This window comes from Bubalus bubalis, chromosome 20, assembly GCF_019923935.1.
Source record: "Bubalus bubalis isolate 160015118507 breed Murrah chromosome 20, NDDB_SH_1, whole genome shotgun sequence".
Taxonomy (NCBI): domain Eukaryota; kingdom Metazoa; phylum Chordata; class Mammalia; order Artiodactyla; family Bovidae; genus Bubalus; species Bubalus bubalis.
Genome location: NC_059176.1, coordinates 55,640,079 through 55,712,167, shown reverse-complemented (window position 1 = coordinate 55,712,167; position 72,089 = coordinate 55,640,079). Strand labels below are relative to the sequence as shown.

Here is a 72,089-nt window from a genome sequence, read left to right as displayed (position 1 = left end):
GTCCAACCATTTTTGGACTGTCTCTCCACTTGTTTTTTCATCACTGTTTCCCATCTCCGCCCCCTCCCCCCACCCCAGGTCTAGTGGCACATTCTGGTTGTCTCTCCTGGATGCCCTGCTTTACTCCCTTGATGAATTTTCTCTCCAAGGTGCTATTTCTGGCAGGAGATTTTAAGGGGCACCAAGTCAGGGGAATATTTTTATTCTAACTTGTGTTAGGACATTCCTACAGGGATTATAGACATGCCAAGCAGTTTGCTGACATACTATTCTCTTGACCCATGAGGGAAAACAGACTTCCCTGGCTGAGATAATTGCTCTGATGTATTTCCTATGGGAAGAATTCTCCAAAAGTGTACCTCGTAGGGCTAGGGCATGTCTGATATAGTCATAGTGCTGCTTACAATCCTCCAGGCTCCCTTTGGCCAAGGGATAAAATCTAAACCCTTCCTTTTGACATAAAAGCTCTCTAGGTTGGAGCCCAGCTAGTCTTCTCAGCCCCACCTCATGTTTCTGCCTAGAGAATCTAATGGACAAAGGAGCCTGGCAGGCTACAGACCATAGGATCGCAAAGAGCTGGACACGACTGAAGGGACTTAGCGTGCATGCGTGCATACTTCTGTTCACCTCTCGTATTCTACACCTGGACAGTCTCAGCACATGGACCACTCTCATCAAGCCTTCACTTTCTTATCCCTGTACTTCTGTGCTCCTACTTTTCCCTCTGCCTGGGCTACTCTCCCCAACCCATGGAAAATTTACTTCCTCCTGAGATAGCACATCTCATGTATACTTGGTTATTTAGGTCTTTTTCCTTTACTAGATCATAATATTCATGGGAGTAGAAGTCCTGCCTTCCATGATTTATAGGATTATCAGTAGCCTAAGGCTTGGCCCAGTATGAGTGATTAGCAAATGTTTGTTGAGTGAATACTAAAACTATAATAATAAAAAGAAAGGAGGAATGCTCTGTAGAAAATAACCATATAGTTTATACAGTAAACTCGAGAATAACCTTTTAAGTGTGGTTGTGGTAGTTGTTCAGTCGCTAAGTTGTGTCCAGCTCTTGTGAACCCATGGACTGTAGCCCGCCAGGCTCCTCTGTCCATGGGGTTTCCCAGGCAAGAATGCTGAAGTGGGTAGCCATTCCCTTCTCCAGGGAATCTTCCTGACTGAGCGATCAAACCTGTTGTCTCCTGCATTGGCAAGTGTGTTCTTTACCACTAATGCCACCTGGGAAGCCCCTGTAGAAAATAAACACATAATTTATAATGGGAATAATGAAATTGGGAATAATCTCATAGGAAGTACATACAAGTTTTCTGGGAGTTATCAAGCATTTCTGAGCACACTTTGCTTGTGCAGCTAGAATTCTTTTTTGTGTGTGATTTTTTAAAAAATTTTATTTTATTTTTAAACTTTACATAATTGTATTAGTTTTGCCAAATATCAAAATGAATCCACCCCAGGTATACATGTGTTCCCCATCCTGAACCCTCCTCCCTCCTCCCTCCCCATACCATCCCTCTGGGTCGTCCCAGTGCACTAGCCCCAAGCATCCAGTATCGTGCATCGAACCTGGACTGGCAACTCATTTCATACATGATATTTTACATGTTTCAATGCCATTCTCCCAAATCTTCCCACCCTCTCCCTCTCCCACAGAGTCCATAAGACTGTTCTATACATCAGTGTCTCTTTTGCTGTCTCGTACACAGGGTTATTGTTACCATCTTTCTAAATTCCATATATATGCGTTAGTATACTGTATTGGTGTTTTTCTTTCTGGCTTACTGCACTCTGTATAATAGGCTCCAGTTTCATCCACCTCATTAGAACTGATTCAAATGTATTCTTTTTAATGGCTGAATAATACTCCATTGTGTATATGTACCACAGCTTTCTTATCCATTCATCTGCTGATGGACATCTAGGTTGCTTCCATGTCCTGGCTATTATAAACAGTGCTGCGATGAACATTGGGGTACACGTGTCTATTTCCCTTCTGGTTTCCTCAGTGTGTATGCCCAGCAGGGGGATTGCTGGATCATAAGGCAGTTCTATTTCCAGTTTTTTAAGGAATCTCCACACTGTTCTCTATAGTGGCTGTACTAGTTTGCATTCCCACCAACAGTGTAAGAGGGTTCCCTTTTCTCCACACCCTCTCCAGCATTTATTACTTGTAGACTTTTGGATCGCAGCCATTCTGACTGGTGTGAAATGGTACCTCATAGCGGTTTTGATTTGCATTTCTCTGATAATGAGTGATGTTGAGCATCTTTTCATGTGTTTGCTAGCCATCTGTATGTCTTCTTTGGAGAAATGTCTAGTTCTTTGGCCCATTTTTTGATTGGATCATTTATTTTTCTGGAGTTGAACTGTAGGAGTTGCTTGTATATTCTCGAGATTAGTTGTTTGTCAGTTGCTTCATTTGCTATTATCTTCTCCCATTCTGAAGGCTGTCTTTTCACCTTGCTAATAGTTTCCTTTGATGTGCAGAAGCTTTTAAGGTTAATTAGGTCCCATTTGTTTATTTTTGCTTTTATTTCCAATATTCTGGGAGGTGGGTCACAGAGGATCCTGCTGTGATGTATGTCAGAGAGTGTTTTGCCTATGTTCTCCTCTAGGAGTTTTATAGTTTCTGGTCTTACATTGAGATCTTTAATCCATTTTGAGTTTATTTTTGTGTATGGTGTTAGAAAGTGTTCTAGTTTCATTCTTTTACAAGTGGTTGACCAGAGTTCCCAGCACCACTTGTTAAAGAGATTGTCTTTAATCCATTGTATATTCTTGCCTCCTTTGTCAAAGATAAGGTGTCCTTATGTGTGTGGATTTATCTCTGGGCTTTCTATTTTGTTCCATTGATCTATATTTCTGTCTTTGTGCCAGTACCATACTGTCTTGATAACTGTGGCTTTGTAGTAGAGCCTGAAGTCAGGTAGGTTGATTCCTCCAGTTCCATTCTTCTTTCTCAAGATCGCTTTGGCTATTCGAGGTTTTTTGTATTTCCATACAAATTGTGAAATTATTTGTTCTAGCTCTGTGAAAAATACTGTTGGTAGCTTGATAGGGATTGCATTGAATCTATAGATTGCTTTGGGTAGTATACTCATTTTCACTATATTGATTCTTCCAATCCATGAACATGGTATATTTCTCCATCTGTTAGTGTCCTCTTTGATTTCTTTCACCAGTGTTTTATAGTTTTCTATATATAGGTCTTTAGTTTCTTTAGGTAGATATATTCCTAAGTATTTTATTCTTTTTGTTGCAATGGTGAATGGAATTGTTTCCTTAATTTCTCTTTCTGTTTTCTCATTATTAGTGTATAGGAATGCAAGGGATTTCTGTGTGTTGATTTTATATCCTGCAACTTTACTATAGTCATTGATTAGTTCTAGTAATTTTCTGGTGGAGTCTTTAGGGTTTTCTATGTAGAGGATCATGCCATCTGCAAATAGTGAGAGCTTTACTTCTTCTTTTCCAATTTGGATTCCTTTTATTTCTTTTTCTGCTCTGATTGCTGTGGCCCAAACTTCCAAAACTAATAGTAATGGTGAAAGTGGGCACCCTTGTCTTGTTCCTGACTTTAGAGGAAATGCTTTCAATTTTTCACCATTGAGGATAATGTTTGCTGTGGGTTTGTCATATATAGCTTTGATTATGTTGAGGTATGTTCCTTTTATTCCTGCTTTCTGGAGAGTTTTTATCATAAATGGATGTTGAATTTTGTCAAAAGCTTTCTCTGCATCTATTGAGATAATCATATGGTTTTTATTTTTCAATTTGTTAATGTGGTATATTACATTGATTGATTTGTGGATATTGAAGAATCCTTGCATCCCTGGGATAAAGCCTACTTGGTCATGGTGTATGATCTTTTTAATGTGTTGTTGGATTCTGATTGCTAGAATTTTGTTAAGGATTTTTGCATCTATGTTCATCAGTGATATTGGCCTGTAGTTTTCTTTTTTTGTGGGATCTTTGTCAGGTTTTGGTATTAGGGTGATGGTGGCCTCATAGAATGAGTTTGGAAGTTTACCATCCTCTGCAATTTTCTGGAAGAGTTTGAGTAGGATAGGTGTTAGCTCTTCTCTAAATTTTTGGTAGAATTCAGCTGTGAAGCCGTCTGGACCTGGGCTTTTGTTTGCTGGAAGATTTTTGATTACAGTTTCAATTTCCGTGCTTGTGATGGGTCTGTTAAGATTTTCTATTTCTTCCTGATTGAGTTTTGGAAAGTTGTACTTTTCTAAGAATTTGTCCATTTCTTCCACGTTGTCCATTTTATTGGCATATAATTGTTGATAGTACTCCCTTATGATCCTTTGTATTTCTGTGTTGTCTGTTGTGATCTCTCCATTTTCATTTCTAATTTTATTGATTTGATTTTTCTCCCTTTGTTTCTTGATGAGTCTGGCTAATGGTTTGTCAATTTTATTTATCCTTTCAAAAAACCAGCTTTTGGTTTTGTTGATTTTTGCTATGATCTCTTTTGTTTCTTTTGCATTTATTTCTGCTCTAATTTTTAAGATTTCTTTCCTTCTACTAACCCTGGGGTTCTTCATTTCTTCCTTTTCTAGTTGCTTTAGGTGTAGAGTTAGGTTATTTATTTGACTTTTTTCTTGTTTCTTGAGGTTTGCCTGTATTGCTATGAACTTTCCCCTTAGGACTGCTTTTACCATGTCCCACAGGTTTTGGGTTGTTGTGTTTTCATTTTCATTTGTTTCTATGCAAATTTTGATTTCTTTTTTGATTTCTTCTGTGATTTGTTGGTTATTCAGCAGCGTGTTGTTCAGCCTCCATATGTTGGATTTTTTTAATAGTTTTTCTCCTGTAATTGAGATCTAATCTTACTGCATTGTGGTCAGAAAAGATGCTTGGAATGATTTCTATTTTTTTGAATTTACCAAGGCTAGCTTTATGGCCCAGGATGTGATCTATCCTGGAGAAGGTTCCATGTGCGCTTGAGAAAAAGGTGAAATTCATTGTTTTGGGATGAAATGTCCTATAGATATCAATTAGGTCTAACTGGTCTATTGTATCATTTGAAGTTTGTGTTTCCTTGTTAATTTTCTATTTAGTTGATCTATCCATAGGTGTGAGTGGGGTATTAAAGTCTCCCACTATTATTGTGTTATTGTTAATTTCTCCTTTCATACTTGTTAGCATTTGTCTTACATACTGCGGTGCTCCCGTGTTGGGTGCATATATATTTATAATTGTTATATCTTCTTCTTGGATTGATCCTTTGATCATTATGTAGTGACCTTCTTTGTCTCTTTTCACAGGCTTTGTTTTAAAGTCTATTTTATCTGATATGAGTATTGCTACTCCTGCTTTCTTTTGGTCCCTATTTGCATGGAAAATCTTTTTCCAGCCCTTCACTTTCAGTCGTATGTGTCTCTTGTAGACAACATATGTAGGGGTCTTGTTTTTGTATCCATTCAGCCAGTCTTTGTCTTTTGGTTGGGGCATTCAACCCATTTACGTTTAAGGTAATTACTGATAAGTATGACCCTGTTGCCATTTACTTTATTGTTTTGGGTTCGAATTTATACACCATTTTTGTGTTTCCTGTCTAGAGAATATCCTTTAGTATTTGTTGGAGAGCTGGTTTGGTGGTGCAGAATTCTCTCAGCTTTTGCTTGTCTGAAAAGCTTTTGATTTCTCCTTCATACTTGAATGAGATCCTTGCTGGGTACAATAACCTGGGCTGTAGGTTATTTTCTTTCATCATTTTAAGTACGTCTTGCCATTCCCTCCTGGCTTGAAGAGTTTCTATTGAAAGATCAGCTGTTATCCTTATGGGTATTCCCTTGTGTGTTATTTGTTGTTTTTCCCTTGCTGCTTTTAATATTTGTTCTTTGTGTTTGATCTTTGTTAATTTGATTAATATGTCTTGGGGTGTTTTGACTTGGGTTTATCCTGTTTGGGACTCTCTGGGTTTCTTGGACTTGGGTGATTTTTTCCTTCCCCATTTTAGGGAAGTTTTCAACTATTACCTCCTCAAGTATTTTCTCATGGTCTTTCTTTTTGTCTTCTTCTTCTGGGACCCCTATAATTCGAATGTTGTAGCATTTAATATTGTCCTGGAGGTCTCTGAGATTGTCCTCATTTCTTTTAATTCATTTTTCTTTTATCCTCTCTGATTCATTTATTTCTACCATTCTATCTTCTAATTCACTAATCCTATCTTCTGCCTCTGTTATTCTACTATTTGTTGCCTCTAGAGTGTTTTTAATTTCACTTATTGCATTATTCATTATATATTGACTCTTTTTTATTTCTTCTAAGTCCTTGTTAAACCTTTCTTGCATCTTCTCAATCCTTGCCTCCAGGCTATTTATCTGTGATTCCATTTTAATTTCAAGATTTTGGATCAATTTCACTATCATTATTCGGAATTCTTTATCAGGTAGATTCCCTATCTCTTCCTCTTTTGTTTGGTTTGGTGGGCATTTATCCTGTTCCTTTATCTGCTGGCTATTCCTCTGTCTCTTCATCTTGTTTAAATTGCTGAGTTTGGGGGGTCCTTTCTGTATTCTGGCAGTTTGTGGAGTTCTCTTTATTGTGGTGTTTCCTCGCTGTGTGTGGGTTTGTACAGGTGGCTTGTCAAGGTTTCCTGGTTAGGGAAGCTTGTGTCGATGTTCTGGTGGATGGAGCTGTATTTCTTCTCTCTGGAGTGTAATGAAATGTCCAGTAATGAGTTATGAGATGTCTATGGTTTTGGGGTGACTTTGGGCAGCCTGTATCTTGAAGCTCAGGGCTGTGTTCCTTTGTTGCTGGAGAATTTGCTTGGTATGTCTTGCCCTGGAACTTGTTGGCCCTTGTGTGGTGCTTGGTTTCAGTGTCGGTATGGAGGCGTTTGATGAGCTCCTGTCAATTAATATTTCTTGGAGTCAGGAGTTCCCTGGAGTCAGGCTTTGGACTTAAGCCTCCTACTTCCAGTTATCGGTCTTATTTTTACAGTAGTTTCAAAACTTCTCCTTCTATACAGCACCATTGATAAAACATCTACGTTAAAGATGAAAAGTTTCTCTACTGTGAGGGTCACTCAGCGAGGTTCACAGCGTTACATGGAGAAGAGAAGAGGGAGGAGGGAGTTAGAGGTGACCCAAATGAGATGAGGTGGAATCAATAGTGGAGAGAGTGGGCTAGCCAGTAATCACTTCCTTATGTGCACTCCACAACTGGACCGCTCAGAGATGTTCACGGAGTTATACAGGGAAGAGAAGAAGGAGGCAGGAGACAGAGGTGGCCAGAAGGATAAAAGGGGGAAATGAAAAGGAGGGAGACAGATCCAGCCAGTAATCAGTTCCCTAAGTGTTCTCCACCATCTGGAACACACAGAAATTCACGGAGTTGGGTAGAGTAGAGAGGGGTTAGGGAGGAGATACAGGCGACCTGGTGGAGAAAATGGAGAGTCCAAAGGGAGAGAGAGCAGTCAAGCCAGTAATCTCGTTCTCTAGTGAAAAATGGGTCCTGAAGATTGGGTTCTTAAAGGTACAAAATTGGTAACAAATACATAAAAGCAAAAATTAAAAATCTAGAGTAGAGTTTGGAATTTCAAAACTGCGATGTTAATGAAAAGAAGAAGGAAAAGAAAGAGAGAAAAAACCATCAAAGTAAAACAAACAAGGTTGCAAAAATTATAAAGAAACTACAGGTACAAAATTGATAACTAATACCAAAAAGCAAAAATTAAAAATCTAGAGTAGAGTTTGGAATTTCAAAAATATGATGTTAATGAAAAGAAGAAGGAAAAGAAAGAGAGAAAAAACCATCAAAGTAAAACAAACAAGGTTGTGAAAATTATAAAGAAACTACAGGTACAAAATTGATAACTAATACCAAAAAGCAAAAATTAAAAATCTAGAGTAGAGTTTGGAATTTCAAAAATACAACGTTAAAAAAAAAAAAGAAGAAGAAAAATAAAGAGAGAAAACAAACAAACCAACAAAAACAATGTCGCAAAAATTATAAAGAAAATACAGGTACAAAATTGATATCAAATACCAAAAAGCATAAATTAAAAATCTTGAGTAGAGTTTGGAATTGCCGATATATGATGCTATATAAAAGAAGAAGAGAAAGAAACAGAGGGAAAAAAAAAAGAAAAAAAAAGTCACAGAAATTATAAAAAAAAAACTATAGGTACAAAATTGATAACATATACCAAAAGGCTAAAATTAAAAATCTAGAGTAGAGTTTGGAATTTCAAAAATTTGATGTTAAAGAAAAGAAGAAGGATAAGAAAGAGAGAAAAAACGAACAAAGAAAAACAAACAAGGTCGTGAAAATTATAAAGAAACTACAGGTACAAAATTGATAACTAATACCAAAAAGCAAAAATTAAAAATCTAGAGTAGAGTTTGGAATTTCAAAAATACAATGTTAAAAAAAGAAGAAGAAAAATAAAGAGAGAAAACAAACAAACCAACAAAAACAATGTCGCAAAAATTATAAAGAAAATACAGGTACAAAATTGATATCAAATACCAAAAAGCATAAATTAAAAATCTTGAGTAGAGTTTGGAATTGCAGATATATGATGTTATATAAAAGAAGAAGAGAAAGAAACAGAGGAAAAAAAAAGTCACAGAAATTATAAAAAAACTATATGTACAAAATTGATAACATATACCAAAAGGCTAAAATTAAAAATCTAGAGTTTGGAATTTCAAAAAAACAATGTTGAAGAAAAGAAGAAAAAGAAAAAAAAAAACAAAACACAGTCAAAAAATTATATATATATGAAGTTTGCTGAAGAAGAAAAAAAAATAGGGTCTTTTTTTTTTTTTTGCAAAGTAACAGGTTATAAAAGTGAAAATTAAAGGACAATAGAGGACTTAAATTTTTTTTTTAATTAAAAAAGAAAGAAAGATTGATCGTAAAAATAGTAAAAATATATCTAGGTCTTTCTCTGGTTTTGTTGTGAGTATTGTGGGTTCAGTTCATTTTTGGCTAGTTCCTTGGTCCGACTTATATTTCTCAAGATCTATAGGCCCCTTCCTATGTAGTCCGTAGTAACCCCAGGGTTTTAATCTATGGCCTGTAGCTTCCAAGGCGTTTCCCTCTGTTATAGCTTCTTCTGTTTGCTTGTCTCTTCAGTATCTGGTTTCCGCCCTGACACAAAGGGGGATGGTGGAGGATACTTTTTTTTTTTTTTTTAGGCTCACTTGTTCAGCCGCTCTGTGGGGAGGGAGGGAGGGATGCTGCAAACAGATAACACTGGCATGCGCTCGCAGTGCTTCAGCCACACTGGGTCTGCCCCCGCTCACGGCGCGTGTAGCCTCCCTGCCCACACTGCTCGGGATCTAGGTTGTTCCGCCGGGAACAATCAGAGGCCGGCCCTGGGCTGACCTCCCAGGTCCAAGCCGCTCAGGTTCAGGCACTCGGGTAGTCCTCAGAGGCGCAGACTCGGTTGGGCCTGCGTTTTGTGCTCTTCCCAGGTCCGAGCAGCTCAGGTGATGAGGTGTTTGGCGAGCGCCAATGCTGCGACTTATTGCCTCCCCTCCACTCGGTTATCTGGGTGTAAAACCGGCGCACCTTCTCAGGCAGCTGTTGACCGTCCAGACCCCCAAGAAGTTTTAGTTAGCAAAGAAGCCTGCTTACAGTTTTATAGATAGTGTCTCTCTGGGGCTGTGATTGCCCCCTTCCAGCTCTGGCTGCCTGTAGGAGGGGGAAGGTCTGCAGCCGGCTATCTCTGTTCAGTCCTTTGTTCCGTGCGCGGGCCTGGCGGTGTCTTAGGTTAGGGCTGGCTTTTTGCGTGGTAGATATCCCACAGTCTGGTTTGCTAGCCCAAATTATTTCGCTCAGATAGCGCTCAGGACATTCGGGCCAGATTCTTACTCTAAGGGACACAGCCCGCGCCTCGCTTCCCTGCCCAGCCCCCGCTTGCTAATGGCGTGTGCAGGTGTCTGCGCTGCTTCTCCGCTGGGGGAGTTACCGTAGGGCTTGCAATCTACGATTTTTAATTGTTTATTTATTTTTTTCTCCCTGTTATGTTGCCCTCTGTGCTTCCAAAGCTCAGCACAGATTTGGCAGTGAGAAGGTTTCCTGGTGTTTGGAAACTTCTCTCTTTTTAAGACTCCCTTCCCGGGACAGAACTCCGTCCCTCCCTCTTTTGTCTCTTTTTTTGTCTTTTATGTTTTTTCCTACCTTCTTTCGAAGAGTTGGGTTGCTTTTCTGGGTGCCTGATGTCCTCTGTGGGTATTCCGAAGTTGTTTTGTGGAATTTACTTGACCTTTAAATGCTCTTTTGATGAATTTGTGGGGGAGAAAGTGTTCTCCCCGTCCTACTCCTCCGCCATCTTGGCTCCTCCAACGCAGCTGGAATTCTTAAGGGAAGAGCCAGTGTTTGCTCTGATACTTACAGTGACTTGAAATGGGATTAGGAAAGACGAGATGGCAGGTAACTAGCTGATTCTTTCAAATTCTTTCTCATCATCCTTGCCCAACATGACACTTTAACCAGCTTTAGGGAAAGGCTACCACAGGGATTTAAACTCTTTCTGCGTCTGATCTTCCATTATATGCATGGTCATCATAACTTGAGAGACTCAATTTGGCAGCCAAAGCTTTGCAAGCCTCTCAGAATAGCCACAGATATTTGCATTGTGCCTATACATACACGATTTTATCTTCAGAAAATCTCTGGGAGAACGGAAGTGCATGCTTTGTTGTTATCGTGTCCACTTTATGAATAAGAATACATACCTGGAGATGTCAAGAAACTCTGAAAGACATACAGCTAAGAGGGATAAAATCAAGGTCTGAACTTGAGTCTCTCTGACACCAGACCTATCTACTACCCAAGTGATTAAGAAATAGCCAAGAGAAACAGGAATCTCCATCCATTTATTCATATTTTAAAATGTATTTGATTCTTTGACAAATATTTGTAACCACATCTGAGTCAATTTCAGTACTATTTCTCCTCTCATGGGGCAAAAGATTTTCATGTCATATGTCAACGATTGGCTGCACAGATTCCACCAGTGTGATGTAAGCCACTAACAAGACCCCAAATTATTTTAAGATGCTGGAAGAAAGTTATTTCCTTATGAATTTTCTATCTTTTTGTTCCTGACCAAAAAAAAATTAGATTCTGTGTTTCCTTTTTTGGAAAAGGGGCATTGTAGTGGATTGAGTTGTTTTTATTGTTTAGTCACTGCTGCTGCTGCTAAGTCACTTCAGTCATATCCGACTCTGTGCAACCCCATAGAGAGCAGCCCACCAGGCTCCGCCATCCCTGGGATTCTCCAGGCAAGAACACTGGAGTGGGTTGCCATTTCCTTCTCCAATGCATGAAAGTGAAAAGTGAAAGCAAAGTCGCTCAGTCGTGTCCGACGCTAACGACCCCATGGACCACAGCCTACCAGGCTCCTCCGTCCATGGGATTTTCCAGGCAAGAGTACTGGAGTGGCGTGCCATTGCCTTCTCCATGTTTAGTCACTAAGTTGTGTCTGATTCTTTTGGGACCCCATGGTCTATAGCCTTCCAGTCTCCTCTGTTCATGGGAATTCCCAGGCAAGAATACTGCAGTTGGTTGCCATCTTCTCCTCCAGGGGAATCTTCCCAACACAAGGATCGAACTCATGTCTCCTGCATTGCAGGTGGATTCTTTTCCACTGAGCAACCTGGTGCATAACCTCTAAAAAGGTATGTTCAGGTATTTCTTCCCAGTAACTATGAATGTAGCCTTGTTTAGAAATATGGTCTTGGCACATATTGTTAATTTAATGATCTAGAGTTGAGATTACCCTGGATTTAGGGTGTGTCCTAAATCCAGTGGGCTTCTGTTGTGGCTTAGACAGTAAATAATCCACCTGCAATGCAGGAGAAATTGGGTTCTATCCCTGGGTTGGGAAGATCCTCTTGAGAAAGGAATGGTAGCTCACTCCAGTATTCTTGCCTGGAGAATTCCATGGACATAGGAGTCTGGTGGGCTACAGTCCATGGGGTCCCAAAGAGTTAGACACGACTGAGCGGCTAACACTTTCACTTTTCTTTTTTTTTTTTTTAAACGCAGCAACTGGTGTCCTTATGAAAGAAAGGAGATGGGGATTCAAGAGACAGAGTGATCCCTGTGAAAGACCATGTGAATTTGGAGGCAGAGACTGGAATTATGCTGCCACAAGCCAAGCAGCACCTGGCTCTACCAGAAGCTGAAAGAGGCGAGAAATAATCCTCCCCAGAGTACCAGAGAGTGTGGCCCTGCCAACACCTCGATTTTTGACTTTGCTTTTCAGAACTGTGAGAAAATACATTCGTGTTTAAACCATCAAGTTTGCAGCAAACCTAGGAAACTAACACAGCTTCTGCTCCCAGGAAATGGGATGTTGCTGTGGATGTGGAAGTGGCTTTGGCATTGGATAATGAGCAGAGGCTGGGAGAGTTGAGAGAGGCATGGTAGAAAGCCCTAGATGACTTGGATACCTACTGCCCTGGGTTTGCAGCTGGGAACTGCTGAGAACCCTAAGGGGTCCCCACCAGTGCCCTCAGGGGTAGGGATGCTTTCCAAGCTGGCAACTCAGTTCCTGGAATGCCAGCCTGTGGCCCATGCCTTGTGCTCAGTACCCTCCTATCATGGGAACCTCGCAAGGTGCCTGCCCCATGCCTGCCAGGAAAGCCAGTGCAGACGAATCGCTGCACCTCCCACCCCAGGTCAGAGGCAGAGTGGAACTTGTGATGACCGTGGTAGGGACTCTGCTCCTTGGCTGAAGAAAGTCTGGAGAGACTCGGCTCACCTAGTGGGTGTGGTCATGTGTACCTTTTCTGAGCCGGAGGGATTGGGTTCAGGCAGAGATCCTAAGTGCAGGCTTTGGAGCCAGAGATGGGAGTAAACCCTGGCTCCACTGTTGGTGACTGCATGACTGTGGGCAAGCCACGGACGCTCTCTGAATGTCCTTGTCACCATCTGCAAATGGGGGTTATCACAGCCACCTTGCATGGTTAGTGTGAGGATTAAATGAGACATCAGATGTAATAACATGGTAAGAAGCCTAACCCAGAGCCTGGCGTTCAACGGGCACTCAGTAAATGGTTAGTCCCCCTTTTCCTCTTTTGCTGCTGCTGCTAAGTCGCTTCAGTCGTGTCCGACTCTGTGCGACCCCATAGATGGCAGCCCACCAGGCTCCCCCATCCCTGGGATTCTCCAGGCAAGAACACTGGAGTGGGTTGCCATTTCCTTCTCCAATGCATGAAAGGGAAAAGTGAAAGTGAAGTCTCTCAGTCGTGTCCGACTCCTAGTGACCCCATGGACTGCAGCCCACCAGGCCCCTCCGTCCATGGGATTTTCCAGGCAAGAGTGCTGGAGTGGGGTGCCATTGCCTTCTCCCTTCCTCTTTTGAGTAGGGGCTATTTTATTAAATAATTTTCTTTATATTTTTAAATGATCATACATTTATTCCTGACCATATAACAATCATGTTAGATGTAAATAATATAAACACTCCCATTAAAAGATAAATATAAAGCAAGACTTAACTTTATTCTACTTAAAGTAAGCGCATTAAATATATGGACACAAAGGTTGAGTAAAGCAGTGAAAGTATATATAACAAGCTAACATTACTCAAAACTGTGCTAACGTAGCTATATTAATAAGAGATAAAATAGGTTTTAGAGGAAAGGCTATTGCCCTAGATAAAGATTATTTTATAATAATAAAGGGCTCCATTCATCAAGAAAACATAAGATTCCTAAATATTTATGCATCTAATAAGAGAACTTCAAAATACATAAGGAAAAACTAACAGAATTGCAAAGAATTAAAGATTTCAATATCCCTCTTCAAGAATTGATAAAATAACTAGAAAATTAGTAAATAAGTTGAAGTAAATATATGGAAATTTTAAACAATAGTGAATCTACTGTCACATAAATTTAATTTATTTTAACAATAAAGCCTCTTTCTATATATTGGCTGCACAGGCTCTTTGTTGCAGACTTTTCTAGTTGGGCTTAGACGCTCCACAGCATGGGATCTTAGTTCCCAGACTAGGGATTGAACCTGCGACCCCTGCATGGGATTGCAGATTCTTAACCACTGAGCCACCAGGATCGTCTTTCGATAAAGCCTCTTTGAGTGGGGCTGTTTTAAGTGGAGTTCCAGTTGACATATATTCATTGAGTTTCTACTCTGTCCTGTGCATGTTCTATTACTAGAACACAAAGATGAATCCAGTGAAAATGTCCTTGTCCTCCAGAAGGTCACAATGTAGGAGGAGGAATAGACATGCAGCATAACTGTGGTACCAGAGAAAGACCATGCTGGTTGTTTCACAGGATGGAGTTTACAGGGTAATTACAGGGATTGCCCTTTCTCCCTGTCTAGGGGTGAATAATCCAGAGGTGCCATTTGAAAGAGAAAAGGAGCTTCCCTTAGCCTACTGAAGCAGAGTTAGTCTGCTCAGGCTGCTGTAGCAAAATATCATAGATGGTGTGGGTTAAACAGAAAGAACATTTGTTGGTTCTGGAGGCTGGGAAGTATTGCGGTCAAAGTCTCATAACCATATTCAGCTGCAGAGTTCAGTGGCTCTAAGGATGTTCACATTGTTGTGCAGCTCTCATCATCATCCATCTCCCGAATTTTTCACTTTCTTAAACTGAAACTCTGTTGTCAAACACTAACTCCCCAGTCACCCTCCCCGCCTCTGCCACCCCCTGGCCCCTGGCATCTATCCGTGTACTTTCTGACTCTGTAAACTTGACCATTCTAGGTATCTTGTATAAGCGGAATCAGACTGTATTTGTCTGCACCTACTATATGTTGCAATGCATTTTAAGGGCACTAATCCCATTATGGGGGCCACACTCTCATGAACTCATCTAATCCTAGTTACCTCCCGAAGGACCCACCTCCAAATACCATCACATTGAGAGATTAGACTTCAACAAATGGATTTTGTGGAGACACAAACAATCAGCCCATAATACAGATGGACTCAGGGGAGGGGACACCTGGGCAAAGGTCTGAAATCCTGTGTGGCTGTACTGGGTGGGGGGTGGTCGGTAAGTAGCCCTGGGTGAATGAAGGATACACTTTCAATTGCAGGGCAGGGAAGATGATGCTCAAGAGATAGCAGAGCCAAGATGTCCCAGCACATCATGCTGAGGTGTTCTGAAATCCCACTGCAAAGTGTCAGGGCGGGAGCACTGAGGACTTGTGAGAATGCTGTAAGGAACCACTCCATCTGTAAGTAGGAACCACTCTGGCTACTGAGAGGAGGGTAGATTAGAGGGAAAGTGGGTGGGAAAAGGGAGACAGGGACTCTTCTGCACCCATGACTCGGGAGAGCTAGTAGTGGCCTGGACATAAGTAGAACGTCCCTCTCAGACGCCCTCAAAACAGTATTTCCTCGTCTTCCTTCAAGGCACTTGAAGACCTCCCTGCTGGAGTTACTAAGAAACTGTTTTGTCGTTTTTTGCTTATTTGTATTTGTTTGGCTGCGCTGGACCTCTGTTGCTGTGTGTCTTTTCTCTAGTTGCCCTGAGTGGGGGCTGCCCTCTAGCTGTGGGGCGTGGGCCCCTCGCTGCAGTGGCTTCTCTTGTTGCAGTGCATGGGCTTGGTTGCCCTGGGACCTGCGGGACCTTCCCAGACTAGGGGTTGGACCTGTGTGCCCTGCATTGGCAGGAAGATTCTTAACCACTGGACAATCAGGGAAGGCCGAAGAATTGGGTTTTCATCGCCTGAGAGGAAGATAACATTGGTGTTGACTCGTTTACTGGTGAATCCAATACTATCTCCAAGAGTTGGGCATGACTGAGCACCTCACACACACACACACACCGCCCAAGTCCACCTGGGGCAAATTGCTCAGCTTCTCTGAGGCGGCCTGGAAAAAGACGTGACACTATCACATGCAGATCGAGGGGGATGACAGATGCATCACAGCCAGCAGGGAGCTGCAGCGCTGCTCAGCGTTCCCTACAGTGAGCTACGAACCCTGGAAAGGCTGAAGGAAGGAGCCACATGCCCCTTGATAGCATCCAGACCCTCTCCTCATTCTCTAACCGGGTTGACAAGCAGGCTAAGAATTGTCTCCAGCTTTGACGTGAAAGAATTTATTGATGGAGAAATCTGTCCTGGCTAACAAATGCAAAACCTTTGGAGACTGAGGTCTTCCCTGGTGGCTCAGACAGTAAAGCATCTGCCTGCAATGCGGGACACCCAGGTTTGATCCATGGGTTGGGAAGATCCCCTGGAGAATGAAATGGCAACCCACTCCAGTATTCTTGTCTGGAAAATTCCATGGATTGTGGAACCTGGTAGGCTACAGTCCATGGGGTTGCAAAAAGTCGGACACAACTGAGTGACTTCACTTTCACTTTTTGGAGACTGAGGGCTTTCCCCCTTCTTGTGCTAAGATGAGCATAAGCCATGCACCCCGAGTGGGGGCTTGTCACGGGAAGGTGCTCTCGAAGCTAACGGCATGAGAGAGAAAGATCCCTGTGAGGCCCGGGTGTCCTGCAGGGTCCAAAGGCTTGGTGTGGGTGAGATGGTGGGTGGCTGGGTAAGCCCTTTGAGTGGATGAAGTGTGACACCAGAGCTGTGTATGTGTCAGCTTAATCACTGTTTTTATTACAGCAACTCTAATGGAAAATTAGAAGACTAAAATACATCACTTCTAATCCCACAGTTCTGTGAAGTTGATTTCATTTAATAAGCTGCTTTTCTGTCCTTTTCTATTTGCACATATGTATGAAAACCACATATATGCATATCTACACACATTTTTACTTTGAGTGGACCTATGAAATATATTTTAGTTTTGAAGATTTCCATTAGAATAGAGACTTCCCTCTCTGTGGCAAATTCTTAATTGCCATTTTATAAGCATGTGTCGGTCATTCAGGCGTGTCCAGCTCTTTGTGGCCTGCCAGATTCCTCTGTCCATGGGTTTTTCCTGGCAAGAATACTGGAGTGGGTTGCCATTTCCTCCTCCAGGGAATCTTTGCAATCAGGGGTTAAAACTGCATCTCCTGTGTTTCCTGCGCTGGCAGGTGGATTCTTTACCCTCTGAGCCATTTCATAAGCACAAGCTATTCCTTTGAGATGGTATATTGTTTAGGCACTTTTCTCATTTTGGGAACATTAGGTGATTTTCATTTTTTTTTTGGTCCTAAGAAAAACTTCAGTGTATATTTATGTGCATGTAACTTTTTTATGAACTATGGCCTTAGAGCAAATCCCCAGGAGTGAGGTTCCAAGGAAGCAGTATATGGGTCTGTTGCTGCTAAGTCGCTTCAGTCGTGTCCAACTCTGTGCGACCCCATAGGCGGCAGCCCACCAGGCTCCCCCATCCCTGGGATTCTCCAGGCAAGAACACTGGAGTGGGTTGCCATTTCCTCCTCCAATGCATGAAAGTGAAAAGTGAAAGTGAAGTCGCTCAGTCATGTCCGACTCTTAGCGACCCCATGGACTGCAGCCTACCAGGCTCCTCCTCCGTCCATGGGATTTTCCAGGCAAGAGTACTGGAGTGGGGTGCCAGTCAGGCAGATGTAAACTCAAATCCGAGTTCTACTGTTTACTAGGTATGTCCCTCTAGCTTTGCGTTGCTCTGACCTCCTCCCCTTCCTTTGACAGTGTGTACCAGTTAGGTGTTACTGCCTAACAACAAGCCCAAAATATCAGCGGGACAGTGCAGTGATCGTTTATCAGGTCACACATCGGTGGGTTGGGCTGGGGTTTAGCTCATCTAGATAGGGCCCTGTTTCTCACTGAAGGTTTGCAGGTTAGTTGGGTTGACGCTATTCTACTTGTCTCTTATCCTCTTATTCTTCAGAGGCATATTCTTATGTAATGGCACATATTCAAGAAAATAAACCCAAGAGCACTGGTGTTTTCCAAATTTTTGGTCCCATCACATCTGCTAATATTTCACTGGCCAAAAGAAGTCATGTCACCAAAGTGAAGGGGCCGGGGAATGTACTCTGTTCAGCAGAAAATTTCTAAGTCACAAGTCAAAGGGAATGCATATAGACAGGGCTAGAGGATCAAGAGACATTACTGTGATCTCCCAAAGTGGGTGATAATAGTACCTATCTTGCGTTGTTATGAGGACAAAATGACACAAAGTTTTAAGTATTCAATAAACACTAGCTTTGAGAGAGGGGCTTCTCTGGTGGCTCAGATGGTAAATAAAGTGTCTGCTTGCAATGTGGGAGACCAGGGTTCGATCCCTGTGTCGGGAAGATTCCTTGGAGAAGGAAATGACAACCCACTCCAGTACTCTTGCCTGGAAAATCCCATAGACAGAGGAGCCTGGTGGGCTATATTTCATGGGGTCCCAAAGAGTTGGACATGACTGAGCGACTTCAGTTTCACTTCATTTTCACTTTTTGAGAGAGGAGGGTTTATTTCTGTTTTTATGTCTCTATTTTGCTATTTTGTTCCTAAGCTTCCAATATGTTTTTACATATAGTTATCCAATAATTGCTTTTTTTGTTGTTGCATGAAGTTGGCTATTATTATTTGTCCCTATGATAGAGAGTGGCTTCCCAGGTCGCTCAGTAGGTAAAGAATCTGCCTGTAATTCAGGAGAAGCAGGAGATCTGGGTTCAATCCATGGGTAGGGAAGATCCCCTGAAGGAGAACATGGCAACCCACCCCAGTATCCTTGCCTGAAGAATCCCATGAACAGAGGAGCATGCAGGCTACAGTCTATAGGGTCACAAAGAGTCGGACATCAGTGAAGTGACTGAGCACGTACGCACACATGATAGAGAACTATCCCTCAGCTCTACTGAGGGATATCCTGGAGCACAGCACTATCCCTCAGCTCTATGGTAGGTACTCACCACCCACAACCTTTATGTGTTCCTCTAATCTCCCCAGGCATTCTTCAATCTATCAAATTTAATCATTTCTGTGGCTATCTTTTCTACTAATTCATGAGTTGCAGGAGAACAGAGACTGAGTCTTACCCATCTCTCTTGTCACAGTGCCCAGCAAAACACATGCTCATAAGCACCAGAGTGAAGAAATTTATCATCCCTTGCAATATTTTGTGCTTTCTTTTCTTTCATAAAATATGCAATATTTCATGCTTTCTTTGTCATGTTTTTCTCCCCCTTCTTGAATGTATAGAACATACTTATAAAATCTTTCAAAATGTCCTTGTCTCATATTTCTATCATGTCTGTGATTTCTGGGTCTGATTCTGTTCATTGATCTTTCTTGTGGTTACAGGTCTTATTTTCCTGTTTCTTTACTTGTCTGGTAGTTGTTTTTTTTTTTTTTTTACCTTATTTATTATTTATTTATTTTTGGCCGTGCTGGTCTTCGTTGCTGCCCACGGGCTTTCTATAGTCGTGGTGAGTGGGAGTTACTTTTCTTTGCAAAGCACAGGCTCTAGGTGTGGAATCTTCCAGCCCAGGGATCAAACCTGCGTCCCCTGCATTGAAAGGCAGATTATTAACCACTGGACCACTGGAGAGGGCCTAACTTGTCTCGTGATTTTTAACTTGATGCTGGATATTGTGTATTTTTATGTTGGTGGTTCCTGGATTTTGCTATATTCTTTCATAGATTATTGAATTTTTGTCTTGGTCCGCAAATTACTTGGAATCAGATTGATCCTTTTGAGATTTAAGTTTTCTTAGGGCTGGTCACAGGGGCCTTTAGTCTAGGGCTAATTTGACCCCACAACTAAGCCAGTGTGCTTCTGAGGAGTCTATCCATCACATGTATTAAGAGGTTATACCACTCTGGCGTGTGGGAACATAAACTGTACCCAGCCCTGTGTAGCCCTGGAAATTGTTCTATTCACTCTTTTCTGGTAGCTCTTCCCCCAATCTTTGGTAGATGTCAAACACGTCCCAAACATTTTCTCTCAAGCACATATAAATTAGTACTCAGCCAAAGATGCAGGACCCCTTTTGTATAGCTTCATCCTGCCTCCCCACAAGTTGTCTAATATCTGATAAATGTTGTCTTAGATATATTTGTCTAATTTCTTTTTAAAATTTTTTTTTCAAATTTTGGTGAAAGTCATATAATATAAAATATATTATTTTAACCGTATTTAACTGTACGTTTCAGTAGCACTAAGTACATTCACATAGTTGTGCAGCTCTCACCATCATCAATTTCCCAAATTTTTCACTTTCCTAAACTGAAACTCTTTTCTTATTCAACACTAATTCCCCACCCCCCTCCCTCCCACCTCCCACTTCTGACATCTACGAATGTACTTTCTGATTCTATGAATTTGGCTGTTCTAGGTATCTCACATAAGTGGAATCAAACATTATTTGTCTGCACTTAATGTGTATTGGAGGTCTTCCCAGGTGGCTCAGTGTTAGTAAAGAATCCACTTGCCAGTGTAGGAGACATGGGTTCAACCCCTTGATTGGGAAGATCCCCTAGAGAAGGAAATGGAAATCCACTCCAGTATTCTTGCCTGGAAAATCCCATGGACAGAGGAGCCTGGCAGGCTAAAGTCCATAGGGTTGAAAAGAGTCAGTCACAACTTAGCGACTAAACAACCAAAACAATGTATACTGGAATGCATTTTTAAGGTTAATATATGTCCTACAAACAGATTGTACCCCACCTTTGCTGTATAGTAGGTTCTCATTAGTTATCTATTTTTAAAATAGCAGTGTATATATGCCAATCCCAATCTCCTAATTTACCCCATTCCCCCTTCCCTTCTTGGTGTCCATACATTTGTTTTCTGTGTTTCTGCATTGCATAGATTCTACACATATGTGTTAATACACAGTATTTGTTTTTCTCTTCCTGACTGACTTCACTCCGTATGACAGTCTCAAGTCATCAAGTCGTGTAAGACAGGAGGGTGCATCTGCTCCTGGTTATCTCATATTGTCCGGAATTGGGTATAACTCTTGCTGTTGCTCTGTGTGGGGGTGTTATGCTTGTAAGAGAGTTCTGTTACTACCTCTTTCAGGTCCTTCACGTCACCTGTTTTGCGTGTATCTGACCCTTTAGCCAGGGTTTCTCAAGCTTAACACCGTGGATGTTGGACTAGAAAATTCTCTGTTGTGTGGTTGTCCTGTATGTTGCAGAACGTTTAGCAGCATCCCTGGCTTTTATCCACTAGATGCTGGTAGCATATTCCCCGCTCCAGATGTGATCATCAGAATATCTCCAGACATTGCCAATTATCCCCTGGGGACCAGAATCATGTCCTATTTATAACCACTGGTCTACGCTATCCAGCTGGTAGCAAAACCCTCAGTCACACCCACCCTCCAAGTAGTAAAGGATTTTCTATTCCCTGGATTATGTACAGAGATGTACTCTTTCAACCAAGGGTTTAACCTCACTGGGAAGAAATTTTGATGGTCAACATACTTGGTGATTGTCCCATGACTTTAAATGGCTTTTGTTCTGATGGCTTTGGCAGAGAACATAAGACCTCTGACCCTGAAAAGTGAGATTATTGCCTAAACTTCAGTTTAAGGTGATTGGAAGAAGATCAAAGGGTTTATTTTCTCAGTAAGAGTGTCTTCTACTATGAGTTTCATGGATGTGAGAATGCTCAGTGCTTTTTGTATGTTTTGAAACGACCACAACAAACATAATTGAGTACCAACTCTCAAGATCTGCATTTGGAAAACACACCCTTAATGCTAAGAAAACAGATTTATCCGAGTATTATTTACAGAGACCAAGTCTAAGAATCCATCAATAGATATGACCATTAGGAATATTAACAAAACTCAAGGGAAGTCAAAGCTATTGACTATTTAAATAGAAATGTAAATCTTTCTTACGATGAGCTGCCTCATGTATCTTCTATGTCTATTGAATAAGTTGAAGAAAAATTAGAAAATCCAAATGAACAGAAAAGAAAATACCATATCACAATGCCTAGAGGTAACTACTGTTAACACCATGATGTACATCCTTGCAGTTTTAATCTATCTCCATCTCTAGATCCATATGAGTATCAATATAACCATCCTATTTTTTAACAAATTAAGATTCTGTTAAACATAAAGTTTTGTAACTTGTATTTTTTTTTTTCACATGTGACAGTATATTATAATGGGCTTCCCTGGTGGCTCAGACTGTGAAGAGTCCACTTGCAATGCAGGAGACCTGGGTTCAATCCCTGGATCAGGAAGATCCCCTGGAGAAGGGGATGGCTACCCACTCCAGTATTCTTACCTGGAAAATCCCATGTACAGAGAATCTGGTGGGCTACAGTTCATGGGGTCAAAAAAGAGTCAGAGATGACTGAGAGACTAACATACATACATATATCATAAACATGACATTATAACACTGAGCTATATAATCTTTAAAATGAGTGCATAGTATTCCCTGAATGAATGAAACGTACTTTGTTTAATCAATCGCCTATTACTAGGCCCTTATGCATGTTCTGAATTTTATCTTTATAAGCAAGATAGTGATGGACATCTATTTACATCCATTCCTATGAACTTCTCTATTTCCTTAGGAAGATTATTTCCAGTTTATTTGCAGATTAAGGTCCACTTATAAGACATATTTCTAAAAAATAGATTCTGAGTTAGTGTCATGATGAAACTCTCTTAGTGAGGGTCAGGAAGGAAGTTGGTGAAAGTGTCCCCAGGGCCAGGAAATTGGGGGAAACTTTATCTGCTCAGGCTGCCAATGATGATGTAATTATTTCTTTAAAAATTCTGGGCTCCAAATAGAGTCTTCAACTTTGTACTCAGTTTGTTATACAAAAATACACGTGTACACCCATGGTGGATGCATGTTGATGTATGGCAAATCCAATACAATATTGTAAAGTAAAATAATAATAATAATAATTAAAACAAACAAACAAAAAATACAGAAAAGGAGAATCATCCCCTTGTTTCCTATTGCTACATATAAAATGCCACAAACATCTTAAAATGACACAAATTTGTTGTCTCATAGTTTCTGAAGATTTAGTCTGGACACAGCTTAGCTGGATCTTGGCTCAGGGTCTCAGGGGGCCATGATCCAGGTGTGGGCCATGCTCTGGCTCTCCTTTGAAGCTTGGGGTCATCTTCCAGGCTCATTCAGTGTTGTTGCTGAATTCAGTTCCCAGTAGAACTGAAGTCCCTGTTTTCTTGTTAAGTGTCAGCTGGGGATTATGCTCTGCTCCTGGAGGCCACTTAGTTCCCTGCCACTTAGTCCCAGTGGGCAGTTCATAGCCGGTTTCCACCTGATTAGGTCAGGCCCACCCAAGATAATCTTCCCATTGATTCAATCAACTAGGAATCTTAATTATATCTGAAAAATCCCTTTTTGCCATAGGCCTGGCTAGGTTTTGTGAGACTGGAGAAGGAAATGGCAACCCACTCTAGTATTCTTGCCTGGAGAATCCCAGGGATGGGAGCCTGGTGGGCTGCCATCTATGGGGTCACACAGAATTGGACACAACTGACGTGACTTAGCAGTAGTAGCATAACATACCTATAAATATATTCCATTATATTTATAAGTCCTGCCCACACTCAACTGAAGCATTATAGGCATATATGTGAGAAGGTGGGAATCTTGGGGGGATGCCTTAGAATTCTATTACACCCATAGTTCAAATCCCCTGAGAAAATGGCTCTTGATAATTTGTTTATGTTCTAGACTTTTGTCTCTGTTTTGGTATTTCATGAAAAAGAATTAGTTGTAACTGTAGTATTTAGTCACCGTTGAATCCTTTATTTATTTATTTTCATAAAAATGTGCCAATGTATCACTGAAAAGTTTTGCTGAGCACTACTTAATTTTTTTTGGATTATATTTGTTATAGGCTGAATGTTTCTGTCCCTCCTCCAATTCATATTTTGAAGCCCTAACCCCCAAAGTGATGGCATTAATAAGTAAGGGCTCGTGATGGAATCTGTCTTGGCTGAGAGATGCACATGAAACCAGGAAGGACCCTGAATCCCCACACAGGGACCAAGCAAGATGATTGCCAGAGACAGCCTGGAAACTAACCCCATCGCCATAAAACCTGAGACTCGAGCTCTGTGGCACAGTCATTCTTCCATGGTCCTTTACCCTGCTGGTCTCCACCCAGGCATCCCTTCCCAATAAAATCTTTTACTTTATCAGCAAATAAATAAATAAAAGAATGCCTTTGGGAAGGTCAGATTTAGATGAAGTCGTTAGGGTGGAGCCCCCCAAGATGGGATTATTGCCCTTACAAGAAGAAACATCAGTGCTTCCTTTCCTTGCCTTGTGAGGATGCAGCAAGGAGGCAGTCATCTTTTCATTTATTTATTTTACAGTAGGCCCCTGTTGGTTGTCTATTTTAAATACAGCAGAGTGTACATGTTCATCCCAAACTCCCAATCTAGCCCACCTTCCTCTCTTCCCCCGATAACCATAATTTTATTCTCCAAGTCTGTGAGTCAGTTTCTGTTTTGTAAATAACTTCATTTATATCATTTTTTTAAGATTCTGCATATGACCAGTATTATAGGATATTTATCTTTGACCTACTTCACTTAGTATGACAATCTCTAAGTCCATCCATGCTACTGCAAATGGCCTTATTTCATTCTTTTTAGTGGGTCAGTCATATTCCATTGTGTGTATACATATATATATATACACATATACATATATATTTATATAGAGTCCCTTGAGAGTCCCTGGGACTCCAAGGAGATCGAACCAGTCAATCCTAAAGGAAATCAGTCCTGAATATTCATTGGAAGGACTGATGCTGAAGCTGAAACTCCAGTACTTTGGCCACCTGATGTGAAGAGCCGACTCATTGGAAAAGACCCTGATGCTGGGAAAGATTGAAGGGAGGAGGAGAAGGGGACAATAGAGGATGGGATGGCTGGATGATATCACTAACTCGATTGACATTAGTTTAAGCAAGCTCCAGGTGTTCATGATGGACAGGGAAGCCTGTCATGCTGTAGTCCATGGGGTCACAAAGAAATGCCAAAGAATGCTCAAACTACTGCACAGTTGTACTCATCTCACATGCTAGTAAAGTAATGCTCAAAATTCTCCAAGCCAGGCTTCAGCAATATGTGAATTGTGAACTTCCTGATGTTCAAGCTGGTTTTAGAAAAGGCAGAGGAACCAGAGATCAAATTGCCAACATCCGCTGGATCATGGAAAAAGCAAGAGAGTTCCAGAAAAGCATCTATTTCTGCTTTATTGACTATGCCAAAGCCTTTGACTGTGTGGACCACAACAAACTGTGGAAAATTCTGAAAGAGATGGGAATACCAGACCACCTGACCTGCCTCTTGAGAAATCTGTATGCAGGTCAGGAAGCAACAGTTAGAACTGGACACGGAACAACAGACTGGTTCCAAATAGGAAAAGGAGTAAGTCAAGGCTGTATATTGTCACCCTGTTTATTTAACTTATATGCAGAGTACATCATGAGAAACGCTGGACTGGAAGAAACACAAGCTGGAATCAAGATTACTGGGAGAAATATCAATAACCTCAGATATGCAGATGATACCACCCTTATGGCAGAAAGTGAAGAGGAACTCAAAAGCCTCTTGATGAAAGTGAAAGTGGAGAGTGAAAAAGTTGGCTTAAAGCTCAACATTCAGAAAAGGAAGATCATGGCATCTGGTTCCATCACTTCATGGGAAATAGATGGGGAAACAGTGGAAACAGTGTCAGACTTTATTTTTTGGGCTCGAAAATCACTGAAGATGGTGACTGCAGCCATGAAATTAAAAGACGCTTATTCCTTGGAAGGTAAGTTATGACCAACCTAGATAGCATATTCAAAAGCAGAGACATTACTTTGCCAACAAAGGTCCGTCTAGTCAAGGCTATGGTTTTTCCTGTGGTCATGTATGGATGTGAGAGTTGGACTGTGAATAAGGCTGAGCGCTGAAGAATTGATGCTTTTGAATGTGGTGTTGGAGAAGAGTCTTGAGAGTCCCTTGGACTGCAAGGAGATCCAGCCAGTGCATTCTGAAGGAGATCAGCCCTGGGATTTCTTTGGAAGGAATGATGCTAAAGCTGAAACTCCAGTACTTTGGCCACTTCACGTGAAGAGTTGACTCATTGGAAAAGACTCTGATGCTGGGAGGGATTGGGGGCAGGAGGAGAAGGGGACGACAGAGGATGAGATGGCTGGATGGCATCACTGACTCGATGGACATGAGTCTGAGTGAACTCCGGGAGTTGGTGATGGACAGAGAGGCCTGGTGTGCTGCAATTCATGGGGTCGCAAAGAGTCAGACACGACTGAGCGACTGAACTGAACTGAACTGATCGACTGAACTGAACTGATATATATGTATATACCACATCTTCTTTATTCATTCATCTGTTGATGGATACTTCGGCTGCTTCCATGTCTTGGCTATTGCAAATAGTGCTTCAGTGAACATTGGGGTGCATGTATCTTTTGAATTATGGTTTTCTCGAGATACAAGCCCAAGAGTGGGATTGCTGGATTATATAGTAGCTCTATTTTTAGTTTTTTAAAAGAACCTCCATATTCCTCTCTATGGTGTCTGTACCAACTTACATTCTTAGCAACAGTGTAGGAGGATTCCCTTTTCTCCACACCCTCTCCAGCATTTATTGTTTGTAGATTTTTTTGATGGTGAGCATTCTGACTGGTTTGCATACTGCACTGAAGGCAATTATCTCAAGGGCAGGAAGGGGGCCCTCACCTGAGCAGACTGCCAGGACTTTGATCTTGGACTTCCAGCCTCTGAAACTGAGAAATAAGTGTCTATTGTTTAAGCCACCCCGCCTATGGCAGTTTTTTTTTTTTTAATAGCAGCCCAAGCTAAGACATTATTGGGATTTTTTCCCCATTATATTCTCTAATGATTGCCATTGCCTGGATTTGAAGAATTTTCTATTTGATTCCATTGTCATCAGTTTCTCATCATGGATTTCAGGGAATGTAGGCGTCATGGATTTCTATCTTTTTTTTTCTATTGTTTTTATAAAGGAGAGCTGAAGTACCAACCAGACGAAGGATGAGACAGACTCTGTTTCACTGATGAAATATTTATGATGACATGTTGCCTAGCAATGGTCACCAGACTGCCTGCGTTTGCGAGAGTGAAACTCAGCACGGGCATTTCCCCAGGAGACGCAGCAAAGAGAAAAACCAGCCTAACGAACACAGTCCCTGCTTCCTTGATGAAATTCCTCCTAGTTTTAGGCCAAGAAAATGTTTATTGAGGAAATGGTCATGTTGGCTAGAATAATGTAACCGCTGGGTGAGAATAAAGTGGGAGGAAGACTTCAAAAAAATAAAAGCAGACAGATTGTCAGGGAGCACTTATCTGTTGTGTAGCAAAATGTTTTATTTTTTTGTCACTGCCCACTGACAAGTGACCCGACAACATTGTCATCATCCCTGTTGCCTTGCCTGGTTCTGGCTGTCAAACTGCTGGGGCTCATTAAGGTAAACCAGGCCTTCTGGGTTGAGGTCCCTGAATTAAGGACTTATTCTTTTCAGGGGTGTTGGCTTCCAGGTATTAGAAAGTGTAAAAGTGTTAGTTGCTCGGTTGTGTCCAACTGTTTGTGACTCATGGACTGCAGCCTGCCAGAGTCCTCTGTCCATGGGATTCTCCAGGCAAGAATACTGCAGCCGTTTCCTTCTCCAGGGGACCTTCCTGATATAGGGATCGAACCCTGGTCTCCTGCACTGGAGGCAGATTCTTTATGGTCTGAGCCTCCAGGGAAGCCCAGCCTTCCACAAAGAAGGGGGTTAGGAAGGAAGTAGCACTTAAAAAGAATTGTGTTAGAGAAGGCAATGGCAACCCACTCTAGTACTCTTGCCTGGGAAATCCCATGGATGGAGGGCTGCAGTCCATTGGGTGTCTACAAGTCGGACGTGACTGAGTGACTTCACTTTCACTTTTCACTTTCATGCAATGGAGAAGGAAATGGCAACTCACTCCAGTGTTCTTGCCTGGAGAATCCCAGGGACGGCAGAGCCTGGTGGACTGCTGTCTATGGGGTCGCACAGAATTGGACATGACTGAAGCGACTTAGCAGCAGCAGCAGCAGCAGAATTCTTTTAAGGAAGGGGGATATTCAAAGACTATATACTGCCTCAGAAGTTACTCCTCTCTTTCCAGGTTAATCATCAAATCATAGAGGGCCAGACTGTTCTCCCTCCCCCTTTCTCTCCCAATTTCTCCCTCTCTCCCCCAATTTCTCCCTCTCTCCTTCCTTGTTTCATTCCTTCCTTCTCTCAGTTTTATTCACAGACAAGATTTTCCCCTCGCCCTGAAACCCCATATTTTGCAAGTAGAATCAGCACACCAAGTAAATGTAATTCCAGCAGAAGCATCTTTATTAACATGTGTAAATATGCCTTAACACAGCTAAGTGTGCCATCTCTACTAGACATTTTGCAATATCCACAGTAGCTCCATGACCTCATCACTTCCTCAGTGGATGCTGAGGGGCAAAGCACCCAAGTTGGAAATCATAAACCTAATCTATCCTCCCCATTTTCCAGATGAGAGAAGTTTCCAGAATGCTTCAAACTGATGTAAATTACCCAGGAGGTCTCATAAGCACTCAGCAGGGAGGCTGGTTCCACAACCTCCGGGAGCAATCAGATACCATGATGGCACATTGGAATCATCTGAGTAGCAGAAGAGCTACCTACACCTGGGTCCAGAGTAGCTGACTTAGTTTGTCTGGGGTGAGGCCAGGGCAGCTGATTATTATGAGCATCTGAGATTAGAGAGGGGATTCCCAGGTGGCTCAGTGGTCAAGAACCCGCCTGTCCATGCAGGAGATGTGGGTTCCATCCCTGGGTTGGGAATATCTCCTGGAGAAGGAAATGGCTACTCCCTCCAGTATTCTTGTCTGGAGAATCCCATGGACAGAGGAGCCTGGCGGGCTGCAGCCCATGGGGTCACAGAGTCTGACACGACTGAGCACGCATGCAGGACACACTCAGGCACATGTGCACAATAAGGTAAGAGAGATTACAAATGCTTCCCAGCATTGAGTCACTGAACAGGGATTTTCTATTGAAGAGCCCCATCCTCCCCACCCCCACCCACCTCACGTTATTGGTAGAAGAGAACTTTAATTTAGAAATGAAGAGAGAGATCAGCTGGGCTTTAAAAGGAAGGGGGGGGGGGGAACATCCTAGAAGCTCATAAAAGCCACTCTGAAGACTAAGGAGCACATAGTTGTGGCTGATGCCTGCCTGTGGCCAAGAGCATGGAGCAGGGAAAAAACAAGTTGTCTGATGTTGGGCAACTTGTAAGGGTCTCTGGAGGTCAGTGTACTCGTCTACAAATGGGGTCTTAGGGAACCTAGATCTACTGTGGAAACTGGTGCAAGCTGGAGGCTATGCACCCCTAAGTGGGAGCGGCTCAAGTCATGAAGCAAGAGGTGAAGCTCGCTGCTGGAAGCTGTCCCACTTTTCAAGGTAAGCCAGCAACCCAGACTTTTATGTGAAACCACTTGAACTTTAAATTTTGGCAACATGCTTAACTGTTTTAAGTCCACTTCTGGGGATGGTATCAGTTGCTGGGCCTCAGGCTGCGAAGGGCAGCCATGTGAAATTTCTTGCCCATGTATTTCCAAGGTCTCTTTCTGGTCTATAATTTCTAGAATTCTTAACTAGGTTGGGTCTTTATGAGAACTGCATCGACCGTGGCAAACTCTAGAGTGCCCAGCTGGATAGTCACTGTTCTTTTACAGTTGATAAAGCTTGTTTTTGTCTTGGTCCTATTGCCAAAATCTTGGCTTTCTCTGCCCACCAAAGTCGAATAAAAAATACAGAAACAGAGTTCAGAGGAAATAGAAAGGGGGCTTTGCTTCTCAGCCGGTGGAGAGGGATAAACAGAAGGCTCATGCCTCAAGAACTGCACCCTCCTCCATGAGGAGTCCAGGGGCTTACATAAGATGAGGGGTCACAGGAGTCAGTGATGAGGAACAAGGTGTCAGCGTCTGGATTGCTTTTTTAAAAAAAATTGTTCTAATTGGAGGACAATTGCTTCACAACATTGTCATGGATTCTGCCATACATCGACACGACTCAGCCACAGGCGCACATTTCTTCCTCTTGCATTGTTTCGAAGACAGCCAAGGACTAGCTTTAGTCACCCAGTAATTGAGGCTGCCAGTTCGGTGGCTCTGCAGCTTTCTTTCTGATCCATAAATACAAGGGGAAGGGTGTTGTGAGGGTAAACACCAGATACGGGATGTATTTACCATAGTCGGAGGTAAATAGGTGTGTGGTGTAGCTCCTGCAGAGACCAGGCAGAGGTGAATCTCCTCGAGTCTCAGCATCTCCTCGTTCTGAAATGGGGACGACAGCCCAGCACTGTGAGCAGAGGCTGTGGACAAGCAGGAGCAGCATGCTTTCTGCAAGCTGTGACCACCAGCTCCGGGGGGTGAGGGAGAGCCCAGCAGTCAATGAAGGGACTTCTCCCCCCAAGCTGAGGTCAGGAGGTGCTTTCAATAGGTTACGCTGCTTGTCACTGAACCTAAGTACCACACTAGACTCCCTACCGCCCTCCCCGAGCTGCGTCAGGTCTCTAAAAATACCTCCAGCCGCACACACTCGTATCTGATGGGTTTGACAAGTTAGTCATCAAAGTCGGTTCCCGCTGCTCAGCCAAAAGGAGTCTGTTCCTGGTCAAAGTTTCATTTTCTTGAAATCTGTTGCCTTCCCTGGGTCAGCAGAGAGCTGATGGGCATTTTGTTTAATACAAGAGCGAATGCTCAGCCATCCGGCCTGACACAGCAGTGACAGCGGCCAGAGAAGCTCCCTCTAGGTGGGATCTGGGCGTTAGTAGTGAGGGACGGGCCCTCGATGTCGGTGCCTAACCAGGGCTGTGGACACTGCTAGGTAGCCTGGAATGAGCTGCCCGAAAGCTGTGGAGCATGTTCAACATGCCTGGGAAGCGCTTGAGTAGAAGCATCAAGATCCTTTAGGAGGTTTACACTGTACAATATTCAGTAAAAAAAAAAAAAAAAAAAAAAAAAAAAAAAAGTATAAAAATGGATTACACACTATTAGCTATGTATCTGATCTCTCTATTAAGGAATGGAGAGAAAGCCACTGACATCTTAAATCTGACCATCTCTGGGTATGACTGTGGCTAAATTTTAAATGTTTTATGCTTTTACTTGGGCTTCCCAGGTGGCACTAGTGGTAAAGAACCTGCCTGCCAGTGCAGGAGATGTAAGAAGATACAGATTTGATCCCTAGGACAGGAAGATCCTCTGGAGGAGGGCATGGCAACCCACTCCAGTATTTTTACCTGGATAATCGCATGGACAGAGGAGCCTGGTGTGGGTTACAGTCCATATGGTTGCAAAGTGTTGGACACAACTGAATCGACTACACACATACTTTGATATACCAAAATTACCTGCAAATAGTTTGTATTACATTAGCACACTTTGAAAAAGCTTTTACTCTGTATATTAAGTAGCATTTTTAGTTTTGCATGAAAATTTTAGGGTGAAATGTTCTAAAATTTCTTCAAGTGATCTTTCACTTTTAACAATATAATATAGTTTAGTAACTTCTGATAATGACATCATCACATTCTTTGAATTACATAAAATTGCTTTAAATCACAGGGAACAGTTCTGCAAATAACTGAATAAAACTTTAAAAAATATTTATATTCATTTGGGCTTCCCAGGTGGCTCAGTGGTAAAGAACCTATCTACCAACTCAGGAGCTTCAGTTTCCATCCCTGGATTGGGAAGATCTCCTGGAGGAGGGAATGGAAACCCTCTCCAGTATTCTTGCCTGGATACCTCTATGGACAGAGGAGCCTGGTGGGCTACAATCCATGAGGTCACAAAGAGTTGGACACCACTGAGCATACACACACTCCTCATTTGACTTAGTGGTTCCCTCTCTGAGAAACTATCCTAAAAAAATAGTGTTAAATACAGAAAGCAGGCATAAAGCTGTTCATCATAGTGTTATTTATAAAATAGCAAATTGAAAACAAATCTTTAATAAAAGCATTTTAAAGTATGTCTAAAAATATGAAATCATTAAAAATGATAGCCATAAAAAGTTTTAGTAAAGTGGAAAATACTTACTTTAAATTTTAAAAGCAAAAAAGACCCCACAAAATTGCATATACAGTATAGTCTCATATGGTGATAAGTTGTATTTACTACCTATAATTACAGTGAGAATTAAATGAAAAGGTCTGAATCCTTACCAAAGTACTCAATAAATGGTAGCTCTTAGTTGTCTATATACATATAAATGTGTAAAGACGAAAAGAAGGGTTAGTCAATAATTTTATTTTGGTAGCGTTATGATGGATTTGGAGGAGAATTTTCTCTCTACTTTTGTTTTCTGAGTGCTTCATAATGAATCACTGTTTCTTAGGAAATAAAATTGTATAAACAAAAGTTGGACTGTGAAGACAGCTGAGCGCCGAAGAATTGATGCTTTTGAACTGTGGTGTTGGAGAAGACTCTTGAGAGTCCCTTGGACTGCAAGGAGATCAGTCCTGGGTGTTCATTGGAAGGAAGGATGCTAAAGCTGAAACTCCAGTACTTTGGCCACCTCATGGGGAGAGTTGACTCATTGGAAAAGACTCTGATGCTGGGAGGGATTGGGGGCAGGAGGAGGAGGGGACGACAGAGGATGAGATGGCTGGATGGCATCACCGACTCGATGGACGTGAGTTTGAGTGAACTCCGGGAATTGGTGATGGACAGGGAGGCCTGGCGTGCTGCGATTCATGGGGTTGCAAAGAGTTGGACACGACTGAGCAACTGAACTGAACTGAAAGGTCATTCTGTAGCTGTGCTGGGCTTAGTCACCCAGTCGTGTCTGACTCTTTGCGACCCCATGGGCTATAGCCTGCCAGGCACCTCTGTCCATGGGGATTCTCCAGGCAAGAATACTGAAGTGGGTTGCCATGCCACCCTCCAGGGGATCGATTGAACCCAGGTTTTGCATATTGCAGGCAGATTCTTTACCATTTGAGTCACCAGGGAAGCCCCAATTAAATCAAAACAGTGACAGAGGGAATGGAGAATCATGAAGCTTTTGTACGCTCAGCTGATCCAGCTCTTGGGTTGAGATGCTGCAACCGATGCTGAGAAAATCAAGTAAAGAGGAAAGACACATGAACAGGCAAAATTCTCCAGGAAGGAATAACCTGAAACACATCTAATGTGTGGACAGTGGGAGGAGACCTCCATGGGCTTGCCTCTCCCTTCAAGAGGAGTGGCTGGAGCAGAGTGGGGATCTGCTTAGGTTAATTATGCACGTTAAGTCGCTTCAGTTGTGTCCAACTCATTGGGATCCCATGGACCGTAGTCCATCAGGCTCCTCTGTCCATAGGATTGTCCAGGCAGGAATGCTGGAATGGGCTGCCATTTCCTACTCTGGTCTTCCCAACCCAGAGATGGAACTCGCATCTCTTATATCTCTTGTATCGGTAGGCAAGTTCTTTACCCCTACTACCACCAGGGAAGCCCTAGATAATTTTAAACTCTTTCATCAATTCCAGGGGTACCTGATGTGTTTTTATTTCAGCCAATTGGCAAAAAAGTCACTGAGTGTTGACTCTGTCTTGTACCATTTGCCATAATCAAACACCTAGCAAAACAGCCTCTGATGGCTCTGCTGGGTACAGTGCAGGGCTGGGGGGAGAGGGGGACTAATCCTGATTTAGGGAGGGACTTTTTCAGGAAGATGGATTTTTGAGAACAAACATCAACTGAGTTTTCTATGGGGGTCTTGCTGCTGTGGCTTTAATTCTCCCAGCCCTTTCCATTGCCTGCAACGTTTCCATCCCCTGATGTGTGTGTATATAAACTGCTTAACTGTCCGGAAGGCTGGGGCTTGGTTATAAAGCATTCTCCGTTTCATCATTTTGAAGGGCGTGTTCCATTAACTGATCCTTTCCCATTTCATGATAGAAGTCTTCAGGGGTGAGTCTAAAATGGTTTCTGTCACAGGCTTTGGGCCAAGCAAAATCTTCATGCTCTTAAGGCAGCGGTTCCCAACCTCTTTGGTGCCAGGGAGCAGTTTTGTGGAAGACAGCTTTTCCATGAACGGGGTGGAGGGGGTGTGGTTTGGGGGTGAGTCAAGCTCATTATACTTATTGTGCACTATTATACTAGGTCCACCTCAGATCATCAGGCATTACATCTGGAGGTTGGGGACCCCTACTCTAAGGTACTTGACACATGATGGCTCAAAACCAGGGTATTCTTGCTGTACTCTTTTCTGCACTGGATGTAAATGTAAGTACTGGGGTGTGGGGAGAGCGGGTTTCAAGGGGTGTCAGTGCTTGCTCTGGGGCTGTTGGAGGTATGTGTCCCCTGCCTTCCTCTTCTACCCAGGAAGGGTTAATTTTGACTCTGCACTGGATCTGTTTCTGTGACTTTAATCCTTGCTTTTGGCCACTTTTGTTATTACAGCATACATAAAGGCCTGACTCGGGGAACCCTACCCCACTCTGCCCGACTGTTAAACTAAAGTACATTTGTTGCTTCCATGCCCTGGATATTATACACAGTGCTGCAATGAACATTGGGGTACACGTGTCTCTTTCAATTCTGGTTTCCTCGGTGCAGACGAATGGATAAGAAAGCTGTGGTACATATACACAATGGAGTATTACTCAGCCATAAAAAGAATACATTTGAATCAGTTCTAATGCGGTAGATGAAACTGGAGCCTATGATACAGAGTGAAGTAAGCCAGAAAGAAAAACACCAATACAGTATACTAATGCATATATATGGAATTTAGAAAGATGGTAATGATAACCCTGTATGCGGGACAGCAAAAAAGACACAGATGTATAGAACAGTCTTTTGGACTCTGTGGGAGAGGGAGAGGGTGGGATGATTTGGGAGAATGTCATTGAAACATGTATAATATCATATGTGAAACGAATCGCCAGTCCAGGTTTGATGCATGATACTGGATGCTCAGGGCTGGTGCACTGGGATGACCCAGAGGGATGGTACGGGGAGGGAGGTGGGAGGGGGGTTCAGGATGGGGAACATGTGTACACCTGTGGCGGATTCATGTTGATGTATGGTAAAACCAATACAATATTGTAAAGTAAAAAAAAATAAATTGCCTTTGTTCATAACTCTGTCCACCTGTAGTTTGCAGGAGGAAAGAAATGAACACATTCCCCTGCCTGAGGCATGCCATTCTAGGAGATATTTATAAGAATTAAATGGTCTTTTTCTTTGTTTCCTCAACTCCTCCCATCTCTGATCCCATAAAAGAATCTGATATCCAGGCCCCAACAAGATGGTTATTTTGAGACATTAATCTGCCATCTTCTCTCCATCAGCCAGCTCTCTGAATAAAGTCATATCCCTTGCATCTCCCAGACTTATTGGCCTGTTGTGTGGCAAGTGGAGAGAGCTTGGACTCTCTCAGTAACACTTGCAGCAAAGCTCTAGGTGGGGTCATTTATACAGAGGTAGAGTCAGTTTCCTGCAGCCCATCTTTATTTCCACTTGGACCCAGGGCTCCTGAGCTAATTTCCTGCTTTGTTGCATGCAGAACCCTGTAGTGGTTTAACCTTTGATGACAGAGTTAAACTCTTGAACAGGCTGAATAATCCTTAGGTTTTAAATTAAGGATTAAATACTCTGAGAGGCTCCCCTTGGGATCTCACTCTGAGTATAGGCAGCCTCTGTGTCTGTCAGAATGGATGTGAAGTGCCATCCTGGAGTCTCGTGAGGAGAGCTTGGACTGGTAAATATGGATTTTTGTCCTTGAACTTGTAAAACACTTGCTCCTCTTTTCATAAAATCCAGGTGCCTCTATAGTACTTCTGTGTCAATTAGCTCAATGCAGGCTTGGCAAATATTTGAAAAATTAAACCTCTACCTTGAACACATCTGAAGTTGGTCTACTGTTAATTATGTAAGGTGAATTCAGAGAAAAAGAGGGAGCCAGGCAGTCAGGCAAAAAGGAAATTTATTAGAGGGAAACAAGAGGGTGACTGGCCCTTAAGGAGAACCAGCATTCTCCCTTTCTGATGGGGTCTTTCTTATACCCTGCCAATGAAAAATTCTCTGAAGAGATGGTTAGTTTTTGGCCTGTAGTTGAGTCCTGTGGTCATGTAGCCAGAGGTCTGGAATCTGGTGGTCTCATAGCTTTGAGAAGGTAGGCGCCAGTGAGAAAACAGAACACTGGGCAATTTGGTCAGTCTCAAGGGTCACTGTGATTTTATTCTTTGATTGCAAGGTCAACATGATGAGCCATTTTAACAGTGAGCCCCCTTGTGCTGCTGCTGCTAAGTCGCTTCAGTCGTGTCCGACTCTGTGTGACCCCATAGACGGCAGCCCACCAGGCTCCCCTGTCCCTGGGATTCTCCAGGCAAGATCACTGGAGTGGGTTGCCATTTCCTTCTCCAATGCATGAGAGTGAAAAGTGAAAGTAGGAAGTCACTTGGTCATGTCTGACTCTCAGTGACCACTTGGACTGCAGCCTACCAGGCTCCTCCGTCCATGGGATTTTCCAGGCAAGAGTACTGGAGTGGGTTGCCATTGCCTTCTCTGGAGCCCCCTTGTAGACCCTATCAAATTACTCGTGGTACTTTGGTTCTGGTTTCATCTTTGCTACTACCTTGCTGTGTGATGTCAGGCCAGTCATTGAGCTTTCTGGGCCTTCTAACATGAGACAATTGGATCAGAGGAATGATCTCGCTCCAGCTCTGATTCTATATTAAGACCCAAGACTTCTGGGTCTTCTGGACAGGCAACTACTGAAGCCTGTGTGCTCTAGAGCCGGTACTTGGCAACAGGAGAAGCCACTGCAATGAAAAGCCCATGCACTTCAGTGGAGAGTAGCCCCCACTCAGCCCCTTTCTTCTTGGGTTGTTTCTCATGAAATAATTTCGATCTTCAGTGCCTCCATATATCCATTATAGAAGACATACAAATAAAACCAGAGGAGCAAAGTTTTCTGAACCTCTGCCAAATGGTCAAGGCACTTTGGAAATTAAAAAAAATATGCCATAGGACTTCCCTAGTGATTCAGTGGTAAAGAATCCACCTGCTAATGCAGGAGACACAGGTTTGATCCCTGGACCAGAAGGATCCCACATGCTATGGAGCAACTAAGCCCGCGTGCCATAAATATTGAGCCTGGGCTGTAGAGCCTGGGAATTGCATCTACTGAAGCCCATGCGCCCTAGAGCCAGTCCTTTGCAACAGAAGAAGCCACTGCAATGGGAAGCCCATGCACTTCAGTGGAGAGCAGCCCCCACTCACTGCAACTAGAGAAAAGCCAGTACAGCCAAAAATAAATAAAAATGATTAAAAAAATATGCCATAACCTCTGCCCTTTGGCAATTGTCTTCTACAGGATGCTGGTTACATGATATTTCATAAATCTTTGGGAGAAAAAGGTGTTTGGAGTTGAATGTTGGATTAACACTGCATAATATATTGCCCTTTTTAAAATATATAATGCACACTAACTTTGTGGCCTGAGGTGTCCTGTTTAATTTCATTTAGCCCACATTTTAACCAGCATCTTTTGAACTGTTCAACCATGGTGATCATATTTATCTGCTTGGCTCAGCTTGCCCACCTAAACTTTCTTCTCCCAGAGCAGAGGGCATTTGGCAGCCATTTTGGATAATGTGACTCATTGCCTAGCAACACTTGATTAGACTAGAGATGGGTACCTTGTTCATACCAGGCCAGTCAGCTACAGTGGTCCACCTTTAACCTGCCATGTGCACTGAAGTGACAGATCATCAGCCTGTAGAGGAAGCAAGAGAAGCAAAGCAGAGAAGCAAAGAGGAACAGAGGAAAGAATATCTGTGTGACATCCCCCATCCAGTTCATTCCTTAGGCCCAGCTGACTGAGGGCTCCTGGGATATGTCTGTATCTTCTTTTCTGCTCCAGCCACTGTGAGTGGTTTATAACATAGGCTTAGTCAGGGAGTATTCCAGTGAACAGCTGACTCACTGGAAGAGACCCTGATGTTGGAAAAGATTGAAGGCAGAAGGAGAAGAGGGCAACAGAGGATGAGATGGTTGGATGGTATCACCAGTTCAATGGACATGAACTTGGGTAAACTCCAGGATATGGTGAGATAACTTGATAATGTGTTAACCATGTGTTTTTATGGTTGTGTTTACATCCATACCATTTTATGATGTGTTGACATCTTGATGGAGTAGGGGCTTGCTGGCTAGAAAGAAGCTGCCCCCTCCTGCTGCTTAGGGCTAGTTAATTCTAGAGATCGTGTACATGACTTGCCCTTGAATACACCTGTTGTATTCACACCAACTGATCTTGAGTCCATATCCCCAACTAACTATCACAAAATAAGTCCATATTCTGCTGTGCTAAATCACCCAAAGCCAGATAACCAGCAGCATCCCTTATGCCCCAGAGCTCACTGGAATTATTCAAACTAACCAATCTTTTATATTTACTTATCTACATTAGATGTTAGTTGCAGCATGCTGTCCTCTCTTGTTGAGGCCAGTGGGTTTAGTTGTCCCGTGGCATGTGGGATCCTAGTTCCCCAACTGGGGATCAAACCTGGGTCCCCCAAGTTGGAAAGCAGATTCCCAACCACTGGACTACCAGGAAATTCCCAAACCAACCCATCTTAAAATATTTACTCTACCTTGCTTTGCTTTTTCCATGGAAATTTCAATAATGGTTGTGGTTTATACTTTCCCTTCACTGCTGTTTTTTTTCTCCTGATGGGCACTGGTCCACTGGTCCATGTGGATCTGAGTGTCATACTGCTCATTTCTAAGGGAACTGTGAGTTAACAGCCTCCTCTTTCAATGGCATGGGCCTCTCCATGTCATCAACTTTATAAACTAAGACCCCAGCAAAAGTTTAAAACTATTAGGCATGCTCTGGAGAAGGAAATGGCAACCCACTCCAGTGGTCTTGCCTGGAGAATCCCAGGGACGGGGAAGCTGGTGGGCTGCCGTCTATGGGGTCACACAGAGTTGGACATGACTGAAGCGACTTAGCAGCAGCAGCAGCAGGCAGAAGGAGCTAATCTATGAGCTATCTTATTCATTTTTTTCATAAAAATCTTGAACAGAGGATTACGTTCTTTAAAACCAAAGAAATAAAAGCTCAGGGACTTCCTTGGTGGTCCAGTGGTTAAGACTTCATTTTCCAATGCAGGGTGTACAGGTACAATCCCTGAGGATCTGAGATCCCACATACCTTGTGGGCCAAAAAACCACCCCCAAAACATAAAAGAAACAATATTGTTACAAGTTCAATAAAGACTTTAAAAATGGTCCACATCAAGAAAGAAGAAAAGCTTAAATAAAAGCTCAGAAAAGTTAAGTGACTTTCCCCAAGGTCAAATAGGCAGCTTCAATACAGGCATATTCAAAACATGCCACCCTTTGTTGAAGTACACATTCCTAATTACAACCAAGACAGAGTCCCTGATACACAGATCCCTGATACACAGGTGAACGTGGCAGATATGGGCTCTATGGAGTTTACATTCATTTTAGTGAGGAGAGACACGGGTAAAATGAGTCTACAAATAAATGTGTTATTTGAAACTAAGAAAGTTCTAAAGTACAGGGTAGCCAAGGAGATAATTAAGAGATTAAGTAAAAAATAGCCTGAAGTTCGAGAAAGGTGGTGAATTTCAGTTACTGGGCAGAGATTAGTAGGACTGATTTTTAAAGTTTTTAAAAAGATGTATTAAATGTTAATACATTTTATTTAACTCAGTATATCCAAAATACTGTTGTTTCAACATGCAATCAGTGTGAAAATTAAAGAGATTTCTCATTCTTGTTTTCCTAAGTCTTTGAAAACTAGAGTGAATTTTACACTTACGGGGCACCTGGGTTTGGGTTAGCTACATTTAAAGTGCTCGAGCCACATTTGACTAGTGCCTACCATCTTCCATGCTAAACAGCATAATCGAAGATTATCTAGGTAGAAAACTCTAGGTTGATAGGTTCCCCTAGCTGTTGGGGATACAATGCTGGCATCTACTGATGCAAATATGAAATATGGTGTCAGTCTGATTGTCATTCCTCTGTAGGTGATTTGTGACTTTTTTTCCTTCTTTAGCTTTCAAGATTTTTTTCCTTAAGTGTTTTGTACTTTTACTATAATGTTGCTGGAATTAATGTTTCTATATTCTTTTGATTCTCTGTGCTCTTCAAAGTAAGAACCCATATTGGAAATAGTTTTCAACTATTTTTGTTTAATAAACTTCTCCCTCTGTTTTCAATGTCTATTTCTAGAGCCGACATCATAGATGTTTTTCTATTCTTCATATATTCAATATATTCTTATTCTATTCCTCATATATTCCATATATTCTTATTCTATTCTTCATATATTTCAATAGTTATTTAATAATGTCCATCTCTCTCTCTCTCTCTATAGTATTTAGAGTATGTCTTTAGTGCTTTCTTCTGGCTGGCTGACTTTTCTCTATCAGCTGCATCTATCTAATTTGCTTACTGAATGTGCACTGGGGTTTTCAATGTCAATGACTAAATTTTTAATTTCTAAGAGCCCCTCTTAATTTTCCTTAGAATATGTCTTCTCAAAAATTCTGACCTATTCATTATATTTCCTATTGCTTCCATCTCCTTCATTCTTTTGCTTATCTTTTAGTCCCTCTCAAATTGTTGTACTAGCTCCAACGCTTCAGTTGATGTGTTTGCAGACCCAGCCTCATTGTATTTCATTTTCTCATTGGATTTACGTATTATTGTGAATTTACCTCTGGTAGGGGCTTTCGCATCTATGATGGGTTGTAGAAGTGTCCATGTAGTAGAATTTTGGGTTTGCTTTAGCAAGTGTTCTAGGAGTTTCCACTAATTCAGGACTAGCTTTGTATTCCTTTCTCAGCTTGGGGTTTCTTCATCATCTGGCTTAATTTTGGACTATGGATCCGTTGTTTCTGAATTTCCATTTCTTAGAGTTGACTTATTTTTATTTATCCCTGGACCCAGGAGGACAAGTTTCCTTGCCCCATTCTCAAGACTCTGGGTGATGTTTTGTCTTCTTCTGGGAGACGGAGTAGCTCTTGTAACTCCAGGTTCAGGGCCTTATACCTAGCTCCCCAGCTCCTAGGTTTGACGACTCACATGGGTTTCAAAACCCTAACCCCTAGAATTTGTTTGGTTTCAGTATCCATAGGAGCCATAGTCCATGAACTCCCCTAATTGTGGTCACTTGGCTTGAAGGTTCTTTATTTCTGGAATCTCAGATTTTCCTTTTCTTGTTTTATTTTCAAGCTCAGTTTTATAATTTTTTGATAACCCTTTCCCACAATTTCTGTTTTTCAGAGAAGGGGGAGCCCCCCTGTTTTCTCAGTCTACCATAGAAGCCTTCTATGTATTGCTTTAGTAATATAAGAGGTAAGAAAAGTTTTCCTTCCAGATTTCCCACACACTTTCATATTCCCTCTGGTAGTTTTAACAGTCTTTTCAATAAGTGTTGTTGAGACAAAAAGTTTTTATAATGACATTGTTAGGTAGTTTTGACAGGTCTAAAAATAGAACTATTTGTAGGCTTTCTTTGTTGGGGTAGAAGAGAAAAAGAGACTATGGGATTTAGAATCAAAGTTCAAATAGTACCTACACTCTCCAGCTCTATGTCCATGAGCTTTGGGTGTAAACTTCATGAGGGCAGACATTGTTGCCTTGATCTCCACTTAGTACTCTGCTCCTAGCATAGAATAAGGCAGCAATATATCCTCGTGGAAGAAAGATACTCATAGACTTGGAAAATGAACTTATGGCTGCCTGGGGGAAGGGATAGTTAGGGAGTTTGGGAAGGTCATGCACTGCTACATTCAAAATGGATAACCAACCAGAACCTACTGTATAGCACACGGAACTCGACGCAATGTTACGTGCCAACCCGGATGGGGGCGGAGTTCAGGGAGAATGGATACAAGTATGTGTATGACTGAGACCCTTCACTGTTCGCCTGAAACTACCACGATTAAAACAAAAAACAAAACAAAAAAGTTTAAAAACTTTTGGGAAAAGATCCTTGTTGAATGGGTGAATAGGTAACTGGCTTTAATCCTCTGAACCTTCGTATCCTCCTCTACACAATGAAAGTAACACCGCTAGCATCGTTAGGTTGGTGTGCAATTAGGAGTCACGTGTGTCAAGTCCCCGGCACATCATATATGTTAAAATACTGTGCTTCTAGAAAATGGAGGACCATGGTTTGGTTCAGAGTGATGCATGGGAACCATGAGAGCTTTCATAACTGTACTTTTCCATGTTCCAGAGTACGCTTTGCGGATCTCCCAGCCATCCGGATGCTTCTGTTCACCTGGGCATGGTTTCTAATTTGTCTACACCTTTGGTGAGGAAGGCTGTCAGAGGGGGATGTAGTTCTCATGGCCCTGTGCACAGGGCTCTTGCCCCTGTCCTTCATGGGATGCCCTTTCATCTCCTCCTCCCCTCACAATTAGCACTTGTTTTCCTCGTCATCCTTTCACTCTGTAAGGCAGCACCTGGCTCGCTGTCTGTCATCCTTAACTTTCCCTCTGCATCCTTTGAATGTTTTATAAAGGTCAGTTTGAAATAAAATCTTGCCTTCCCTCCTTCACTCCCTCACTCTTTCCCATAACTATGTTGTCTTTGCAATTTGCAGCCATTGCGGAGATTTTTTTTAAAATCCATCACTGGCTTCCAAATGGCTGGAAAATATACTTGCCTTGATTTTTTAGATAATATAATTTTGGATCAGCATGTAATTTAGACATTTTTGATACGGAAGGTTTATCTAGTCTGACTTCTTTTTATCTATGTGCTGGTTTTCAACTTTTGAACAACCCAACTGCTCTTTGTCTACCATATGCCCATGCCTGTGCCAGGTACAGTGTGGGCAAACAAAGTCAAAGTTTTAATTTCTGACTTTGAGTATGATTTTATTGAGGAATACACCGTGGGTAGCCTTATAGTATCAAATAATATGTAATAAAATGGAAAATTAGTGGCATGTAAATTCAGAGATGAGTGATATCTTTGGGGCTGGAGTCATCTATAGATGACTTCTTGAACTATCGATGGCTTTGTGAACTTCTTCATATAGAATGTTCTTCAACTGAGCTTTAAAGGAGAGGGAAGATTTAAACAGGCAGGAGGAAATTATGGACTTCTCAGGTGGCGCAGTGGTAAGGAACCTGCCTGCCAATGCAGGAGATGCAGGAGACTCAGGTTCTATCCCTGAGTTGGGAGGATCTCCTGGAATAGAGAATGGCAACCCACTCCAGTATTCTTGCCTGGAAAATTCCATAGAGGAGCCTGGTGGGCTATAGTCCATGGGGTCACAAAGAGTCAGACACAACTGAGCGGCTGAGTACACATGAGGAAATCACAGATGTGGGGCACACATAGCCTCAAGCGTGGTGTCCCCGTGGCATAGAGAGGACACTTGTTATTATGGAGGATTGTTATGGTGGGTGGATTATAGAAAGACCTAATGAGATGAGAGGCGCTCTTCGCAGAAGAAATCATGTAAAGAAACATAGAAAAAAATACCTCTGAGCCAGTTTGGATCACCTTTAATTTTCAAAGTCTCACATACCATCCCCAACCCACATAAACTTCACACCCACACTGGTTGCTCTGGATTGGCCAGCATCAGTTGGAGAGAATTCATTTTCATCCCAAACTGCTCAGTATCCACACCTTACATAGATGTTTTTACTAATGGGGTTTCTGGAAGGGTTTATACCCTCTTTTTTAGCTTGTTTTGGCTATATCTGCTGATTGCCCAGCAATGACAACGGTCCAGAGTGGGTCTCACACCTGTATGCTGAACTGTGTGTCTCTTGATCCAATTGTGATGGTGGGAGAGATATGAGACCCTTGTCATTTGGACTAGAGAAATACCTCTGCCATGACATAGAAACTGTGTTTTTCTCCATGACATCCCTATGAACCAGCTCAGACATGGCCTGGCACTGCAGCAGTTCAAGGGTTTGCTGCCCATGGCCACGTGGGCTACTTGAATCCTAAGACTGACCAGATACCAGCCAGTCAGTGGTTAAGAGTACAACAGTACAGAAAGATATGCTCCTTTTCAATAGCAGCTGTTGATAAGAAATAGTTATCAGTTCCTTAGATTCTTTATTGCTCTTACTGTTAACACCTCCTTGAGCTTCCCCCTACCCCTTCATCACCCCTTCATTCTCAGGAGGAACAAATTCAAGTATTACTTGCTTTTAGGAACTGCTAAAGAGCAAAGAATAGTTTCCACCTATCAATATAAAGATATCTCAAGTAATTTTCATGAGCAAATGTGTCAGCTTAGGTAGGAAGTCTAAGTGAATCAGGAATATTTTACTTTTGGAATGAGTTTGACTTACTGGGTTTTACAAAATTGCTATCTTATCTACAAGAGAAAGCAATGTTTCACCCAGACCAATACTCCATGGGATATGCAGGTACTCAAAAGAGATTTTCATAAAATCCTTTGGTTTTCTGTCTTTATAATATTGTAAGAGATCTGACATTGACAACAAGCAGTAGTGTGCTGGGATGGAGTTATTCTTATATGAGCTAGAGCCTCAGAAAAGAGGCTACCTTCTGTTTAATTTGAGTAGTCTATATGGTATGATATAAGTTATTCATATCCACACACTTGACCTGACCTTGCCTTGATAACCAGCAAAATGGACTGATACTTAGCTTCAAAATACTGGAAAGATTGCCTGCTTACCTGTTAGTTGTTCAGTCTTGTTCAACTCTTTGCAACCCCATGGACTGTACCCCATCAGACTCTTCTGTCCATGGGATTCTCCAAGCAAGAATACTGGAGTGGGAGGCAATTTCCTCCTTCAGGGGATCTTTCCGACTCAGGGATTGAACCCAGGTCTCCTGCATTACCGGATCTCCTGCATTACTGGGTCTACCTGCCTTGCAGGTAGATTCTTCACCGTCTGAGCTACCAGGAAAGCGCTGGAAAGATGACTCAACAGAAATCATTTAATTAATAAATTAACAGCAGCACCAGCAATAATAAATGGACTCGTGGCTTCTCCAGACTTCCTGACCTCTGTATCATATATGCCACCAGAACTCCTTTGTTTTTCTGTTCCGACTCATAGCATAAATGGTGCAGTCAGTAGCTGATGTTGGCTCATCAGGCTCACGCTATGATCTAAATCTAGACCCTCGCTGATTCCATTATTCCTCCCTTGACTGCAAGTGATTGCAAATGCAAAAGCAATTGTGTCACATGTAAAATCTGACCAATGAAGAGGTGCTAGGGCCATGTTTGCGAGTCACCCCCTCTTAATTATGCAGAAGCTGGCTGAATGTGAAAGCATTAGTTGCTCAGTCGTGTCTGACTCTTAGCGACCCCATGGACTGTAGCCCGCCAGGCTCCTCTGTCCAAGGGATTTTCCAGGCAAGAATACTGAAGTGGGCTGCCATTTCCTTCTCCAGGGGATCTTCCTGACCCAGGGGTTGAGACTGCACGTAGCTGCCAGTCCCGTAGTCTGCCGGCTACGTGTAGTGAAACTTCCAGGACCATAGGAAGCTCATCACTGGAGTACCACCTCTGGGTTTCCAGTCATGCATGTGCTCTGGGACTTGATCCCTGACCGCTGATGACTGTGCAGTGGCAGCAAAAAAATGAGGATTCTTATGAGGCTCAAAGATGCTACCTGTTCTGTTGTACCTTGATTCTTGGCTGCTTGTGATAAGCGGCAAATCTCAGGGGCAGCAATTTGCCTCTTGATTGGCAGGGAAGTTAATCCTTTTTGTACAACAGTTGGTTGCGATGGTTACTTTTGCTTTCGACAAATCCTTAAGAAGAAAAGTAAGCCCACAAGGTCTGGAGGGAAGAAGCTGAATATTAAGATTGAAACTTAATTCCTTAGAAACTGAGCAGCAATTAAGGAGAGATGACCTATTTTTTGTTTTAATTGCTGTTGGCTTTTGTTTTCATTCTAAGTAAATAAAGATGACTCTTGGGATCCTTACCATGTATCTGAGTGACACTGTTCTCTGGTTCTGTGTTCTTGGGTACAGAGCCTACCTGACTGCAGTTCTCTGACTTAGGAATAGATTTAAATGGGATTTCTTTTTCAACTAAGTCCACCTCTCCTCATCTCCTGGGTCTTGATTACACTTCAGACTGGTTGGGGGAATAAAGTTAAAAACTCTTTGGGTAATCCTATGTTGATCTGAAGACAAATCTGTTCTTGTTGGAGGAAGGAAATGTACCAAGGGTATCACATGTAGCTGGTTAGAGGATTTATGGAGGTGTGATCACACAGTTCTGTATGCCTCACTTATTTACTAACTGAGCACGTACTGGTCTAGGTACAAGTGGTGTAGCTGGTGCTTGGGATCCATCTGAGCAAAGACTTGAAGGAAGAAGAGAGCTTTTTTCTTGTGAAAGATCTGAACAAAGGGTTTGGGGGCAGAAGAAACAGCTAGTGAGAAACCCCAAGTCTAGAGAATGCCTAACACACTCCGGGGACCACCAAGAGGCTGGCGTGGCTGGAGTCAGTACACAAGGGGCATGTGAGGACCACAGGGGATCACACAGAGCCTTATGGGCCACTGACTGTCTTCAGACTTTAGGGCAAGTAGGGAGCTATTCAGTGTTCTGAGCAGACAAGTGATAATGTCTGACTTACATTTTAAAGGGATTCATTTGATAGCCCTGATGGTTGGGGACAAAAGCAAGGGAACCAGCTGGAAAGGTATAGCTGTGATCTGAGCCAGGGTTGTGGCAGGGAGGCATTGGGAAGTGATCAAGTTCCAGGCATAACCTGGAGGTAAAATTAGCTTGGTTTCCTGATGGATTGGGCATAAGGAAAAGAGGATGACTATAATTTTTTTAGCCTCAGCACCTGGAGTATAGAGGTGGCATCACTAAGGAGAAGCAGAGGTGAAATTAGACTTTGTGGGGAGGATTGGGAATTTGTTTTTGTACATGTTGTGTGTGAGGTATCAATTAGACATTAAGGTGAAGGCCTAACTGTAGGAGTTGGGTACTATGCTGGAGCTTGGGTGAGAGTCTGGGCTAGAGATAGAAGTTTGAGAGTCATAAGCAAATGAAGGGTATTAAATTCCGGGAACCAGTTGGGATGGAGAAGATAAAGGGGCCAAGAGTATTGCACTATTTTACATTCCTACCAACAATATATGCAGGTTCCAGTTGCTCCACAACTTTTTAAAATTTCTAATTTTTCTCTACATCTTTACCAACATTTGTGATTATTAGTCTTTTTAAATTTTAGCTACTCTAGTGAATGTATGTGTGTGTGCTAAGTCACTTTAGTTGTGTTGGACTCTTTGTGACCCTATGGACCATAGCCTGCCAGACTCCTCTGGATTCTCCAGGCAAGAATACTGGAGTGGGTTGCCATGCCCTTCTTTAGGGGATCTTCCTAACCCAGGGATCGAACCCACGCCTCTAATGTCTCCTACATTGGCAGGCGGGTTCTTTACCACTAGGCCACCTGGGAAGCCCTCTGGTGAATGTATGTGGTGGTTTAGTTGCTAAGTCGTGTCTGACTCTTGTGGCCCATGGACTGTAGCCCATCAGGCTCCTCTGTCCATGGGGTTTCCCAGGCAAAAAGTGGGAAACCATTTCCTTCTGCAGGGGAGCTTGGATCAAACCCAGGTCTCCTGCACTGCAGGCAGATTGTTTATCAACTGAGCCACCAGGGAAGCCCCTGGTGAATGTATAGTGGTATGCTACTGTGGTTTACTTTGCATTTTGCTGATAGTTAATGATGTCAAGCATTTTTTATATGCTCATTAGCCATACATGTCTTTTCCTTTGTGAAGTATTTGTTCAGTTTTCCCATTTATTTATATGGTGGTTTTACTTAATGTTATTGACTTTGTATTGTTGTATTTGGTAGATCCTTGTTTTGTAAATATTTCTCTATCTATGGCTTGTCCATAAATTTTACTATTTATGTCTTGATATAAAAAGTTTTTGATAAAGTCTCATTTATCAAATTTTTCTCATTTATGGTTCTTGCTCACTGTGTCACATCCCATCTAAACTTTTGCTTATCCACAGGTTGCAAAGATATTCTAAGTTTTTCCAAGAAGCTTTATAATTCTAGTTTTTTCAGTTGGGTTTATGTTGCATCTTGAATTAGTATTTGGGTATGGTGTGAGGTGGGGGCTTCCCAGGTGGCGCTAATGGTGAAGAACATGCCTGCCAATGTAGGAGACATAGGAGACTCCAGTTCGATCCCTGGGTTGGGAAGATCCCCTGGAGGAGGGCATGACAATGCACTCCAGTGCTCTTGTCTGGAGAATCCCATGGACAGGGGAGCCTGGTGGGCTACGGTCCATGGGGTCCCAATGAGTCAGACATGACTGAAGCAGCTTAGCATGGACACACGCATGATGTGAGCTAAGGGGTCAAGATTCATTGTTTTTCATAAGAATGTTTAGCTGTTTCACTCCCATTAGTTGAAAATGCTGTATTACTTCTTTTTTACTTTTCAATTTCTCTCAGCAGTGTTTTAGAATTTCAAAATAGAGGTCGTCTGCATCTCTATTTTATATTGGGGTACAGTTCACTTACAATGTTGTGTTTCAGGTGTATAGTAAAGTGATTTAGTTATACATATATACATACATATATATACACATATATCCATTCTTCCAGATTCTTGCCATATAGCTTGTTACAGATTATTGAGTAGAGTTTCCCATGTTATATATTAGATCCTAGTTGATTATCTACTTTACGTAGAGTAGTATGTATATGTTAATCCCAAATTCTTAATTTGTTACCCCCCCCCACTCCCATCCCAGTTTTCCCCTTTGGTAACCATAAGTTTGTTTTCAAACGATATGAGCCTGTTTTGTAAATAAGTTCTTTGTGTCAATTTTTTTTTTAAAAAGATTCTACTTTTAAGTGATATCATATGATATTTGTCTTTGGTACTTAGTGTAATCTCTAGTAGGTCTATCCAGTTCAGTTCAGTCGCTCAGTCGTGTCTGGCTCTCTGCGACCCCATGAATCGCAGCACACCAGGCCTCTCTGTCCATCACCAACTCCCAGAGTTCACTCAAATTCACATCCATTGAGTCGGTGATGCCATCCAGCCATCTCATCCTCTGTCATCCCCTTTTCCTCCTGCCCCCAATCCCTCCCAGCATCAGAGTCTTCTGTTGCTGCAAATGGCAATATTTTCTTTTTCGTGGCTGAGTAATAGTTCACTGTATATATGTACCACATCTTTATCCATTCCTCTGCTGATGGACATTTAGCTTGAGTCCATGTCCTGGCTGTTGTAAATAGTGCTTCAATGAACACTGGAGTGCATGTACCTTTTTGAATTATGGTTTTCTCTGGATACCAATGGGATTGTTGGATCATATGGTAGTTCTATTTTTGGTTTATTTATTTTTGTCTATACACTAGGTCTTCATTGCGATATGTGGGCTTCTCATTGTGGTGGTGTCTCTTATTGTGGAGCACGGGTTCGAGGGACCATGGGCTCAGGATTGTGGCTCACAGGCTGTAGGGCGTGAGGCCTCACTAGTTGCAGCACACAGGCTTGGTAGCTGTGACTCAGCAGGCTCTAGAGCACAGGTCAGTATTTATGGCACATGGGCTTAGTTGCTTCACGGCATGTGGAATCTTCCCAGGCCAGGGATTGAACCCATATCCCCTGCATTGGCAGGTGGATTCTTTTCCACTGCACCACCAGGGAAGCCCTATTTCTAGTTCTTTAAGGAACCTCCATACTGTTGTCCATAATAGTTGTACCAATTTATAGTGCATAAGGGTTCCTTTTTCCCCACAGCTTCTCTAGCATTTATTATTTGTGAACTTTTTGGTGGCCATTCTGACCTGTGTGAGGTGATACTTCACTGTCGTTGTGAATTGTATTTCTCTAATAATAAGTGATGTTGAGCATTTTTTCATGTGATTTCTGGCCATCTGTAGGTCTTTAGAGAAATGTCTATTTGAACATGGACATTTTTTTTGATTGGGTTGTTTGAGCTGCATGGATTATTTGTAAATTTTGGAAATTAACCCCATGTTGGTCACTTCATTTGCAAATATTTTCTCCCATTCTGTGGGTTGTCTTTTTGTTTTGCTCATGGTTTCCTTTGCTATCCAAAAGATTTTGAGTTTTAATTAGGTCCCATTTGTTTTTGTTTATATTTATATTACTCTAGGAGGTGAATCCAAAAAAATATTGCTGTGATTTATTTCAAAGAGTGTTCTGCCTATGTTTTTCTTTGAAGAGTTTTATAGTGTCTGGCCTTGCATTTAGATCTTTAATTCATTTTGAGTTTATTTTTATATAGTGTTAGAGAATGTTTTGAATTCATTCTTTTATATGTAACTGTCTAGTTTTCCCAGCACCACTTATTGAAGAGACTGTCTTTTCTCCATTGAATATTCTTCGCTCCTTTGTTGCAGACTAATAGACCATGTGTTTATTTCTGGGCTTTCTATCTTGTTCTGTTGATCTATAAGTCTTTCTTTGTGCCAGTATCATACCATTACAATTAGGGTAACTTTGTAGAATTGTCTGAAGTTAGGGAATCTGATTCCTCCAGCTCCATTTTTCTTTCCCAATATTGCTTTGTCTGTTTGGGGCCTCTTTCATACAAATTGTAGTTTTTTTTTCCCCCAGTCCTGTGAAAAATGCCATAGGTAATTTGATAGGAATTTCACTGAATCTGTAGATTGCTTTGGGTAGTATAGCCATTTTGATGGTATTGATTCTTCTGATCTAAGAACATGGTGTGTGTCTCTATTGGTTTGTGTCATCTTTGGTTTCTTTCATTGATATCTTACAGTTTTCTGAGGACATGTCTTTTGCTTCCTTAGGTAGGTTTAGTCCTAGGTGTTCTATTTTCAGTGTGATGGTAAATAGGATTCTTAATATCTCTCTAATACTTTATTGTTCAGATCAGATCAGTCGCTCAGTCATATCCAACTCTTTGCGACCCCATGAATCGCAGCATGCCAGGCCTCCCTGTCCATCACCAACTCCCGGAGTTCACTCAGACTCACGTCCATAAAGTCAGTGATGCCATCCAGCCATCTCATCCTCTGTTGTCCCCTTCTCCTCTTGCCCCCAATCCCTCCCAGCATCAGAGTCTTTTCCAATGAGTCAACTCTTCGCATGAGGTGGCCAAAGTACTGGAGTTTCAGCTTTAGCATCATTCCTTCCAAAGAAGTCCCAGGCCCGATCTCCTTCAGAATGCACTGATTGGATCTCCTTGCAGTCCAAGGGACTCTCAAGAGTCTTCTCCAACACCACAGTTCAAAAGCATCAATTCTTTGGCCCTCAGCCTTCTTCACAGTCCAACTCTCACATCCATAAATGACCACAGGAAAAACCATAGCTTTGACTAGATGAACCTTTGTTGGCAAAGTAATTGTCTCTGCTTTTGAATATGCTATCTAGGTTGGTCATAACTTTCCTTCCAAGGAGTAAGCATCTTTTAATTTCATGGTTGCAGTCACCATCTGTAGTGATTTTGGAGCCCAGAAAAATAAAGTCTGACACTGTTTCCACTGTTTCCCCATCTATTTCCCATGAAGTGGTGGGACCAGATGCCATGATCTTTGTTTTCTGAATGTTGAGCTTTAAGCCAACTTTTTCACTCTCCTCTTTCACTTTCATCAAGAGGCTTTTGAGTTCCTCTTCACTTTCTGCCATAAGGGTGGTGTCATCTGCATATCTGAGGTTATTGATATTTCTCCCGGCAATCTTGATTCCAGTTTGTGTTTCTTCCAGTCCAGCGTTTCTCATGATGTACTCTGCATGTAAGTTAAATAAACAGGGTGACAATATACAGTGTTGACGAATTCCTTTTCCTATTTGGAACCAGTCTGTTGTTCCATGTCCAGTTCTAACTGTTGCCTCCTGACCTGCATACAAATTTCTCAAGAGGCAGATCAGGTGGTCTGGTATTCCCATCTCTTTCAGAATTTTCCACAGTTTATTGTGATCCACACAGTCAAAGGCTTTGGCATAGTCAATAAAGCAGAAATAGATGTTTTTCTGGAACTCTCTTGCTTTTTCTATGATCCAGCGGATGTTGGCAATTTGATCTCTGGTTCCTCTGCCTTTTCTAAAACCAGCTGGAACATCAGGAAGTTTACGGTTCACATATTGCTGAAGCCTGGCTTGGAGAATTTTGAGCATTACTTTACTGGCGTGTGAGATGAGTGCAATTGTGCAGTAGTTTGAGCATTCTTTGGCATTGCCTTTCTTTGGGATTGGAATGAAAACTGACCATTTCCAGTCCTGTGGCCACTGCTGAGTTTTCCAAATTTGCTGGCACATTGAGTGCAGCACTTTCATAGCATCATCTTTCAGGATTTGGAATAGCTCAACTGGGACTCCATCACCTCCACTAGCTTTGTTCGTAGTGATGCTTTCTAAGGCCCACTTGACTTCACATTCCAGGATGTCTGGCTCTAGGTGAGTGATCACACCATCGTGATTATCTGGGTCGTGAAGATCTTTTTTTGTACAGTTCTTCTGTGTATTCTTGCCATCTCTTCTTAATATCTTCTGCTTCTGTTAGGTCCATACCATTTCTGTCCTTTATCGAGCTCATTTTTGCATGAAATGCTCCCTTGGTATCTCTAATTTTCTTGAAGAGATCCCTAGTCTTTCCCATTCTGTTATTTTCCTCTATTTCTTTGCATTGATCGCTGAAGAAGGCTTTCTTATCTCTTCATGCTATTCTTTGGAACTCTGCATTCAGATGTTTATATCTATCCTTTTCTCCTTTGCTTTTTGCTTCTCTTCTTTTCACAGCTATTTGTAAGGCCTCCCCAGACAGCCATTTTGCTTTTTTGCATTTCTTTTCTATGGGAATGGTCTTGATCCCTGTCTCCTGTACAATGTCACGAACCTCATTCCATAGTTCATCAGGCACTGTATCTATCAGATCTAGGCCCTTAAATCTATTTCTCACTTCCACTGTATAATCATAAGGGATTTGATTTAGGTCATACCTGAATGGTCTAGTGGTTTTCCCTACTTTCTTCAATTTAAGTCTGAATTTGGCAATAAGGATTTCATGATCTGAGTCACAGTCACCCCCCAGTCTTGTTTTTGCTGACTGTATAGAGCTTCTCCATCTTTGGCTGCAAAGAATATAATCAGTCTGATTTCAGTGTTGACCATCTGGTGATGTCCATGTGTAGAGTCTTCTCTTGTGTTTTTGGAAGAGGGTGTTTGCTATTACCAGTGCGTTCTCTTGGCAAAACTCTATTAGCCTTTTCCCTGCTTCATTCTGTATTCCAAGGCCAAATTTGCCTGTTACCCCAGGTGTTTCTTGACTTCTTACTTTTGCATTCCAGTCCCCTATAATGCAAAGGACATCTTTTTTGGGTGTTAGTTCTAAAAGGTGTTGTAGGTCTTCATAGAACCGTTCAACTTCAGCTTCTTCAGTGTTACTGGTTGGGGCATAGACTTGGATTACTGTGATATTGAATGGTTTGCCTTGGAAATGAAGAGAGATCATTCTGTCGTTTTTGAGATTGCATCCAAGTACTGCATTTTGGACTCTTTTGTTGACCATGATGGCTACTCCATTTCTTCTGAGGGATTCCTGCCCGCAGTAGTAGATATAATGGTCCTCTGAGTTAAATTCATTCATTCCAGTCCATTTCAGTTTGCTGATTCCTAGAATGTCGACATTCACTCTTGCCATCTCTTGTTTGACCACTTCCAATTTGCCTTGATTCATGGACCTGACATTCCAGGTTCCTATGCAATATTGCTCTTTACAGCATCGGACCTTGCTTCTATCACCAGTCACATCCACAGCTGGGTATTATTTTTGCTTTGGCTCCATCCCTTCATTCTTTCTGGAGTTATTTCTCCACTGATCTCCAGTAGCATATTGGGCACCTACTGACCTGGGGAGTTTCTCTTTCAGTATCCTATCATTTTGCCTTTTCATACTGTTCAAGGGATTCTCAAGGCAATAATACTGAAGTGGTTTGCCATTCCCTTCTCCAGTGGACCACATTCTGTCAAATCTCTCCACCATGACCCACCCGTCTTGGGTTGCCCCACGGGCCTAGCTGGGTTTCATTGAGTTAGACAAGGCTGTGGTCCTAGTGTGATTAGATTGACTAGTTTTCTGTGAGTATGGTTTCAGTGTGTTTGCCCTCTGATGCCCTCTTGCAACACCTACCATCTTACTTGGGTTTCTCTTACCTTGGGCGTGGGGTATCTCTTCATGGCTGCTCCAGCAAAGCACAGCCATTGCTCCTTACCTTGGAGGAGGGGTATCTCCTATAGCGCAGGCGGCTGCGATATGGCGCGGCATGGTGCGCCATAGCACGGCTGAGATGAGCCACCCCACATCCGAGGTCAGGGGCAGAAGCCAGGAGGACCCCATGCCCGAAGGGCGGTGGCCAAGAGGAGTTACCCCACTTCCGAGGTCAGGGGCAGAGGCGGAGAGGAGCTACCCCACTTCCGAGGTCAGGAGCGGCGGCCGGGAGGAGTTACCCCACGCTCCTAAGCCCGAAGCCAGGGGCGGCGGCTGGGAGGAGCTACCCCACGCCCCCACACCCGAGGCCAGGGGGGGCGAGGAGAGGAGTTACACCATGTCCGAGGTCAGGGGTGGCGGCCAGGAGGAGATACCCCACGCCCCAAGCCTGAGGCCAGGGGCGACGGGCTGGAGGAGCTACCCCACGCCTCTAAACCTGAGGCCAAGGGCGGCAGCAAGGGAGGAGCAACCGCACGACCGAGGCCAGGGGCGGTGCCCGGGAGGACAAACCCCACGTCCAAGGAGCCATGGCTGCGCAGGTGCAGGAGGGCCTAGAGGAGCTATCCCACATTTTATTGTTCGTGTATAGAAATGCAAGAGATTTCTATGTATTAGTTTTGTATACTGCAACCTTACCAAATCCATTGATGAGCCCTAATAGTTTTCCGGTAGCATCTTTAGAATTTTCTAGGTATAGTATCATGTCAACTGCAAACAGTGACAGTTTTACTTCTCTTTTGATTTGGATACTCTTTTTTTTTCTTTTTCTTCTGATTACCATGGCTGCTGCTGCTGCTGCTAAGTCACTTCAGTCGTGTCCGACTCTGTGTGACCCCATAGATGGCAGCCCACCAGGCTCCCCCGTCCCTGGGATTCTCCAGGCAAGAACACTGGAGTGGATTGCCATTTCCTTCTCCAATGCATGAATGTGAAAAGTGAAAGTGAAGTCGCTCAGTCATGTCCGACTCTTCACGACCCCATGGACTGCAGTCTACCAGGCTCTTCCATCCATGGGATTTTCCAGGCAAGAGTACTGGAGTGGGGTGCCATTGCCTTCTCTGGATTACCATGGCTAGGACTTGAAAATCTAGAACGAAAGTGACAAGAGTGGACATCCTTGTCTTATTTCTGCTCTTGGAGGAAATGCTTTCAGCTCTTCACCAGTGTGTATGATGCTAGCTGTCTGTCTGTCACACATGGCCTTAAATTACGTTGAGGTAGGTTCTCTCTAGTCCCACTTTCTGGGGAGGTTATTTTTTTAAATAAATGGGTATTGGATTTTGTCAAAAGCTTTTTTCCTGCATCTATTGAGATGATCATATAGTTTTTATTTTTCAATTTGTTAATGTGTTGTATTACATTGATTTACATATATTGAAGAATCCTTGCATCCCTGGGATAAATTCCACTTGATCATGGTGTATGATCCTTTTGAAGTACTGTTGGATTTGGGTTGCCAGTATTTTGTTGAGGATTTTTGCATCTATGTTCATCAGAGATACTGGACTGTAATTTTTTTTTTTGTAGTATCTTTGTCTGGTTTTGGTATCAGGGTGATGGCAGCTCATAGAATGAGTTTTTCAGGGTTCTTTCCTCTGCAGTTTTTTGGAATAGTTTCAGGATAGGTATTAACTCTTCTTTATATGTCCGATAGACTTCACCTGTGAAGCCATCTGGTCCTGGACTTTTCTTTGTTGGAAGATTTTAAATCACAGTTTTCAATTTCAGTACTTCTGACTGGCCTGTTCAATTTTTCTGTTTCTTCCTGGCTCAGTCTTGGACAAATTCTTAGGTACGACATTCTACTACTTTGAGGCTGTTCATTTAATTGGCATGTAGTTGCTTGCTGTAGTCTCTTATGATCCTTTGTATTTTTGTGATGTCCATTGTAAGTTCTCCTTTTTCAATTCCAATTTTATTAATTTGAGCCCTCTCCCCTTTTTTCTTGAGCCCAGGTAAAGGTCTGTCATTTTTTTGGTCTTTTTCAAAGAACCAACTGAAGTTAGTTTCATTGATCTTTTCTATTGCTCTTTGACTCTTTCATTTATTTCTGCTCTGATCTTTATAATTTCATCTTATCTAACTTTGAGTTTTGTCTGTTCTTCTTTCTCTAGTTGTTTAAGGTGTAGATTTAGGTTTTTTGGGATTTTTCTTCTTTCCTGAGGTAAGATTGTATTGCTATAACTTCCCTCTTAGAACTGCCTTTGTTGCATCCCAGTGCATGTCAAATCTTGTGTGTACCCTCCAAGAGTACAGTCTGTCTTCTCAAGTACAGTCTGTTTCCTCACTCAAGCCCTGCTGACCCTCACAGCTAAATGGTCTGGGGGTTCCTCCTCACAATACCAGACCCCCCAGACTGGGGAGCCTGATAGGGGGCTCAGAAGTCTCACTCCTGTGAAAGAAACTCTGCAATATAATTATTTTCCAGTTGGTGGGACTTGATTATATTGCTAAAGTACCCCTCCTACTATCTCGTTATGATTTTCTCTTTGCCTTTATGTGTGGAATATCTTTTTTGATAGATTTGAATCTTCTTTGTCTATGGTTATTCATTGTGATTTTGGTGCTTCCATGAGAGGAGGTGAGCTCAAGTCCTTCTCTATCTTGAATCTCATCCCTCTATTGTGTGTCTTTTATTTATAAACCAAATCCTAGTCATGTGGGTTTCTTTTGTTGCTATTATAAATTGTTTTTATTTACATTTTTCAATCATTTGCACACTAGTATGTATAATACAACCAATTTATACATATTTATAGGGGCTTCCCTGGTAGCTCAGATGGTAAAGAATCTGCCTGCAATGCAGGAGACCCCGATTTGATCCCTGGGTCAGGAAGATCCCGCGGAGAAGGGAATAGCCACTCACACCAATATTTTTGCCTAGAAAATCCCCTGGACAGAGGAACCTGTTAGGCTACAGTCTGTGGGGTGACATGAATGAGCAGCTAACACTTTGACTTTCATGAGTGCTTATATGATTAGTCTTGCTAAATTCACTTATTCTAGTTGTTTTGTTAGATTCCTTGGGATTTCCTATGTGAACAATCATGCTATCTTTAAACAGTCTGTATATTTTTATACCTGTTAACAATGAAGTTTTCTTTTACTTGCAGCAGTGTTTAAAACTAATTATAAGAATAGCATTAGTGCAATTTGATACAGAACCAATGCCAAACAGAATAAAGCTCATCAAAGTATTAGTTTGTAAAAATGCTTCTGACTAGATGTTCAGTGATAGGGAATTAGTTCAAAAATTTGTGGCATACAAACATAATGAAATATTCTGCAACCATTAAAAATCTTGTTCTTAGATGAATGTTCAGTTCAGTTGCTCAGTCGTGTCCAACTCTTTGCAACCCCATGAATTGCAGCACACCAGGCCTTCCTGTCCATCCACCAAGTCGGTGATGCCATCCAGCCATCTCATCCTCTGTCGTCCCCTTCTCCTCCTGCCCCCAATCCCTCCCAGCATCAGAGTCTTTTCCAAGGAGTCAACTCTTCGCATGAGGTGGCCAAAGTACTGGAGTTTCAGCTTCAGCATCATTCCTTCCAAAGAAATCCCAGGGCTGATCTCCTTTAGAATGGACTGGTTGGATCTCCTTGCAGTCCAAGGGACTCTCAAGAGTCTTCTCCAACACCACAGTTCAAAAGCATCAATTCTTTGGCGCTCAGCTTTCTTCACAGTCCAACTCTCACATCCATACATGACCACTGGAAAAACCATAGCCTTGACTAGACAGACCTTTGTTGGCAAAGTAATGTCTCTGTTCTTTAATGTGCTATCTAGGTTGGTCATAACTTTCCTTCCAAGGATGAATGTTAGAGGCATGGAAAAATGCTGATGTGTTATGTGGGGGAAAAAAAGAAAACCCAAATACAAAATAATCAGAATGAATTATGTTGTACTCAAAAACAGTTTCAAAGTCTTTAACACATCAAAGGTTGATTCACATGGGCCTACAGTCACTCCAGAATTCAGGCTGACTGTGTCCTACCATCTTGTGACTCCATCTGAGACGGGTGGTTCCTGTAGTTGCTGCCGCAGGGGGACAGGCTGGAGAATAGGCAGAAAGGGATATAGTTAACGTCTCACATTTCATTGATGTAAACAAGTCCCATGGCCTTTTCCAACTGCAAGGGGCATAGATGGTCACCTTTATGACCAGGAGAGGAAAGGGACTGATGAACATCAGTCATGTCCTCTGCAGTATGATTCTAATCTTTAATGCAAATGTTTTATAGCATTAGTAATATTGAGGTGGTCAGAAAATATATCTGTAGTTGCATTTGCCCTACAGTTTGCAAGCCTGCATCTCCTGACTTAGATGTAGAAATTTACATAGAAAAATCAGTGTTCAAGATAAAGATTAGAACTCAAGGGTTCTTTTGAAATGACAAAAATTACATTAAAACAAAGGCAAATATTGTAGTAACTTGAGGAAATAACAGCTACTATCTATAGGCCAGGGAGGCATTTTGCAACATTTTTAGATGAGAGTAAATAGGTTCAGAGTGATGGACGTGCTTGGCAGAGACAGCAAACCTGCAAGTCAGCACAAGGAGAGGAGATAACTAATCACATAGAAGTAAGTCGATGGATGGAGATTTTTTTTCAATGGCATTTCTGGAAACTGCCAGCATTTCTGGAAAATGCTTGAAATGTGTCAGAGAGAGGTACCCACAACTAACCTACAAAAACGTTAGGAACCAGGTGACCAAGGCTCTGTACTCTGGCCTGCTGACTCTAGCTCCTACTCGTGACATCACACAAGCAAACCCAGGAGCCTGTCTGCAGTGGAGCCAGAGGTTGTGCGACAGGACCGTGGAGAGAAGAGGGGCCGGGACTGCAGTTGGCTGTGGAGGGGAAGAGTCGGCAGCGCCGCAGTGGATTCTTGGATGCTCACAGCCTCCAAGCCAGTGCTTTCCTGACTCTCCTTGGCAACTAGTGCTCTGATCTTCTCATTCCTTCCAGAGTAAATATTTACTGAATGCCATCTGAAGACCAAGCAATGTGGTATAATAATAAGCTGATTAAACAGCCACCTCTAAGACTCCACTAGCTCTCCTGGCCTGCTACTGCTGAAAGTTTTCTCCCGTGGGCTACCGCTGCCAACACAGAATGTCCACACACAACACTTGATAGCAAGTCAGTATGCTAACCAACTAATAAGCCGGGTTCCCAGAGGAAGTTCACACCGTCTGTGTACGGTTCATATCAGTTTGCTATTTCTCACTGTGGGTGAGGAAGCATGCCCAAATCACCAGGGTGGTAGGTGTTTTATTTTCTAAGACTCTTCTCTAGACACAGTTCTTAGAGACAGTTGCACTTTCATTGGGACTTGGAGCAATGGCATTGAAGGAGGGAGAGTTAAACTGGGAATGTATATTTTGAAAATGCTTGCCAAGTGATTCTGATATACAGTCCTCAAACCACTGACCTCAATTTCCCTTTGTAAAATAAACAGATCAGCAGTTTGAAGAGGAGAATCCAGCTGAGTGGCCAGGAAACAGGAACAACTTCAAAAGCATTAAATTCACAGTTGCCATGAGATGGGAGAGGCTATCAAATTCATAAAAATAAAAGAAAACAGCCATGGGGAAAGAAAATTCTACAAATGAAGGAAGAGATCTTGGAAATCATGTTTTCCACAAGACAAAATAAAATGAATATCACAATGGATACTTCAGAAAACTATACTAGAAATCAGGCCAAATGTTATCCTCCTAGAACCCAAAACTTGGAAATTAAAACAGAAAATATAAAGAAATATCAAGAATAGAGCCAGGGACTTAATATCTGGAGAAGAAAAATTCTAGGAGACACCGAAGATGGAGAACATTAAAGGAAATGATCTGACTTGAATATGACTTCAGAGGCATCACCACATGAAACTTCAGATGTTGTTTATCTTAGTTGAGGCTGCACAGGGGGAAGGATGGGAAACAATTACTGTAAATTTTAGCAGCTATGGGGGACCCTGCTTATGTAACTGGTCAAGAACCCTCAATAATGATGGTTTTCTTTTCCACCACTTATTCCATGTTTTCCTTACTGTCTACCAGCACTTTGATTGGATGGGATTCTGTTGTGTTGAAATTATGCCCACTCTCATTGTCACAAGATCAAATTCATTGTGGTCCCATCTTTATTGGATTTCTGCAATTTTCTTTTTTATATTTTAATAATTTGTATCATTTATTTCCCATTCTTTAAATAACAATTCAATTCAATGTGGCATTTTTGTGAAGCAGACTTCATTTCTTCAATTTTCTACCAATTACAGTGAACCCCTGTCTCCCAGATATAGTCCCACTTGCTCAGCAACCCAGTTTGCCCTTGGTAGTGGGATCAATCACCCAAGTCAGTGAAATACCTCGTACAAGGATTTAAACATGGGTAGGTGTCAGTGTCGGGCCTCCCAGGTGGCACTAGTGGTAAAGAACCTGACTGCCAATGCAGAGACAGAAGAGATGAGGGTTCAGTCTCTGAGTTGGGAAGATCCCATGGAGGTGGGCACGGCAACCCAGTCCAGTATTCTTGCCTGGGGAATCTCATGGACAGAGGAGCCTGGCAGGCTGCAGTCCAGTGGGTCGCAAAGAGTCAGACACAAGTGAAGCAACATGGCATGCACACACGCAGGATTCAGTGTCAGGCTGCAATGTCAATGAAATTGATCCCTGGTGGAAGCTTTCCCACTTTGGGCCCTAGTAACTTCAACCTCCTCAAACCCATGGCCATAGTAAAGGAAAGAAAGTCTGCAGTGAATTCTTTGCTAAAATTGGGAGAGATGCAACTCCCAATTGCATGCTTTACCTCTTAGACCCATGAATTCTGGCAGCTGGAGTGACCCCAATATGGGCTGATTTAAGGAACATACTACACTCTGTAAGGTAGCTCCTCAGCCTAAATGCTAAATGTTATCTTCCTTCTGGTTCTGTAACTAAGCCTTCAGCATCTTACCAAGCCAGCTGCCTCTGGGTGGTGGGGCACATTGTAATTTCATGGGCATGAGGTTAGTGCTATAATTCTGCCATAAAAAGTGTGCTTTGTTGGAGATAATAGTTTTTTAGGATACCATTATAACTGAGCTGCACCCTTTGGGCCCTTCCTGGGACAGAACATACCCCCATCCCACTGCCCAGGTCCTCCCTCTGCTTCTTGTTTATAAATTTAAAAACCACCAGAAAAACAAAAACCTAAAGCAACTACAGCAAAGTCTCATAGGCCCTCATCAAGTTCCAAAGAACACATTTAATCCAGAAGTGAAAAATGCTGAAACAAAGGAAAACGGTCAAGCGAGACAAAATAATTAGAATTTAGCCATTAAACAGAGTCAGGGACCTTTTGTTCCTCCTCAAGGGCAATGGATAACCCTGTAAGCCATATCTGTGAGCTACAGATGCCGAAACCCAAACCAGGTGGAAGAAGCGAACTGCATGCTGATCACGAGCACATCGACACTAGATGACATCTGGTTTCTAGACTGGTGGAAGCCAGAAAGTTGATGTTGACTCCTGATTACCTCACCACCAGCCTGGTCAGAAGAATGTCCACGAGCTGATAACATACCCTCAGATCCTGTCTCTCACCCTCTTTTTATTTTTTATGTGTAGTGACTTTGTATTTACTTTCCTCTCCCTGTTTTAAAAAAAACCTTTTCCTAAAACAGAAGCTTTTTGAACATTAGTTGCCCATACTCTTTGCTTGGCCTTACAGTAAGTGCTACACTTTTATTCACCATAACCTGGTCTCAGGAGATTAGCTTTACTGTGTACAGATGGGCAGACCCAAGTTTGGTTTGGAAACATGATAGCAGATAAGGCATTGATTGTCCTGTAAGTAGAAACAACATATAAGAAAGCAAGTCTATTAGCATGAAGTGCATTTATTCTGGTGAGGCAAAATTGTTTCCCTTTCCACAATGGAAGATGGAAGGAGCAATATAATCAACGTGTCCCAGATGACTGTCTGGTATACCCAGGAATTAGTTAGAACCATATTGAGTACTAATTGCCATTGGCAGAGAGGGCATTCAGTAAGTAGTAGGAACCAAGTGTGTCCCAAGAGGGAAAATCTTATGCTTGTTTGGGGTTTTTTTTTTTTTCTGCTTTAAAAATTTTTTTATTGGTGTATAGTTTTATTTTTATTGGAGTACAGTTGGTTTTGGTGGTGCTTTTAGTTGCTAAGTCATGTCCAACTCTTGCGATCCCATGGACTATGTAGCCTGCCAGGCTCATCTGTTCATGGGATTCTCCAGGCAAGAATCCTGGAATGAGTTGCCATTTCCTTCTCCAGGGGATCTTTCTGACCCAGGAATCAAATCTGGGTCTCCTGCATTGCAGGCAGATTGTTTACTGACTAAGTTAAGATGGAAGCCCCACAGTTGGTTTTATATATATATATATATATCTATATATATATATCTGATTTGCTTCACTGTACAGCAGAAAGTAACAAAACATTGTAAAAGTATCTTTTTTAGGTTCTTTCCCCATACAGGTTGTTATAGAGTATGGAGGAGTTTTCTGTGCTATATAGTAGGTCCTTTTTTATCTACTTTAAATATAGTAGTGTGTATATGTTGATATTCCTCCTCCTCTTCTACCCTAGTAATGATAAGATTGTTTCCTACATCTGTAACTTTATATCTTTTGTGTAAATAAGTTCATTTGTACCATTTTTGACATTCCACATATAAGTGATATAATATGATATTTGTCCTTTTCTGTCTGACTTCACTCAGTATGACAGTCTCTAGGTTCATCTGTGTTGCTGCCAATGACATTATTTTGTTCCTTTTATGGCTCAGCAATATTCCATTGTGTGTGTGTACCACATCTTCTTTATTCCTCTATTGATGGACATTCAGGTTACTTCCATGTCCTGGCTGTTGTAGAGTACTGTTATGAACACTGGGTTGCGTGTGCCTTTTCAAAGTATGGTTTTCTCTGGGTATATGTCTGGGAGTAGGATTGCTGAATTGTTGTTTGCTTGCTGAGTTGTGTCCGACTGTTTGTGACCCCACAGACTGTGTAGCTTGTCAGGCTCCTGTGTCCATGGGATTTTCCAGGCAAGAATACTGGAGTGGGTTCCCATTCTCTTCTCCAGGGGATCTTTCCCATCCAGGCATCGAACCCACAGCTATTGCCATGTCTCCTGCATGGCAGATGGATTCTTTACCACTGAGCCACCAGGGAAGCAGGGATCTCTATACTGTTCTCCATAGTGACTGTACCAGTTTACACTCTCACCAACAGTGTAGGAGGGTACCCTTTTCTTTACACCTTCTCCAGCATTGATCGTTTGTTGATTTTTTTTTTTACCGATGGCCATTCTGACTAATGTGAGGTGATACCTCATTTTAGTACTGATTTGCAATGTTAAAATTTTTTTCACATGTCTATTGGCCATCTGTATGTCTGCTTTGCAGAAAAATCTATTTAAATTTTCTGCCCATTTTTTTATTGGGTTGCATTTTGTTGTCATTATTGATCTGCATGGGCTGTTTGTATATTTTGGAGATTAATCCCTTCTTGGTTGCTTTTTTTTTTTGCAATTATTTTCTCCCATTCTGTGGGTTGTGTTTTTATTTATGGTCTCCATTCCTGTGCAAAAAGCATTTAGGTTTAATTAGATCCCGTCCATTTGTTTTGTATTCTCATTACTCTATGAGGTAGGTGAAAAAAAGATCTTGTGGTTTATGTCATCAAATTGTTCTTCCTATATTTTCCTCTACAGACTTTTATAGTATCCAGCTTACATTTAGGTCTTTGGCCCATTTTGAAATTATTTTTGTGTATGGTGTTAGAGAATGTTCTAATTTTTTTCTTTTGCATATAGCTATCCAGCTTTCCCAATACCACTTATTGAAGAGACTGTCTAGTCTCCATTGTATATTCTTATCTCCTTGTCATAGATTAGGTGCCCATAGGTGTGTGGGTTTATCTCTGGGCTTCCTATCCTGACCCACTGATTGATATTTCTGTCTTTGTACCTGTACCATACTCTTTTAGTTATTGTGGTACAGTCTGAAGCCAGGGGGCCTGATTCCTCCAGCGCCATTTTCCTTAAGGTTGCTTTGGCTATTTGGGGTCCTTAGTGTTTCCATGGCTTCCCTCATAGCTCAGTTGGTAAAGAATCTGCCTGCAGTGCAGGAGACCCCAGTACAATTACTGGGTCGGGAAGATCTGCTGGAGAAGGGATAGGCTGCCCACTCCAGTATTCTTGGGCTTCCCTTGTGGCTCAGCTGGTAAAGAATCCGCCTGCAATGCGGGAGACCTGGGTTCGATCCCTGGGTTGGGAAGATCTTCTGGAAATGGGAAAGGCTATCCACTCCAGTATTTTGGCCTGGAGAATTCCATGGACTGTATAGAAAGAGACAGACATGTTCCATACAAATTGTAAAAAAAAAAAAAAAAAAAAAAAAAAAAAATGTTTTTGTTCTAGTTCTGTGAAAAATGCCATTGGTAATTTGATAGCAATTTACATTGAATCTGTAGATTGCTTTGGGTATTCTTCCAATCCAAGAACATGTATCTCACCATCTGTCTGTCATCTTTGATTTCTTACATCAGTGTCTTACCATTTTCTGAGTACAGACCTTTTGCCTCCTTAGGTAGGTTTTGTTGTTTAGTCGCCAAGTCATGTTCCTAAAAGCCAGCTTGAATATGTCCCTTAGTTGAAACTGGAGGAGAATTCGGACCAACGCGGGTCCATAAGCCTTTCTCCCTCTTAAAACTAAGGCAGATCAAACAAGACCTGGGAAGCTATACAGATGACCCAGGCAAACATATAGATACATTCCAACATATTACCTTGGCCTTTGACTTGACATGGAAAGACATCATGGTCATATTTAGCCAAACTTTATCTGATCCTGAACATACCAGGGTCTTAAAGGAAGCCCAGAGGTATGCAACAGGGCTCCACATGTCCAGTGATAGATACCCAGTAGGGGAAACTGCAGTCCCTTCCTCCGATCCTAATTGGAATTATAATGACCCTGAGCACATCTGGGAAAGAGATCATTTTCTAATCTGTGTGAAGGCAGGACTGAAAGCAGCCCAACAAAAAGTAATTAGCTATGCCCGGGTCTCAGCAATAACTCAGGAGCCCAATGAGAACCCCATTGCCTTTCTGGAGAGGCTAAAAGAGGCACTCCAAAAGTTTACCAACCTGGACTTAGACTCTTACGAGGGACGGGTGATTTTAAAGGACAAATTCCTGTCCCAATGTGCATCAGATATCATAATTAAGTTACAGCAGCTACAACAGCAGGACCCTGCTGCCTCTTTAGATGAGATGGTCCAGACAGCCACCAATACCTTTTATAACAGAGAACAGAAGAAGGAGGCCAAGGCTCAGGAGAAGGAGAGAAAGAAGGAGACAAGGCATGCCCAGATGCTGGCCGCCCTCCAGAGAAGCCCTATGGCAAACCCTGAGTCCTTGAGGGACAAGGCACGACGCAGATGCCTGATCTGTAGACAGGCGGGGCATTGGGCCAAAGAGTGTCCAAACCATGACAAGTCTCCTAGAATGGCTTGCCACACATGCCATCAACTGGGACATTGGGCTGCACTCTGCCCTTGGGACCCAAGAGCCTCAAGGTCAAGGGCCAAGCCTACCCTCACGATGGTTCAAGAGGACTGAAGTGGTCCGCTCCAGCCAGCCCACCTGTCACAGATAACCATCACGGGGCTGGAGCCAAGGGTGCAACTGGATGTGGCAGGTTGGTCTGAGAATTTCTCGGTTGACACAGGGGCTACCTACTCTGTCTTGATCTCCTACTCCGGAGCCTTCTCCTCCAAAACCTGTACCATTTTGGGTGCTACAGGAGAAGCAACTACTAAAAGATTCACCCGAGCACTTCTTTGTTGCTGGGATGGACAAATATTTTCCCACCAGTTTCTGGTGGTCCCTGACTGTCCTACCCCCTTATTGGGAAGAGATATACTCACTAAACTGGGGACCACCCTTGTGATGGGAAGTTTTTCAGCCCCTAGAGCTCTACAGCTCCTGGTTACTACTGAAGAACCCATTACACCTTCAATAGAGAGGGACCAAAAACTATGGGAAGACAAAATTACCCCCCAGGTGTGGGACCAGGAGATTCCTGGACGAGCCCACCAAGCTGAACCGGTCGTCATCGTCCTCTGAGATCCCACTCGGTTTCCTAACCGGAAACAATATCCTCTCAAAAGAGAGGCTCGGGAGGGACTACAGCCTTTAATAAATAAATTCCTTGCTTGTGGGCTATTGGTCCCCACCAGTTCACCATGTAACACCCCAATCCTCTCAGTAAAGAAAAAGACGGAACCTGGCGAATGGTTCAAGATCTCCAGATCATAAATGAAGCTGTAGTCCCCCTCCATCCCACAGTACCCAATCCCTATGTAATCTTGGGAGAAATCCCACCCAGTGCCAAGTGGTTTAGAGTCTTGGATCTCAAAGTGCATTTTTTTTGCATACCACTGGCTAAAGAATCTCAATACCTTTTTGCTTTTGAGTGGGAGGCCCCAGGAGAAAAACACCAACGATGGCTTGGACAGTATTACCTCAGGGGTTCAGAGATAACCCCCACCTGTTTGGACAGGCCCTTAGCCAGGACCTCCTAGATCTGGACCTAGGACCTAATGGGAAAATATTACAATATGTAGATGACCTACTAATCTGCTCTCCAGATGAGAAAAGTGCCCAACAACATGCAATTCAGGTTCTAAACTTCTTGGCAGAAAGGGAATATAAAGTCTCCCGTGCTAAGGCACAGATGGTCGAGACAAAGAGCACTTACTTGGGAGTTCAGATTACACACGGGTCCAGGAGGCTATCCTCTGATTGGGTACAAGGAATCCTCCAGTTGCCCTCCCCCACAACTCGAAAACAATTGCGAGCTTTCCTGGGGCTAACTGGTTATTGTAGAATCTGTATACCCAATTATGGTCTAATTGCCCAGCCTTTATATGAAAGCTTAAAGGGACGAGATGATTCAATCCCACTGATGTGGGGAACTCCTCAAAAGGAGGCAGAGGCTACACTAAAACAGGCCTTAACTCAGGCACCTGCCTTGAGGTTGCCAGACCCAGAAAAAGCATTCCAACTTTATGTCCATGAAAGAGAGGGAATAGCCCTGGGAGTGTTAACTCAAAGGTTGGGATCTGAGCCCCAGCTTGTAGCTTACTTATCCAAGAGGCTTGATCCAACTACCCGAGGTTGGCCCCCCTGCCTTCGAAATCTTGCAGCTATTGCAATCATGATAGAAGACGCTTTAAAACTCTCCTTTGGGGGCAAACTAACTGTTTTTACCAGCCACCAAGTAAAACAACTCCTGAATGGGAAAGGCCATTTATGGATGTCTGATCAAAGACTCCTCAGATATCAAGTAATGCTGATGGAAAATCCAGGCCTCACTATATCCCCTTGTGAGGTTCTTAACCCAGCCACCCTCCTGCCTACCCCCGAGGGCTCTCTCCCCTTTCACTCTTGTCTAGAAACCTTGGACCACTGGACAAAACCCCGAGAGGGATTGTCAGAAAATCCTCTGACCAATCCTGAAAAAATCTGGTACACTGATGGAAGCAGCTTTGTCTTGGATGGAAAAAGAAGAGCCGCTTATGCAGTAGTCTCCAATTTTGAGACCATAGAGGCTAAGCCTCTGCCACCAGGTACTTCAGCCCAATTAGCTGAGCTCATAGCCCTGACTCGAACTTTAGAGCTGGGAAAAGGAAAAAGAATAGCCATTTACACTGACTCCAAGTATGCCTTTCTGGTGCTACATGCACATGCGGCTATTTGGAAAGAAAGGGGCCACTTGACCACCTGAGGGTCCGCAATCAAATATGGTGATCAGATTCTTCGACTCTTGGAGGCGGTCCATCTGCCCACTGAGGTTTCAGTCTCCCACTGTAAAGGACACCAAAAAGGGAACACGGAAGTGACATGAGGGAACCAAGCAGCTGATCAGGCAGCTAGGAGAGCAGCATTACAGAACCATGACTTAATAGGGATTGCCACCTTAGTTCCACAGACTAATTTGCCAGAAACTCCTTCATATACTGAAGGTGAGACTCTTAAAGCTAAGATCGAGGGCTTCCCAAGAGACCTCCCTGGGATGGAAGGAGGCTTTACCAATAGCTCTCCTCCACACCCCCATTGCCCTTAAGGAACAAGTTGGTCTTAGTTCTTATGAGATGCTATATGGGAGACCTTTTGTTTATGTCAATGACCTCTTCCAGAGGTTCAGACCCTCCAGTCTTATACCATAACCGTTAGGCAATTCCAACAGGATAAACGCTTGTGGGGTATGAACCAGGACCCAAAAGATTCTAAACAGTCACCACTATATGCTCCAGGGACTCAAGTCCTAATTAAAGTCTGGAAAGATGGGTCCCCAAAGGCTTAACTCCAGCCCACATGGAAGGGCCCCTACCCTGTAATACTGTCTACCCCCACAGCAGTCAAGGTACCAGGACATGACTCCTGGATTCACTACTCAAGACTCAAGCCATGGAAGAAAACAGAAGAGGACACTCAATACACCTGTCAACCAGATACAACATGCAGTGCCAGTTCAACAAAGATATAAAACTGCAGCTGACCACGGAAAATACCACACACCCTTGGACACCACTATAAGGACTCTGAGGATTGAGACTAGCAAGAGGGGGAGGCCTAATACCCCTCGCCATCCCAGTTCATCAGGAAGTAGCCAGAAAGACCTCGACACCCCTATTCCCAAAGAATTGGGCCTCCCATCTCTTGAGTGGGGAATGTTAGGTAGGTAGAATAGGGAAAAGGAGTCCAAAATGGCGGTGGCTAAAGGTCAAAGGAAGGTCCGAGGACCAGAGTGAAGACTTCAGGCAGAACAAACAGCACTCCTGGCTAAGCCCAATTTGCATAGGGCAGGCCCAGGTGGAGGAAAAAAACATATAAAAGGAGGAGCCAAAGCGCTTTCTCACGGACTCTCTCTCCTCCGTGTGTGCACTCTTCTCTCTCTCTCTCTCTCTCTCTCTCTCTCTCTCTCTCTCTCTCTCTCTCTCCTGCTATCTTCTAAATAAAATGGAGCTGTAACACTGATTTGCCTAAGAGCTGTAGCACAGTTTGTCCAAGACCCAAGAGCTGTGACGCGCCGAGGGCTTTAATGTCCGTCGCTCCAAATCTTTGTTGTGACGAGACAAAGAACCGAGGAACATACACTCGTGTGACATCTATGGTGCCGTGACTGTTTCCTTAACTTTTCCTTAATTTCTCTTTCTGGTCTTTTGTTGTTAGTGTATAGGAATGCAAGAGATTTCGGTATAATAATTTTGTGTCTTACAAATTTACTGAATTCGTTGATGAGCTTTAATAGTTTCCTGGTAACATCTTCAGGATTTCCTGCGCACAGTGTCAGTGGCATACCATGACAGTTTTACCACTACTTCTCCAATTGGGATTTCCTTTATTTCTTCTGATTGCCATGGCTAGGGCTTTTAAGACTATGTTGAATGAAAGTGGCAACAGTGGACATCCTCGTCTTACTCCTAACCTTAGAGGAAATGCTTTCCACCTTTCACCATTGAGTATTATGCTATCTGTAGGTTTGTCATACATGGACTTTATGTTGAGGTAAGTTCCCTCTGTGTCCACTTCCTGGAGAGTTGTTTTTTCTTTTTTTAAATCATAAATGGGTGTTGAATTTTGTCAAAAGCTTTTTCTGTATCCATTGAGTTGATCACATGGTTTTTATTCTTAAGTATGTTAATGTGTATCACACTGATTTGCATATATTGAAGAATCCTTTCATTCCTGGGATAAATCACACTTGATCCTTTTAATGTATTGTTGGATTCATATTGCTACTATTTTGTTGAGAATATTTTCGTCTATGTTCATCAGTGATATTGACCTGTAATTGTCTTTTTTGCAAGTGATGTCTTTGTTTGGTTTTGGTTTCAGGGAAATAGTTGCCTCATAGAATGAGATTTGGAGTGTTACTTCCTCTGTAGTTTTTTTGGTAAGAGTTTCAAACAGAAAGGCATTAATTCTTCTCTAAATGTTTGATAGAATTCTCCTGGTCCTGTGCTTTTGTTTATTAGCAAATTTTTAGTCATATTTTCACTTTCAGTACTTGTAATTAGTCTGTTTATATGTTCTATTTCTTCCTGGTTCAGTCTTGGAAAGTTGTACTTTTCTAAGAACTTGTCCATTTCTTTCAGGTTGTCCATTTTGTTGGCATATAGTTGCTTGTAGTAGTCTTATGATCCTTTGAATTTCTGTGGTGTCAGTTGCAACTTGTTTTTCATTACTAATTTTATTAATTTGGTGTCCTCTCCCTTCTTTCTTAATGAATCCGGCTGTTTATCAATTTTATCTTCTCAAAGAACCAGCTTTTATTTTTTTATGAACCTGACATTTATTAAGTTTATAACTTCCAATTAATTTATGGCGTATTGTTTGTGACTTTCACTGCAAAAACGAGACTAAAGCTTTAAAAGAGCCCACTTTCAGTTTCATTGATCTTTGCTATTGTTTTCTTTGTATTCACTTATTTCTGCTCTGGTCTTTGTGGTTTCTTTTCTTCTACTAAGTTTGGGTGTTGTTTGTTCTTCTCTCTCTAGTTGCTTTAGACGTAGTTTAGGTTGTCTATTTGAGATGTCTTATTTCTTGCTGTAAGATTGGATTGCTATAAACTCCCCTCTCAGAACTGCTTTTGCTGTGTCCCATAGGTTTTGCATTGTTGTGTTTTCATTGTCACTTGTCTCTAGATGTTTTTAAATTTCCTCTTTGATTTCCTCAGTGATCCATCAGTTTTTAGTAGCATATTTTTTAGCCTTCACGTGTTTGTGGGTTTTTTTTTTTAACTTTTTTCTTGTAATTGGTTTCTAATCTCATAGCACTGTGGTTGGAAAAGATGCTTGATGTGACTGCAGTTTTCTTGACTCAGTTTTGCTGAGGCTTAACTTGTAGCCCTGGTGGCTGAGGGTAAAGCGTCTGCCTGCAATGCGGGAGACCTGGGTTCGATCCCTGGGTCGGGAAGATCCCCTGGAGAAGGAAAGGGCAACCCACTCCAGTATTCTTGCCTGGAGAATCCCATGGACAGAGGAGCCTGGTGGGCTACAGTCCACGGGGTCGCAAAGAGTTGGACACGACTGAGCGACTTCACTTTCACTTTCAACTTGTAGCCCAAGATGTGCTCTAACCTGGAGAATGTTCATGTGCACTTGTGAAGAAGTGTGTTCTATTGGTTTCAGATTAAATCTCCTATGAATATCCATTAAATCTGTCCAGTCTAACATGTCATTTAAGGCTTTTGTTTCCTTAATGAACTTCTGCCTGGATATCTGTCCATTCGTGTAAGTGTGGTGTTAATGTCCCCCCACTTACTGTGATGCTGTCGATTTCCCCTTCTATATATAAGGTGTCGGCAATTTGCTTTATATATTGAGGTGCTTCTATGTCATGTGAACATATATTTACAATTGTTATATCATCCTGGACTAATCCGTAGATCATTATGTAGTGTCCTTTGTCTCTGATAACAGCCTGTATTTCAGAGTCTATTTTTTTCTAATATAAGTATTGCTATTCCAGTTTTTTTTTTTTTTTTGGTTTCTATTTGCATAGCATACCTTTTTCCATCCTCTTTCAGTCTATATATGTCCCTAGATCTGAAGTGAGTTTCTTGTAGACAGCATATATATGGTCTTGTTTTTGTATCCATTCAGCTAGTCTGTGTCTTTTGGTTGGAGCATTTAATTCATTTGTTTAAAGTATTAATAATTACCAATATTGACATTTTCTTAATTGTTTTGGGTTTGTTTTGTAAATCTTTAGTCTTATTTTGTTCTCTCTTGATTTGATGACCATACATGGTGTTGAGTTTGGGTTGTTTTTCCTTCTGTGTGTACTTACTGTATTTTTTGGTTTGGTGTTCCCATGAGGTTTTGATACAGCA

At 42.3% G+C, this 72,089-nt stretch overlaps 1 long non-coding RNA gene across 2 annotated transcripts; it reads left to right on the top strand.

Moving 5' to 3' along the window:
- The first annotated feature begins 29,039 nt into the window (after positions 1-29,039).
- Positions 29,040-60,391, top strand: LOC123330738. 2 transcript variants are annotated; one of them, XR_006546828.2, is made up of 4 exons: positions 29,040-29,356; positions 34,051-34,173; positions 58,905-59,129; positions 59,622-60,391. It is a non-coding gene; the product is annotated as an uncharacterized LOC123330738 (long non-coding RNA). The 2 variants fall into 2 exon arrangements; XR_006546829.2 differs by lacking the exon at positions 34,051-34,173 and having other exon boundaries at positions 29,050-29,356.
- Positions 60,392-72,089: the final 11,698 nt, after the last annotated feature.